Source organism: Zingiber officinale, chromosome 6A (genome assembly GCF_018446385.1).
Source record: "Zingiber officinale cultivar Zhangliang chromosome 6A, Zo_v1.1, whole genome shotgun sequence".
Classification (NCBI taxonomy): Eukaryota; Viridiplantae; Streptophyta; class Magnoliopsida; order Zingiberales; family Zingiberaceae; genus Zingiber; species Zingiber officinale.
The window spans coordinates 119928855-119999595 of NC_055997.1; the positions used below are offsets into that span (position 1 = coordinate 119928855).

The 70741-nt window shown below is 38.8% G+C and overlaps 5 protein-coding genes across 7 annotated transcripts; 2 read left to right on the forward strand and 3 right to left on the reverse strand.

Moving 5' to 3' along the window:
* The first annotated feature begins 2440 nt into the window (after window positions 1-2440).
* LOC121997764 (sterol 3-beta-glucosyltransferase UGT80B1-like) lies at window positions 2441-9093 on the forward strand. The gene is made up of 15 exons (XM_042552383.1): window positions 2441-2848; window positions 2941-3012; window positions 3131-3224; window positions 3310-3452; window positions 3544-3614; window positions 4158-4239; window positions 4600-4701; window positions 4793-4848; window positions 5283-5317; window positions 6635-6854; window positions 7824-8039; window positions 8130-8189; window positions 8269-8308; window positions 8527-8748; window positions 8864-9093. Exons 1-15 carry the CDS (start codon window positions 2777-2779, stop codon window positions 8918-8920), a joined length of 1542 nt encoding a protein of 513 aa, XP_042408317.1. The 5' UTR covers window positions 2441-2776; the 3' UTR covers window positions 8921-9093.
* A 776-nt stretch (window positions 9094-9869) lies between these two features.
* On the reverse strand, window positions 9870-12333 carry LOC121997765. Of its 2 annotated transcripts, none has more exons than XM_042552385.1 (6): window positions 12177-12333; window positions 11987-12083; window positions 11107-11461; window positions 10457-10922; window positions 10182-10240; window positions 9870-10109 (listed from the first exon to the last, which is right to left on the reverse strand). In XM_042552385.1, exons 1-6 carry the CDS (start codon window positions 12208-12210, stop codon window positions 10056-10058), a joined length of 1065 nt encoding a protein of 354 aa, XP_042408319.1. In that variant the 5' UTR covers window positions 12211-12333; the 3' UTR covers window positions 9870-10055. The 2 variants fall into 2 exon arrangements, with proteins under 2 accessions (XP_042408319.1, XP_042408318.1); XM_042552384.1 differs by having other exon boundaries at window positions 11987-12095; window positions 12177-12331.
* A 19071-nt stretch (window positions 12334-31404) lies between these two features.
* Window positions 31405-38109, forward strand: LOC121997767. Its single transcript, XM_042552386.1, has 8 exons — window positions 31405-31669; window positions 32686-32869; window positions 33716-33807; window positions 34060-34165; window positions 34991-35202; window positions 35828-35870; window positions 36426-36676; window positions 37557-38109. Exons 1-8 carry the CDS (start codon window positions 31488-31490, stop codon window positions 37945-37947), a joined length of 1461 nt encoding a protein of 486 aa, XP_042408320.1. The 5' UTR covers window positions 31405-31487; the 3' UTR covers window positions 37948-38109.
* Window positions 38110-41363: 3254 nt separating this feature from the next.
* Window positions 41364-44472, reverse strand: LOC121997768 (cytochrome P450 90D2-like). 2 transcript variants are annotated; one of them, XM_042552388.1, is made up of 7 exons: window positions 44020-44472; window positions 43610-43934; window positions 43131-43541; window positions 42948-43031; window positions 42698-42883; window positions 42404-42554; window positions 41364-42130 (listed from the first exon to the last, which is right to left on the reverse strand). In XM_042552388.1, exons 1-7 carry the CDS (start codon window positions 44235-44237, stop codon window positions 42102-42104), a joined length of 1404 nt encoding a protein of 467 aa, XP_042408322.1. In that variant the 5' UTR covers window positions 44238-44472; the 3' UTR covers window positions 41364-42101. The 2 variants fall into 2 exon arrangements, with proteins under 2 accessions (XP_042408322.1, XP_042408321.1); XM_042552387.1 differs by having other exon boundaries at window positions 42404-42525; window positions 44020-44469.
* A 2635-nt stretch (window positions 44473-47107) lies between these two features.
* On the reverse strand, window positions 47108-48656 carry LOC121994352 (protein CYTOKININ-RESPONSIVE GATA TRANSCRIPTION FACTOR 1-like). The gene is made up of 3 exons (XM_042548421.1): window positions 48426-48656; window positions 47809-48258; window positions 47108-47688 (listed from the first exon to the last, which is right to left on the reverse strand). The coding sequence occupies exons 1-3, from the start codon at window positions 48567-48569 to the stop codon at window positions 47320-47322; spliced, it is 963 nt and encodes a 320-aa protein (XP_042404355.1). The 5' UTR covers window positions 48570-48656; the 3' UTR covers window positions 47108-47319.
* Window positions 48657-70741: the final 22085 nt, after the last annotated feature.

Genomic DNA, 70741 nt, shown 5'->3' on the forward strand with positions numbered 1-70741 from the left:
TTCATAGAATCTTATATCACGTTTGATATTTGATGCCATAGTGTTGACATCCATAATCCTGTGTCTTCTAGATATATTTATATTTTGGACATGTGCTCTGATAAAATTTTTTCAATGTGAAAGAAATTAGTGGATTTCTTTTTAAAAATTTTATACAATTAAATATACAAATCATTAAATATATTAGCTCTTTTGATCTAAGCATTATATGGTACTTTTATTTACTTCTTGCGGTAGCATGTATTTTTCCAATTGCAACCGGTAAAAACATTTTTCTCTCAACTAAGAAAATAAAATTTATTCAATAAATAAAGAATGAATGGATCAATAATTATTACAAGCAAAACATTATTAATAACAACTCATCAATGAAATCATATACTTTTTATTATTATTATTTTGCATTGATAAATTTCTAAGTTGTTTTCGTATTTGGATTCCGTTAACTCTGGATTAATGTTGTATTGACTTGCATAGGCATTTGTTTTTTTTAAATCTTTGCAGAGATTAAAAGATTTGTTAAGAAAAAAATTACTTTATGGTATTTTTTTTATAAATCTATAAATATTTTCCTCCTTCTTGCCACCTTAGTTTTGCCATCGTGTAAAATTAGGGACTTAAATTAACTCAGTAAATTAATGATAGCTAGTCATTTTCACAACAAATACCACACATAAATAATCTCATTCGCAATGATAAAAAGAGGGAAATAACTTTAAATAAAACTTCTAATTAAGCCATCAAAATGTTTATTTGATTTTCCAACTGCATACACACAATGGAACACTCTAATGGGACGTCAATAAAAATAAATATATTCTTAAGTAGACCAAATTAAAGAACATGATCTCATTTTTTTTTCACTCAACAAGGAGCAATGAAGGAACATGAAGTTTGTCATCCTTGAAAATCATCAATGGAGAAGATATGTTACGAAAAGCGCAACCATCATAAGCAAGTAGGCAATTCCTTGATCTATCATTTTACCTACAAGACAAAAAAAAACAATATGATTAGTTAATTAATTGTATCATACTATACCACACTTTGTGGAAATTATTGATCTCTATCAGTTACCATCACTTGTTGCAACTCCTGCTTCATTCGTCGCCATCATCATCTTTGTCGTTGATCCTTGACACAAGAATGGATGAAGAAACACCGCGATGAACGTGTAGGTAAGTAGGAGAGTTGAAATCTTGATGGAAGCCATATGCTCTCAAATGAAAACTACAAGTGATCAAAATATAGAATATTGGTTGAGCTTCAGTTAATGAAGTGTGGTGCCTAATTACATGCACGGATATCTGAATATATAGAGAGAGTAACATTTGAGATTTGAATAGTTTGATCCTTCAACTCTGATCAAACTAATTAATCTGGTGTGGATTAATTTATTAAACGTACAGCAGCCGATTGGTGTTAATTTGTGAGGAATAAGTTAAGTTAATTAATGAGTCAAAGCCTGTAATTAATTTACTATGATTCGGTTGATTAACTGTTTTTGAATTTCTGAATTGACAGGTAGCTTCTCAGTCGAGACTAAAGAGTCTGATAAGATTCATTAGTTAATTGCTTAAGAGATTAATTAACTTGGTGGCGCATTTGAGACGTTTCAGAGATGGTAGATTAATTTATTTGAGCCTTGAATTAAATGCTAGAACTAGTTTTAATTGTTTGTTAAAATTAATAATAACAAGTATTTGCAACAAATTATTGAATTGAATTAAGAAAAAATTGTCAGCACCCTAAAACAGGAGTACCTGAACTCAAACTCCATGATCTCAATTCTCAACAAGCTCTTCTCCACACTGATCTTTCCTCTGCACACTCTCTCTTCCCAGCGGTCCAGCTTGAACATCCAAAAGACTGCCATCCATATGGAGGGTTTCTCCAAGCTACTCTTTAGGCAAAGCTCAGGCTTCCCATCTTTTTTGCAGAGATGAGGAGCTAAAATCCTTCGTCCTGGATTCCATGGTCTTTCTCCATCAAGTGGTGCTGATTGCACTCTCTTCTTTCCTTCCTCAGTCGATGGCATTGGAGCTACTGAACTACCCATAAGGATTTTTGCAATGGTTTTAGTTGCACCAAACATGTTTTCTGTTTTCATAAAATTTCTAGTTTTATAAATGTTTGGACGTCAAGAATAATATGCACTTTCACACAGGCAATAACCCAAACACTTTCTGGGCTTAATTTCTGTTCTCCAACGCTAGTTTTATAAATGTTTTGATTATTTGATTTAATAATCAATCAAATAATTAAAATTTTCAAATAATCAACAAACTTGAATTGAAATCAAGTCAAACTCAAATTAAACTCAAATCTAATTTAAATTAAAATTTTGATAATATCTGAACGAACTAAGTTTAAATTAAATTTTAAATAAATTTAAATCAACCCAACTTAAATAATCATTTCAAAAGTAAGACTTGCTCGAAGTGGTAAACTCTTCCTTCTTCTGTGTTTCGTCGAGCACATGCCGTGGATCGGCTTTAATATACTTCTTCTCGCATTTTTTTTTTTCTTCTGCTTCTAGCTGTGTTCTGGATATGAAGCATGATCCTATCGAGCTGTTATAGTCGTAATTAATTCACAATTTAGTGTTTTGTTTGATCATAAATTTAGGTTTAGCAAGACAATTGGGCATTCTGGATGTCAATTGCTCGTTTGCAAACCTCTTCAAGCAGTGATCTTTAATAGGATTATCTATTAAATCTTTCAATCGGAGAGAGAGAGGGAGCGCGTGGGAGGGAAGGGAAGGGTGTCAAGGAAGATGGCGGCATACCAAAAACCTAAAGCTATTTTTATGGCGTTTGGAACCAAGGGCGATGTCTTCCCCATCGCGGTAGTTTTCGTTTCCTCCATCTTTCTGATTTCTGTTCTTTTCACCTTTTGGTAATTTCCATCACTTTCTCGTCTTCCTTTTTGTGTTATTAGGCGATTGCTTCTGCCTTTGCTTGTGACCAAAAGCAGTATCAAGTTGTGTTGATTACTCATCGCGCGCATCAGGTTTCTAAAATATTCGTTTGCTCTAGTAAATGCGTTAATCGTATCATCTTCTTTTTTATTGTCTTCCAAAAAGATATCGTTTTTTTTTCCGATTTACTGAGAGATGCTACTATCACAGAGTTTAATGGTGCATTTAGCAGAGAAGAATGTCAATTATATTCCAGTGAACTCTCCTCCTGTTCTTTCGGTTCATCAGTTTGTTAATATGCCAGGTCAGCTTACAGATATTGTCCTCGCAGTCCTTTCTTCTTCTGTTTGTTACAGTGATTCTCGTGCTTGATGATTTCCCTTATCCAGATTCAGAGCAGGTATCCTTTCCAATTCACAAAAAGAAAATTCAGGCAGCACACAGGGAAGAATGTCTATCTGTCATTGAAAGTGTCCTTGGAGATTATCCAAACATGAAAAGTGATTTTATCGTGATAAATTTCTTTGCCTTGGTACTTCATTCATTTTGAAGAATTCCTGTATTTGTACTTGTTCCTTTTTTTTTTCACCTTGATAGAGAATTGGAAATCACAACTGATGCAGGAAGGTTGGCATCTTTCTGAAACTTTTCAAATTCGATGTGTCATTGCTTCTCCCTATGTTGTTCCATATAGGTCAGTATGTAACTTCTAGACATTCATTCGCAGTTAAAAACTCATTATTATTATGCACTTCAGTGCATACATGATTTATATTTTTGGTGGTCTGTATTGTTTGATGTTTTTGGTTCATTGATAACCTTAACCCTTGCTATTGTTTCTTTCTTGTGATTCTGAGGAATAATCTATAGTTTGCTTTTCATTTTCAAGCCATAGTGAATCTGCATGGATTTTCTTTTGCACTGTGTGCTCTCTCTCCTTATTATTTTTCACATCATTTTTTTTTCTTTTTCTAACCATGGGTTCGGATGATAAAATAGTGTGTTGATGGACTGGAAGTTAGTGCTAAGGAAAAAGTTTCCTTTCCACAGTTTGCGTGTGCCTATACCTTAAGTTGCATGTAAATTGCCTCTAAGCAGCTTAGCTTTGTTGATTTAGTGGAAATCAGTTTGAAACTAATAATTTATATTTGATAAAATTTTCCATCAATTGATGAAAGATAGTTTTTTTATTCTTTCTCTTGCATATTTCTAAACTATTCTTTATATTCATATCCAGTGCTCCTTCAGCATTTGTACGCCAGTTCAAACAAGAACTACCACTTCTGTATAAATATTTTCAAGAAGCTCCTCCCAACACGGTATGGTATGTCATTGCTTGTAGTTGTTTTTACCCATCTAATGCCCTCTTGTACTTGGTATTTAGTCTTGCATAACTTTTCTTTCCATAGGCTGTTGTTTGTAGGGGAAAAGAAACATAGTATTCTGAAAAACTTGTTATTCAGACATTCATGGAATGACTTGAATTATGCTGTTTAATTCAACCTTAGATAGAATCAGTCAAACGAAAGCACTGAATAGGAATTAGATTAAGGATACTCACTATGATATTTGTCTACTGGTGGACATAAATTTCACCGATGGTCAGTGCATGGTACTTGTATAGTGCAGGTCACTTGTTTTTTGAATCTGAAAGTTGGTTCTCCTTTCTAAGTTAATAGGTTAGTTGGAACGATGTAGCCCACTGGATGTGGCCACTTTTCACAAATGATTGGGGGTCATGGAGAAGTGAACAATTGAAACTGAGCCCCATTCCTTTCATTGTAAGTGACTTCAACTGATTTATCTACTAAATATTCGGATGATTACTGATTTATTGTAAACCATATTAACTTGCTTTCTAAAGGATTACAGGATGCAGTAACGAGCCTTCCAATGTGGCATATGCGAGCAGAATCACCATTATTAATGTAATGTTATAAAAGATTATGCTTTTAGAATATATATTTTTTAGCTTTTGCCTTTCTTACCGAGAATCATAGTGATTTCCAATGTAATATATCTATTATAAGGTGCAATTTACACTATCACAAATAGACAACAATGAGGAATCTGAGACAAACATTTTTAGTTGGTTCAAATTCCTGTCAAATAAATAATAGTTCAACTTTTCCTCCTATGTGTTTACTTGGGAAAGATAATATTGACTCATAAAATCCCTAAAAGAATTGACCTTCCTTGCTCAAAGGATTGAACTGGGTTCATCATGTGCCTGAATAGTCAATGTAAAATCACTGTGCAAGTAAAGCTGCGAAATTACCACCACATGAACTATTTTATACTTTAATATCATGTTCAAGATATTAATTGAAATGTTATATTAACTATTCTGTATTTTGAGCAGCTATGGATTTAGCAAGGAAATTGTCGAATGTCCAGGTAATGCATTTAAAGTTCATGATAAGTAGTTTTTGATCTTTTTTATGAATAGTTAATTTTGAATCTGAAATTTGTATGGTGATTATTACTTCTTTACTCTGAGTTTATTTTGGGTCTGTGGTACAATTTTCAGTTCATTACATCATAATGTGTTGCATGCATGCCACCAATGGCTTTCAACTTTCAATCTCTTTCTCTTTGACTCTTAACATGCTATGTAGAAGGCTTCAACTAAGTATCCTAGACGTACACTGCTAATCTGTTGTTTCTTTCCATGGATTTGGGTGTTTTGAGCAAGAAATTTGTAAAGTTCATTTTTCATTTTCTATTAAGAGATTGTATATTGGCTGGCTGTAACAAATCTTTCTTTTCTGTTCTCTCTTGCTCGTTTCCTTTCTTTACGTATTACCTCCATTTTCTTGATTATATACGTAATATATGTTGGGATGGGTTTCTTGTATCTTCTGCAGAAATTTTATATACAATTGTCATGCTAACTAGTTCAAAAAGCTTTAGAAATGAAGAACTCATAAGTATTTGACTGCTTTTGATTTGATTCCCTTCCATTATCCCTTCTGTCCTTCAGTTGATCATTAGGTTGTCCTCCTAAATAGTTTTATCGAGATATTATTTATCCTATTACACTTAATAATTTTGTCAATGATGTTTGAGTTTCTGATAGACTATCTCAGTTTGCACCTGTTGCCTTGAGTATGTACTACCAGTGATCCAAAAATAAATTTATTTAAATATCTATTCCATTTTCATATCTTAGATTGGTGTTGTAATAATGCAACTTTTTGTTATTTTATTCTGTTTTATTTCCTTTTGGTTATTTTTATCAGTTAGGTAAATTTATTGGACACAACGCATAACAATGAAAAAAACTAACACAGCTACAGTAGTAAATCAGAAATTTACTCAATGGAAAGCCCTATATCGATTGAATATCATCTTACTTCCATTAGCAAAAGCTTGACCAAGTGCATGTGTGTCATTTAGGTGTTTTTTTTATCTTGCATGAAATATTAAGAAAATTATACTATGCTACTTATGCACTTAAAATGCTATTATTTTATGACTTTTTTTTTTTTTTGCCTCGGCCTTCATACAAACTTTAACCTACATGCAAATATTTCTTCTTCAGAACTCACATAGTAATGCCAGAGATCGGTAAAATTTGTGACAACTTCTGATCTCTTTTTGTTCTTATACTTTCACTTGCATTCTGTTATGATTATATTCACCTTTTCTCTGATTGTTTGATTATTGTTGCTTAATATTTTAAACATGGACTAATTTTGAGAATCTTTACAGATTACTGGCCACCGAATACTCATGCCTGTGGATTCTGGTTTCTTCCTTTGGAGTGGCAATTTTCATGCAACGGATGCAGGGAAATAGTGTCACCAAATCCGAGTAGCTCTATGACTAGAAAGAATGAATTGTGTGCCACTCATGCTGATATGCAGCAGTTCCTTACACAAAGATCTTATTCGTGTTTACCAATATTTATAGGACTAAGTTCCATTGGAAGGTAGCTTATTTCCCATTGTCCAATTTTTAAGCATATAGTAATTGCTTGAAGTAAAGATGCTTGCCCGTGTGAATATGATTCTTTTCTCTCTTTTTTTTCCTCTTGATAATACGCTACTAGTGCAGATTTATGAGGTTTAATTTATGTGAAAACTATGTACGACTAGCGGATCCTAGCTCACCGATTGGAGTTTAATGATGGGAAAATTAAACAAAAAAATACAATATAACCCAGATGGAAAAAAAAACTTTAATAACTTTTGGAATTTGCACCATCCCTTGATCTAATGGTTATTCCAAGTGTGAATTAATTTTATGATCTGACTAATTCTCATAGTTGCTAATCTAATTTAGAGACAACGAAGCAAAAAAGAAGCATGCTACTTGTCCTATTCCACATTTTACTTATCAACATTATGGTCTTGTATGCTTGTGATCATCAAATCCTTAAGGTTTAACGTTTCTGTTGTTTAAGTTAATATTCTTTATGCCAATAGAATAAGGTTCTTTATCCATTTCAGCAAGGAATATATTTTTTGGTTCTATTTCTTTTACAAGTCTTGAGTATGATTGTTGACATGGGTAACGAAATCATATTCACTGTCCTTAGCGAGACCAATGATTTGATGTTTCAGTGGACTATTTATTCTAGATCACTAATTCTTGTCCTGGAAAATTAACAAAAGATGATATACTATGATTAGATATTACTTGAATTCCTGATTGCTATTTTTCCTTACAATAGATTATGCAATAGTTCTCTTCTTTGAGATCCAGAACCTAGGTTTTTTCTTCCTGTTGATTGTTTAATTTAGTAATTTCCTTCCTAGTATCCTACCAAGTGTTGTGCCAATCTTCTACCAACTTTGATGTTGTTTCTCTTGGGTACAAATGTGTTGCGCTCTACGCAAGGTACAATGGAATACTCTTGTCATTTGCCTGTTCTGCAAGTAATTTCTTTATTTCACAGCATGGGCTTTCTTAAAAATCCACATGCATTCCTAAGGGTGCTCGAAGCCGTTATAGAGGCCACAGAATACCATTTCATCCTTCTCACTGCTGGATATGAACCATTGGATGCTTCTATAAAATCAATTGCAGCTACATCAACAAGCAAAGTCGACCCACAGCTCAACACATCAGATGGAACTCTCCTCTTCAGTGACCGGCTCTATTGCTTTTCTGGGTAATGGCTAGAATTTCTCTGAAATGTTATATATCAACTTTGACAAATTTCTTGAGGTTCATGGGTGTTCTTCTAACTTGACATGATCAGCTCCATACCTTATAGCTGGCTCTTCCTTAGATGTGCAGTTGCAATTCATCACGGAGGCAGGTAAGGAATTAGGAGCAAAGTATCATTTCCCTAGATCTGCACACTTCGTCTAATGTGATGCTTGCTTTAATTTTGCCAGTGGCTCAACTGCTGCAGCACTTCATGCTGGAATCCCTCAGGTTGTGTATAAGAGCTTTAATGTAATTTGAAGAACCTTGCTTAATCAATTTCCCCTCTAGTGTTTGATCTTGAGTAGCCACGACTCTTCAAATTGCATTAAAGCTCAGTTTGGCCAATTTATACGCTATGATTTACTCACCCCAGCAGTACAAAGATCAGCTTTGCATTTCAAACATAGATTGTAAACGACTGATGGATCACATATATTTCCCTGCAGATAATATGTCCATTCATATTAGATCAGTTTTATTGGGCAGAGAGACTCCACTGGATAGGAGTCGCACCGGAGCCGCTTCGTAGTTGTCATCTTCTTCCAGAAAACATCAATGGTACAAGCATTATCCAGGCTGCAGATGACCTGGCAAGAACCATAAAGTTGGCATTATCGCCCGAGATAAAAGCACAAGCATTGAGAGTGGCCGATATGATCTCCTCAGAGGTACTTGAGATATAAAGACTAACTCATGTAAAAGAAATGATCTAGATCTCACTCTTCATAATTGAATTAGTTTTTTTTAGCTATTTGTTACTTATATTGCAAGTTTTTTCCCCAGGATGGTTTGCAAGAGGCTGTAAAAATTCTGAAAGAAAAGGTGATATGCCCTGAATAGTTTTACTGAACTCACAATGCATCACCATCAGCTGAGATTGCTTTACATGATAGAGCTTACATAATTAACACTTACCCACGCTCTTGTTCCCATCTCTGTTTATTTAAGCCTTTTAGCCATCTGGGATTATTTAAGTTAGATCGATTTATTAAGCTCTATCTGTTTATTTTGTACCTTGCTTTTGAGTTATTTCAAGTGCAACGTTATAGTAGATGATCGACCAAAGATAATCCAGTGTAGTGCTATTATTATCTATCAATTGATGATCAATACAGTTTGGTGATGCAATTGAAAATATTAACTGCATGGCACGTGTTCATTAAAGAAAGACGAACTTGATGCGAAATTTTCTAAATGGGATACGTAATTAAAAGAGGCTAGACTCCTAGGCTATTCGTTACGAGCACTTCTCGATTTATTGGAAAATTTTTATAAGATCAAGTCAATCATCCCAAACTCACGTTATCCAATTTTATTAATTTTTTTTAACAACAAAAATGAAGATTATTGAATTTCTTATATAAAATTTTTGACAGATTATTGAATTTCTTATATAAAATTTTTGACGGATGAATTGCAACAATTTATGAAAAGAGAAAAATTCCCATAAAATCTTTCTTACCCTAACACCTTTGTTTCTTAAAAAAAAAATAGTTTAATATTCTTCACCAATTAAAATCAGTAGCACAAAACATGAGGAATCTATTTTTTTTTAGGGTCAATTTTGATTTATCAAATATCTTAATTTAAATTCTTTCTACCAATTTCTATTGATCAAAACCAAAAAAATAAAGATATGAATGAATTCCTAAATCTACCATAAATATAATAATAATTTTATACTATCCAATTTCTAGAAGTGCACAGTGGCATGTAAAGGCAGAAACGGCATGGCTGTTTCAATGCCCACTGGCAAAATTCTACTTTTTTCACAAGAATCCCTGTTGAATTGGAAGCAGAACTCAATGATGCAAATTCCAAAATTCGACTGAAAAATACAAGAAAGATTGACATCTTTTTGAGCCAAGCCAACCACACCAAACATTGTTCTTCACACTATTTTTATAAATCTCCCAAAGAAATATCAAGGCAAACCATTTAAAGTCTGTAAATCACACTAAATTTGAATCTTAGTTTAATTCACTGGAATTGCTGCAATGCTGCTGGCTTCCTCAACTGTATGAACATCCTACAAAAAAATTTAAGCTTTACATTAGGAATATCTGCTTAATAAGAACTTTAAATTAGATTGGATTATTACCGTATTCTCCTTGTCTTCCTGTAATGCACCTTCTGTGGCCAAAATATCTGCTTTGTCACCTAAATTATCAAAATTATTTCAAAATAAGCAAAGATTTAGAATTGAAAATGAATACTAATTTTGCTACCGATTCTTTTATACTGATAGCTCGTGATTGTTTTGAGAATCATATTGAAAAAAAGACTTGGACAACAGACCATCCACACACTACTTTTATAAAAATATCAAAGATTTTGAATTTAGTGAAATGCATGGAATTAGGTTGGTATCGTTACCCGTTTCAGGAGGAGAATTTTCTTCTGACTTCTTCATTGTTTCGTCTTCCTTCGGAGATTCTATCTTTGACTTCTGAGATTTTTTGGATACAGTGGTTCCATTGTTATCTTTAATAGGCACTGTCTTTGCTGCATCCTTGTTGCCTTTGCTTACAGAAATTGGTTGCCTCTTTGGAAAACCATCCTTACTGTTTGAGTTAGTGATTGCGGTGAGACTACCAGAGTACAGTGCCTTGGATGTCACATTTCTGTCTCTTGATTTCGATTCTATGCTACATTTTGGCTTGTCTGATTTCTGAGTCACCGTCTCAGGTACCTTAGGGGAATTTACAGAAACTTTAAACTTCTCAAAGTCCTCCATGATATTGTAGCGCTGGAGTAAATCTTTGACAGATTCCTCTTGCTCAGTAACAAGGGCATGTCTTTGTATGTATGATTTAAGCTCCTCGCGTACTCGATCTAAAGGCTGTCAAATAGAATTTTGCAAATATAGAATAATATGAACTTGGAATTAAATAACCAAGAGTAGAGAACTAAACTCATGCAAAAAAGAAATCATTGGCATTACAGGTCAGTAATGTAAAAAAGATGCAACGAAGTCAAAATTTATTTATTTATTTATTTTAAAAAAAAAAGGGCATTCTGCTCACCTCACATTCTGACTCAAGTGCAAGCTTGAAAAAGCCAAGTGAAGTTGAATGTTTTGATGCTAATTCTGACAATTTGATCTGTGTTAACCAATAAGAAGCAGAAGAAAGTACACTGAATTTCCGTCTGATGATAGACTTTGATGCTTCAGACGATGGTGTATCGTTTTTCCCTTGCATGTTCAATCTTTTCGCTCGTGTCTCTGATATAGGCGTTACACACCCAATTGGTTGAGGAACGGGAGTAGAACTAGGTTTGGTAGGAATTGAAAGTCTACGTGGATGCTTTGCAGCATTATCCTTTCCGGACACATTGAAAACGCTCATGCTCTTGCACACTGCAGGAGAAGATCTACCTCTGAAAGGACAACGATAATGTTCAGGAATTGTGCCTAACATGTTATTTCAAATAGATGATTCTCAATCATAAGAATTCTGGCAGAAACAAATGTCTAAGATAATCATCTTTTTCCATAAACAAGCACTCAAGTCGAACCCTCAAACATCCAAAAGAACTACTAAAGACCACATAAATATTAGTATTAAAAAACTGTATCACTCTGAATTTTTATAGAAAGAACAAGTGAGAAACCTTTTGGTCTGGGCACGAAACAGTTATTGAATGCTTCTCGTTTTATTGTAAATATTACTTCCGAAAAAAATGTGCTTTCGTGTTTACTACTGTAGGAATTGTCAAACTCTAGGTTGAACATCCTCCATATCTTGCTAATTAACATCCAACTTTCTTAATCAATTCAAAGTAGACCAAATCAATGACGACGGATAACAATTGGTCATAAACAATCAAAGTGAAAAAGATAAACGGTATGTTGCTATGCATCACTAGCATAAGCGAAAGCATAACATAGGAAGAGAAAATTACTTCTTCGAAGCAGATGAGAGCGTAGGTTCGTCGATCACCGGCTTCCCATCCTTCGATTTAGCCGCGGATCGTAGCGGGTAACGCAACTTCGAGGATCCTGCACCCGATGCTTCGTTCTCGAAGTGGTCAAAGAAAAGGAAAGACAACAAGATCATTACAACACAAATAATGGAGGAATGGAGATCAGTACCAGATCGGGCGGACAGATTGCTGGCGGCTTCCATCCTTTGTCTCTCTCGCAGAGCGTGATCGATCGATTCGATCCCCAAAAAAAGGCGAAGAACTCCGTCGAATTTTGCAGCGCATGCCAAGTTTGAGCCGTTATAATGAGGAGAAGTTGCAAAAATGGGCCCCAACCCTTTATATTCAAACACGCGTTTTGAGCGGGAATGGATCGATTTGAGGATTTGAAATTCGAATTAAGTAAAAAATTTTGGGGAATAAACCCGCAACTCACCCAAGCGCATTGGACGATTGGTATGTAGTGGTCTGTGTGTTGCCCCGAAACATACGGTCCAGATTGAAAGACTGTGAATGTGGGTGGTCAAAATTTATCGATTGAGAAATAGTAGCGAGAGCGTTCCCCACGATCCCAGCGCGGATCACTGGTCAACGATCAGTCTTTTGACGAGTGATAATTGAGCACGTGGCACGCAACGAGTTGGGCATTTGAAATTAGGGATTATTATTTATTACACCAAAAAAGGTAGGTTATATTTTGTGTTAATAATCTGGACAGATGCTGCCCCGCTTCTAAAGGAAAGCAAATTTCTTCTCCTTTTTTTTTAAAAAATTTTATTTTTTAAATTAATTTTATTTATTATTTTTTCATTAATACTTATATATTTTTTAATTTTATTTAATTTTTATTTAGTTTTATTTTTAAAATTAATTTTGTTTATTATTTTTTCATTAATACTTATATATATATTTTTAATTTTATTTAATTTTTATTTAGTTTTATTTTTTTAATTAATTTTGTTTATTATTTTTTCATTAATACTTATATATATATTTTAATTTTATATAATTTTTATTTAGTTTTATTTTTTAATTATTTTTTCATTAATACTTATATATTTTTTAATTTTATTTAATTTTTATTTAGTTTTATTTTTTTAATTAATTTTATTTATTATTTTTTATTAATACTTATATATATATATATATATTTTAATTTTATTTCATTTTCATTTAGTTTTATTTTTTAATTATTTTTTTTATTATTTTTTAAATTTTATTTAATTTTTATTTAGTTTTATTTCTTTAATCAATTTTGTTTATTATTTTTTATTAAAAAATTTTATTTTTTTTATTTTATATAATTTTTAATATATGTGAGAATATCTTCCTTCATTTAAATTATCTTCCTAATTCGACACTTAAATTACCTTCATCCAACTCTTGACATATATCAGAACCTTCTCTCCCTTTAAATCATCCCTCTCTTCAACCTGAGAACGGATCCTCTGGTCCGTAAATTGCGGATCAGAGGATGATCTATTTTTTTAGATCCTTGATTTGGATGGACCCCATTTTTTTAGATCCTTGATTTGGATGGACCCCATCTATTTAAAGGTGGAGTCTATCCAAATCAAGGGTCCTCATGCAATGGACCATCACCTGGTCCACAATTTACGGACCAGAGGATCCCTACTGCTTCAACCTTTGACACATAACACATGTAAGAATCTCTCATCCTCTTTAAATTACCCATCCTCCAACTATTGACACCTGTCAAAACACTTGACACATGTTATAACTGTTGATACAGTATGACCTGGCTGTTGTTTTGATGTTGACACTGATTTAAGTTTGTATCAGATATTAATTAAACTCATAATGACTACTGATCGAGGTTGATCAGTTGGGAGGGAAAGTCCTGGTGAGTGAAGCCAGGCAAGGGAAAATCCAGATGGGTCAAGGTTGACCAGACATCTGGTGAAAAGTCCAAGCAGGGAGCTTGGCACGGGAAAAGTCCAAGTATGGTGACTTGGCACGGAATGGTCAGAGAAGACTCGGTAGCTCGTTCTCTGGACCGGACGAAGTCGGAGAGAGCTCGGTAGCTCGTTCTCCGGACTAGGTCAGAGAGGGCTCGGTAGCTCGTTCTCAGGACCAATCCTAGTATCACATAGGCGTTGGATTGACCGATCCAGTGAGACTTTGATTGTCTGATCGGTGCACAGACCGATCTGGTGAAACTAGGTTTGCTGATCGGTCTGGTGACCGATCAGGAAACACTCAGTAGCACACTGAGTGTAATCTGATCGGTCTATAGACCGATCAAGAAACACTCAGTAGCCTACTGAGTGTAATCTGATCGGTCTGTAGACCGATCAGGAGATGATGTCGCGAGAAGGAAAATGGCAGGGGATCGGTCTGTGGACCGATCCATATGATCAGGCCATATCCTGATCGGTCTTGGGACCGATCAGGTGACGATCTTAGGAGTGCGAGAAACCGCACTCATTAAGCCCTGATCGGTCTGCAGACCGATCAGGCCATACCCTGATCGGTCTTCACGACCGATCAGACATCAATTCAAAGGTGTGGATCGGTCCGCTGACCGATCCACCTCACTGTCTGCACACACTGTCAGGTTCTGCTGATTTCTGATTCGTTTGAACAAATCAATTTCTGCTGTGAGCTTTATGTGGTGCAGGTTGCAGGTTCCATTCCAGTGCTTAATTTCAAATTAAGCCTCATCAAAGGAATAAGACAGGGCTTACTTTTTTCTGTGTATCACTGCGATGAGGGAAGATTGAGCATCAACGGATACTGATGCTAACAGACTGCAATCTCTGTTCGCGATCAGCTTGACTCCTGTGGGTTGGTTGGAGCTCAGAAGACACCAGCAAGACCAAGGATGATATTGGTGTGAGTTCAGAGAACTAGCTGAGGAGGAAGAGTGATTGGCGATGCTTGTGTTTACAGCAGAGATTCGACGCAGAGTTTCTGCAGCGAAAGAGCAGAGGCATAAGAAGAGAGACGAGGAAGCAAGGAACAGAGCTCTCGGTTGATTGTGTGAAACAAGCTGTGCTGTGCTTTGTGCTTGAAGAGAGGCAGTATTCTTGTGTTCCTGCGTGTGCTTATTCTTCGCTGATTGTGGCTGTGAGCTTCCTTTGATCATTTCACTTGAGCCACTACTGTAAGTCTTGTGCTTAATTTCTTACTGCTGTTAAAGACTTTGTGGAGAGGTTACTCCACCGAGAAGGAGAATCCTTTAGTCGGATAGCTTCCGGGGTGTGATCTACCGGAAGATCAAGAGATCGTCCACCTTACGGACACGCCGAGGAGTAGGGGCAAGTTATCCCCGAACCTCGTAAATCTCTGAGTTAGTGTGCTATGTTCTCTCTTTGTTTTAGTTTTCTAATTCCGCTGTGCTAACAAAGTTCTTGAAGAAATTTGTGTTTAGTATTTTTCAAAGAGGCTATTCACCCCCCCCTCTAGCCATCTAAGATCCCAACAAGTGGTATCAGAGCAAGGGGCTCTTTGATTCGGATTAACACCCAAAAGAGCAAACAAGGATGGCTATGAAGGAAGGCTTTAGCACAAATCGACCACCCTACTTCGAAGGAGCAGATTTTCAATATTGGAAGGGCCGCATGGAGTATTACCTCAAGACCGACATTGCCATGTGGTTCTCAGTCAAGGAAGGTTTCACACCACCAAAGGATGAAGAAGGTAAGGAACTCGATTCGTCAAGGTGGTCTACCGAACAACTCCGCAAAGCACAAGCCGATGCCAAGGCTATGGTCACCTTGCAATGTGGAATCGCCAAGGACCAACTCGTCAAGGTAGGTCCGTTCTCGAGTGCAAGAGACCTATGGAACAAACTCATCGAGCTCCAAGAGGGAACTCGAGATTCTCGGATTGCCAAGAGGGACCTATTCTTGAATCAACTCCAAAATCTAACCATGAAGGACAATGAAACGGTAAGTGAACTTCATGGGAGATTCAAGGAGATCATCAACGGTCTACACTCTGTGGACGAACGAGTGGAGAATCGCGATCTAGTAAGGTACGCTCTTAAATCTTTTCCTAGGAATGCTTTGTGGTCATCTATGGTAGATGCCTACAAGGTATCCAAGGATCTTTCCATTGTTAAACTAGATGAATTTTTCTGTGAGATGGAACTTCATGAGCTTGCTAACAAAGGTCAAAAAGAGAAGGGTATTGCTTTATTTGCAGGACCAAAGAGCAAGGATGGAAGAAGGAAGAAGGAAAGGGAGAAGGAAAGGGAGATTTCCTCATCCACCTCTTCCTCCGAATCCGATGATGAAAGTGGATCATCATCAAGTGAGATGGCGAACTTCGTAAGAAGGATTATGAGAAGAAGCCGAAGATACAAAGGAAAAGGTAAAACTAATGATCAAAATTTTGATAAATCTAATGTTATATGTTATGAGTGTAGCAAGAAAGGACACATTCGGAGCGAGTGTCCGAAATTAAAGAGGAAGGAGGAACGAGCCAAAAAGAAGGAGAAAAGAGTCAAGAAGAAGAAGGCTCTCAAGGCCACTTGGGATGAGTCCTCATCAAGCTCATCGGAGGAAGAAGAGAAGATGGAAAAGAGCACACGACAATTAGCACTCATGGCAAGGGAGGTTTCGGACTCCGGAAGTGAGGGAGATTCGAGCGATGCTTCAACCGCGGCTTCATCATTGTCGGATGATGAACCTCTTCTCATATAGAAAAGTGTTATAAGACTATCACTCACTTATCTACATTACTTAAAAAGTCAAAAACAGAAAATAAATTGTTAAAAGAAGGAGTAAAAACCTTAAGGACTTTTAGGGAAGATGAGGTCGATGACCTACATCTAGAAGTCCTCGAGGATGAGAACAAGGCTTTGAAGGGTGAGGTTGAGAAACTCAAGAAAATGCTTGAGAAATTCTCAACTAGCTCTAAGACTCTAGACATGATTCTCAAAGGGCAGTCTACAACAAGGCCGGGCTAGGGTATCAACCCAAGGAGTCGAGTTTCATTTCTCTAATGTCTAGAACTCAAAATAGTAGATCACATGTTTCTAGGGCTCATGGAACTAGGAAAGGTATGACCAAGGCATGGATTCCTAGGTCTTTCGTTGTAGAAGCATTAGGTCCCAAGATTTGGGTACCTAAAACCTCTATCTTCCGTGTCTTGTAGGCATTGGTTGAGGGGGAGCATCTATCAACTTGGTTTGTTGATAGTGGATGCTCCAAGCACATGACCGGGGACAAATCACTGTTTACAACCATTCAAAACAAAAGTAGAGGTAATGTGTCTTTTGGTAATAATGGTAGCCTTAAGGTTGTAGGAGTTGGAGACATTCATATATCCGAATGTCTCCATATCAAGAATGTCCTTCTAGTCAAGGGGATGACTTTTAATCTCCTAAGTGTCAGTCAATTGTGCGATACGGGTTACACAATTGAATTTCATTCAAGTCAATGTTTGGTTAAACACATTGACACACTTGACACGGTACTAGTAGGCACAAGGGTTGATAATATTTATCAAGTATCGTTTAAAAGTGCTACTAATGCTTTGATTAAGTGTTTCATGTCGAAAGAAGAAGAGTCTTGGCTATGGCATAGAAGGTTGGCACATGTAAACATGAAGAACATCCGTTAGTTGGCCAACCAAGGATTAGTGCGAGACTTACCCAGCATCAAGTACCAAAAGAACAAACTATGTGATGCATGTCAAATGGGTAAGCAAACAAAAGCATCTCATAAAGGTAAAAGCACTGTGAGTACATCTACTGCTTTAGACTTATTACATATGGACTTGTTTGATTGTAACAATGTTATTTCATTGAATGGTAGTAGATATTGTTTAGTAATTATTGATGATTTTACTAGATATACATGGACTTTCTTTTTGAAAACTAAGGATCAAACCATAGATATTTTCATTTCCTTTTGTAAAAGAACTGAAAATGAAAAATCAACAACAATTAAAACCATTAGAAGTGATCATAGTGGTGAATTTCAAAACCATAGGTTTTTAGAATTTTGTCAAGCAAAAGGGTATAGACATGAGTTCTCAACTCCAAGGACCCCACAGCAAAATGGGGTTGTGGAGAGAGAGAACCGAGTCTTACAAGAGGATGCACGAAGCATGCTCAATGAGTACTCACTACCGAGTTACTTGTGGGTTGAAGCTGTGAATACAGCTTGCTATGTGCAAAACCGAATCCTGATACATAGGTTTTTAGGAAAGACTCCCCATGAACTTTGGTTTGGGAAACCACCTACAATTAAACATCTTAGGGTGTTTGGTTGTAAGGTATTTATTTTGAACACCAAGGACCATCTTGGAAAATTTTCGGCCAAGGCTGATGAAGGGATACTGGTCGGGTACTCGCTCACCAGCAAAGCATATCGAGTCTACAACAATAGGACTAAATTGATTGAAGAGTCCTCTGATGTAGCTTTTGAAGAAATCCCTAACTTAAATGATCAATCAAGGGCTATAGGAGAAATTCAATTTGAACTTAGAAATCTAAGTTTGAATGATCAAAATGAAGAACGAGTCGAAGTTGACTCTGATGTTGATGAGCAAAGGCAACAAAGAACTCAATCTGATCCTTTGCCTGATACTGAGTCTCTGCCTGTGCATAGTGAGACCATTCATGAGGCACCGCCAACACCAAGGCAGTCTAGGTTAGCCTCTAGTCATCCCCAAGACCAGATTGTGGGAGACATCCAACAAGGGGTTAGGACTAGATCATTCTTTAGAAATGAGTCCAATGAGGTTGCCTTAATCTCAGAAATTGAACCAAGACTAGTTGATGAAGCATTGCACGATCCTGATTGGATCATAGCTATGCAAGACGAATTAGGTCAATTTGAAAGGAGCCAAGTATGGGATTTAGTTCCTAGACCTAGGAAGACCACCATTATTGGAACCAAATGGGTCTTCAAAAATAAATTAAATCAAAAGGGTGAAGTTGTAAGAAACAAGGCAAGACTTGTAGCCAAAGGCTATAGCCAAGTCGAAGGTCTTGATTATGATGAGACATATGCTCCCGTGGCCCGATTAGAGTCCATTCGCCTAATGCTAGCTTTTGCTGCACATAGAGGTTTCAAGCTCTATCAAATGGACGTTAAATCGGCTTTCTTGAATGGTCTCATCAAAGAAGAGGTCTATGTTGAGCAACCACCGGGGTTTGTGAGTACCGAAGCTCCAAACCACGTATACAAGCTCAAGAAAGCTCTTTATGGGCTTAAACAAGCACCTCGAGCTTGGTACGAAAGGCTGTCAACTTATTTACTAGAGAAGGGATTTGTAAGAGGTCAAATAGACCCAACACTATTTCTACGTAGAGATGGTGAAAACATTTTTGTAGCCCAAGTATATGTCGATGACATAATTTGTGGCTCAAATAACAAGGGCTATTTGAATGAATTCATTTCTCACATGGAAAGTGAGTTTGAGATGAGTCTAGTAGGAGAGTTGACATTCTTCCTCGGACTTGAAATCAAACAAACTCGAGATGGAATTTATGTCCATCAGACAAAATACACTCAAGAGATGCTTAGAAAATTCAATATGAGTGCCTCTAAGGAAGTGTCTACTCCAATGGCAACAAACACTCGCCTTGACAATGATGAGAGTGGAAAACCAATTGATCTAACGCAATATAGAAGCATGATTGGTAGTCTTCTATATCTCACAGTTAGTCGACCGGACATACTCTTTGCTGTGGGCATGTGCGCTAGGTATCAAGTCTGTGCCAAGGAATCTCACTTAATTGCAGTTAAGAGAATTCTGAGATACCTTAAAGGCATAATTAGAGTAGGTCTTTGGTACCCACGTACTGAGTCTTTTGACTTGATAGGTTATACCGACTCCGATTATGCTGGGTGCAAATTGGATCAGAAAAGTACTAGTGGGGGCTGTCAATTTTTATGTTCATCTTTAGTTAGTTGGTCAAGTCGGAAGCAACATTGTGTTGCTCTCTCCACGACCGAGGCCGAATATATTGCCATGGGAGAGAGTGTATCACAGTTGTTGTGGATGATACACACCCTAGAGGATTATGGACTTTCTTATAAGGGTGTACAAGTGCTATGTGACAACATTAGCACGATCAACCTAACTAAAAATCCAGTCCATCATTCGAGGACCAAACACATTGAAGTGCGTCATCACTTCATAAGAGATCACGTAGCTAGGGGAGATATTGCACTCACATATGTTGAGTCAAAGTCAAACCTAGCTGATATTTTCACCAAACCTCTTCCGGAGAATGAATTTAGTCATTTAAGGAGGGAGTTGGGAATGTGTTTGGCTCCTTAGGTCCTTAGGACTTCATCATGATCAATAAGGACAATTAAAATGACAAGAGAAATTGGGAATGATTTTGGGCAACTCGGGAACATCTCACACAAACTATAAGGTTGAACAAAATGTTTTTGCTTGCTAGAAATGGGGTGAGATGCTAGGATCAACCAAATTGTTCAAAATGTATCATGCATCCCTTGAATAATGAGGTTGACGAGATATAAATTGAGTATGGGGAAGACCATTACATAATTTATGTGTATTTGGTTCCTAGATCTTACTCATATATTCCAACCAAGGAATCTTGGTTGGACATTTGCCTAATAATAAAAAAAAAAACATCTAACATGGTTGATGTGTTTGATTGATACCTTTGCTTGATACATTTCGTGACCTTGATTGAAAATAGGACAAGTTGGTGAAGAAATATCAGCAATTTAGACATATTTTGATAAACTTGAAACTAATCATAGAAAGGACGAATTTTGAACCAGGTTATAGATAGCCTAAGTTAGTTTTGGTACCTTGGTTCACCATAGATTATAGTTTCAGCAAATAAATAACACAAACTTCTCAGGTCTTGAAAGTTCTCTGGTTTTGAGACTTTCAGATTCAAGAAGAAGTTTAAGTATCTGAAATTTTTGAGCCCTGGATGATTCTAAACCAGGAGAACAAATCCTTAGAAAATATTCATTGGTATCACTGAATATAGTCTGTGGGCTCTCCAAATCCTGGGTTCTGACCTTAGTAGTTGTTGAACAAAGTTTCAGAGTCTTTGATACGAATTACAGAGATTGAAATCACTGGATCTCAGTAACTGATCGGTCCAGGGACCGATCAGGATGTTCTCTGATCGGTCTCTACGACCGATCAGGAGAGTTTCAACCTCTTCATTCGACATCTGATCGATCCGGGGACCGATCAGGCGATACTGGATCGGTCTGTCGACCGATCCAGAATGAATCCATAACTCTCTGTTCACTAACTGATCGGTCCAAGGATCGATCAGCTCTCTATGGTTCGCAGGAAGGCCCCCTGATCGGTCCGAGCACCGATCAGAGGGTTTCCTGATCGGTCTGGGGGACCGATCAGACCCCTCTGTGCGTTAAAATCGATCATGATCGAACAGCCATCCGATCAGATCACACTGTGCACTATCCCCTCATTAAATCCTCCCGACCTCCTCTCTTCCCGATCTTCTTCCTTCTCAAAACCCTAGCCGACCGACTCATAACCTAGCCGACGCCCCTCTCTTCCTCCCGTCTTTTCGACCCATCGTCTTCTAAAAGCCGAAGGTCACAATGGCACCGAGGTAATCTCTTGATCTCTACTGTTTATTGTCTTTGGCAGGTCATGTTATCATGTTCTTACTGTCACTATGGTTTGTGCTCGGTGGTTTGCCCATGGCCGGTGCTCTTTCCTTGTTCCCATTGTCCTAATTGTTAGAAAGAAACCCACTGGTGGTGAGGGAACCTCTAAGGAACCGACCGAGAAATCCAAATCCAAAGCTCCTGCTCCCTCTCGACCCCAACCAGCTAGTTCTAGTAGATTTTCTAACCAACAGTTTGAACAAGCGTTTAAACAGAGGACATTCAAGTTACTTCCTTGTCGATCTGTTGATAAGAAGTTCATGCAGGAATTTTGTCCCTCTATTTTAGAAACAATTGCCTACTACAAGCTCGATTCTTTGGTTTTTCTAGAAAGGGACATCAACTTTGACCTAGTATCTGAATTCTACAACAATCTTCATCAGCCCGGTGATGGAATTTATAGAACTAGAGTCGCTAAGAGATCTATCAATTTCTCCATTGCAGAATTCTTTGAGTATCTAGATTGCCGAAGGAGTTCAGGAGATCCTTTTTCTATTTATCCTGATTTACCAGTCCCATTACTTCCCCCACTTGATGTATCATCTGACACCATCCATGAGTATTTCTTTGGACATCCTAGACCGGATGGGCTAGATGAGTTAGATTTTGAGTTCCCTACTTTTGCAGCTTTGAAACTTTCTGCCTCCGATTATATTCTTTTTAAGATTGTCACGAACTGTCTCCTACCAATCACATCCAAACCCCTGGCTGAGATCCGATCATTTCATTGTCTGATGCTCTATGGATTGCGTCGGCGTCTCGATTTTGATATCATGTCGAGCATTTACACTTCGATCATCTCATATAGTCAGCCTAGCAGCTTCACTGTTTATATGCCTTATGGGCATATAATTACTGATTGGCTTGAGACCCTGGGTGTTGATGTCTCTAGGGGGAGGATGGTAAAGATGGTTAGGCAGGATTGCCGACTTGGGAAACGGGCATTTTCCAAGTCTGGTATCATAGGCCAGAATGGGGCAGTTCGGTGGAAGGATGGGAGAGCACTTGGTGAGCTACCACGGGCGCTTCCACGACAGGCTGCTGTTGCTGAGTACGGAGAGGCGGATCCGGATCTGCGCTGGCAGATTGCAGAGCTGGAGAGCCGCTTTGATCAGCACGATGAGATGATATCTGCTGGCCTGGATGGCCTGCGTATTTGGATAGACCAGCGCTACGATGACCTGCGCGGGCAGATTGACCAGCGCTTCGATGATCTGCGCAGTCATCAGGTGGTGACACAGCAGTTGCTACTCGGATGGATGGCGCGCTACCCGCCTCCGCAGTCTTACCCAGGCTATCCATCCTCCAGCGTGCCGCCTCAAGATTTCACCCCTCCTGCCGATGATGGTGATGTTCCTCAGTGTGAGGATATTGATTGATACAGTTTGTTTGTTGACTGTCTGTATGTTGGATGCTATTTGTTAGTTTGTCTGACCTGGATGTTTGCACTTCTGATGCTACTCATGTATTTATGCTACTCAGTTTTATATTTGCTTGCTCTTTATTATGCTTCATTTTCTATCGGCTATTAATATGCTGTTCACTTGCGTGTCTTGTTTGTCCTTTATTTCTTTATTACTGTCTTATAATACACTTAGACAGAATTCTAAGTACTTTAAGAAACAGACAGTAAGGGTTAAGGGGGAGTTCTTTAAGTTATCTTACCTTATTCGACCTTTTCGGTTTTTGACAAAGGGGGAGAAGATAACTAAGTTTAGATGAATGCAAATTTGATTTTAGAAGACCCTCACATAGTGTTGTATCCGTCTTAGGGGGAGGATCTTGATTCCCCTAAAATTATGAAAATTTGAAGACCCTCACATAGTGTTGTATCCGTCTTAGGGGGAGGATCTTGATTCCCCTAAAATTATGAAAATTTGAAGACCCTCACATAGTGTTGTATCCGTCTCAGGGGGAGGATCTTGATTCCCCTAAAATTATGAAAATTTGAACAATTCTGATCTAAACTTAAATCGTGTTGTCAAACAACAAAAAGGGGAGATTGTTGATACAGTATGACCTGGCTGTTGTTTTGATGTTGACACTGATTTAAGTTTGTATCAGATATTAATTAAACTCAGAATGACTACTGATCGAGGTTGATCAGTTGGGAGGGAAAGTCCTGGTGAGTGAAGCCAGGCAAGGGAAAATCCAGATGGGTCAAGGTTGACCAGACATCTGGTGAAAAGTCCAAGCAGGGAGCTTGGCACGGGAAAAGTCCAAGTATGGTGACTTGGCACGGAATGGTCAGAGAAGGCTCAGTAGCTCGTTCTCTGGACCGGACGAAGTCGGAGAGGGCTCGGTAGCTCGTTCTCCGGACTAGGTCAGAGAGGGCTTGGTAGCTCGTTCTCAGGACCAATCCTAGTATCACATAGGCGTTGGATTGACCGATCCAGTGAGACTTTGATTGTCTGATCGGTGCACAGACCGATCTGGTGAAACTAGGTTTGCTGATCAGTCTGGTGACCGATCAGGAAACACTCAGTAGCACACTGAGTGTAATCTGATCGGTCTGTAGACCGATCAGGAAACACTCAGTAGCCTACTGAGTGTAATCTGATCGGTCTGTAGACCGATCAGGAGATGATGTCGCGAGAAGGAAAAAGGCAGGGATCGATCTGTGGACCGATCCATATGCACTCTGATCGGTCTGTAGGACCGATCAGGCCATATCCTGATCGGTCTTGGGACCGATCAGGTGACGATCTTAGGAGTGCGAGGAACCGACATTAAGCCCTCGATCGGTCTGCAGACCGATCAGGCCATCCCCTGTTCGGTCTTCACGACCGATCAGACATCAATTCAAAGGTGTGGATCGGTCCGCTGACCGATCCACCTCACTGTCTGCACACACTGTCAGGTTCTGCTGATTTCTGATTCGTTTGAACTAATCAATTTCTGCTGTGAGCTTTATGTGGTGCAGGTTGCAGGTTCCATTCCAGTGCTTAATTTCAAATTAAGCCTCATCAAAGGAATAAGACAGGGCTTACTTTTTTCTGTGTATCACTGTGATGAAGGAAGATTGAGCATCAACGGATACTGATGCTAACAGACTGCAATCTCTGTTCGTGATCAGCTTGACTCCTGTGGGTTGGTTGGAGCTCAGAAGACACCAGCAAGACCAAGGATGGTATTGGTGTGAGTTCAGAGAACTAGCTGAGGAGGAAGAGTGATTGGCGATGCTTGTGTTTACAGCAGAGATTCGACGCAGAGTTTCTGCAGCGAAAGAGCAGAGGCATAAGAAGAGAGACGAGGAAGCAAGGAACAGAGCTCTCGGTTGATTGTGTGAAACAAGCTGTGCTGTGCTTTGTGCTTGAAGAGAGGCAGTATTCTTGTGTTCCTGCGTGTGCTTATTCTTCGCTGATTGTGGCTGTGAGCTTCCTTTGATCATTTCACTTGAGCCACTACTGTAAGTCTTGTGCTTAATTTCTTACTGCTGTTAAAGACTTTGTGGAGAGGTTACTCCACCGAGAAGGAGAATCCTTTAGCCGGATAGCTTCCGGGGTGTGATCTACCGGAAGATCAAGGGAACGTCCACCTTACGGACACGCCGAGGAGTAGGGGCAAGTTATCCCCGAACCTCGTAAATCTCTGAGTTAGTGTGTTGTGTTCTCTCTTTGTTTTAGTTTTCTAATTCCGCTGTGCTAACAAAGTTCTTGAAGAAATTTGTATTTAGTATTTTTCAAAGAGGCTATTCACCCCCCCCCCCTCTAGCCATCTAAGATCCCAACAATAACCTCCCCTCCCTTTAAATTATCCCCTTCCAACTCTTGACATATGTCAAAATCTCTCATCCCTTTAAATTACCCCCCTTCCAACCCTTGACACATGTCAAAATTTCTAATCACTTTAAATTACCCCCTTTCAACCCTTGACACATATCAAAATCTCTTATCCCTTTAAATTACCTCACTTCCAACTCTTGACACATGTCAGAACTCGTCTCTCTTTAAATTACTCATCCTCCAATTCTTGACACATGTCAAAACACCCCTCTCTCTTTAAATTACTCATTCCAACCCTTGACACATGTCAGAACCTCCCCTTCTCTTAAATTATCCACCTTTCAACTCTTGACACATGTCAACACCTCTCCATTTAAATCCCCCTCTCACACTTCATTTTTAGTCACTCTTCAGTCACACCTCCCTTTACTGTTATCTCCCTCTCAGCCTCTCCTTGTGTCTTCCTGAAACATAGTTATCTTCTTAGCCATTACTTTTCGTAATTTATAGAAGGAAACTATGAATGACTATTTGAGTTTATTTTCAGATAGTTGGTCAATTGAGAATGATGTTCCTAGTGAAGAGAGTATCTCTAACAACAGTCGCGATTATACAGTCGAATTTACCACAAATCAGATCAGGTTAGTTATTATCATTATTTTATGCATATTCATTATTTATTTTATAAATAGAGAAATTATATTAAGATTGGATAATGTCATATTTATACATCTTTGTTATATCTTTTTATATAGATATTTAAAAGTAGAGAAGATATGATAAATTGGGTCAAGATAGTTGGTTTGAAAAATAGTATTGTAGTGGTTATTAAAAATTCTGCTAATTTAAAAGGTGATAAGCTACTAAAGTGTCATCTTATGTGTGAAAGAAGTGGAAAGTACAACCGTTACGATATCTAGTTGATGGGCAATCCTTAAAAAGAAATACTGGGACTAAAAAAAGTGAATACCCATTTGAGCTGCGAGGTATACCAATACCTCCAAATGGTGTGATGTGAAGTTTAAGTAGAGCCGTCAATTTGGGTTGGACCCGTCGGGTTGGCCCACCCCGCCAAACAATTTAAGCAGGTTGGGTTGGAATTTTATCAACCCAAGTCCGCCGTGGGCCGACCCGCCTAGGCCCGCGACCCGCGCGGGTCGGCCCGCTCGGGCTTGGGTTCACCCGCGGGTTGAAAAACACATGTAAGCTAAGTTTTAGGCTAATTTATTATCTTTCTTTGTTATAATTTTGAAATAAAAATAATATTTTTCATCCAACATAAGTACTCATTTGTGTTTATTTATATTTAAAATACATGTTTATGTATACATTTAATTGTAGAAAACTTTTTCGAAGTAAAATGTTGAAGATATGAAATATTTTTTAATTTTTTTAAAAATTTTTGATGGGCCCGCGAGTTGGCCCGCCAAACCCGCAACCCGCCTTAGAATGGGTTGGGTTGGAAATTTCCCAACCCACCAAGTTGGCGGGTTGGCCCGCCCCACCCCGCCAAATGGTTAGCCCGCGCACGGGCCGACCCGCCCCGCCACGGGTTGGCCCGTCTGACAGCTCTAGGTTTAAGGGTTGTCTATGGTTTTCATAATCATCAATTAGCAGAATATATTGATGGTCATGAGTACCCGAGTAGGTTAAAACCAATAGAGAAAGAATTTGTACTCGACATGGCCAACAACACCACACCTCGTGATTTTTTTAGTATTTTGAAGGAAAGAGACCCGTCAAATACTACGGGGATCAAAAGCATTTACAATGTCATTTTCACAAATAAATCTACTAAATGGGGCAACCTAAATTCTATTCAGTATGTTTTGGACCAATTAATTAAGAAAGAATACCTTCATAATTACCGTACAAATCCAAACACCAACGAAATCACAAATATTTTTTGGGTTCATCCAAAAAGTCTAGAGCTGTCTGTCAACTTTTTGTCTGTGTTGATCATTGATGTCACATACAAGACCAATGAGTATCGGATACCACTATTGAAGGTTGTGGGTATCATATCCACAATGCGAACTTACTCACTTATGTTCGCATATCTTAGTAATGAAAGGGCATAACAACTAACATGGACATTAGATACCTTAAAGAAGTGGATGGTTGAAAAGAAGACATCCTTGCCATTGGTGTTTGTTTCAGATCGAGATTTGGCGCTTATTAATGCCATTGAAACATGTTTTCCCAATACATGTCACATCCTTTGTATTTGGAACATAAACCAGTGCACAATGAAGAAAAATGCCCCTATGCTTGGTTTGGAGTGACAATATTTTTATGCATTATGACACTTACTTATTAATTCATCAACACAATGGTCTTACCAGCAGAAGTGGGATGTCATGCACAAGGAATATCAACGATTTGAGGGTGTTCTAAATTATCTTTGGGATACATGGTTACACCTTACAAAGAGCGGTTTGTTTTAGCATAGGTTGATACATGTATGCACCTTTGGAGTAATTCAAATCAAAGGTATAATCACTTTATAGCTTTATTATTTAAATTTTGTTCATTATTGTACTATTAAAATTCTTTTCAGTATTAAAACATAATGCATTTTTTTTATTACAGGGTAGAGTTTGCACATACGAGACTGAAGCTATATTTGGGAGATATCATGTCATCCTTACAGACATCTTTTGAAAAATACATAAGATGTTGAGAATTCAGTTCGGGGATATTAAGAAGTTGTTCAAGAGATCTCTCAGCATTCCACGCCATCAACATTTACATGATGACATTTTCAGTCAAATAAGGTGTCGGATTTCATTAGAGGCAATGAAGTTGATTTATGGTTAGCTAAAATGCATTGAGGGAACATCTCACCAGCTAGTCGGCAGATGCAACTATTCTATCAAAATTATATATGGATTGTCATGCGAGCATGATCTTGCACATTATCGTTACTTTTCCATTCTAATTCCGCTTCAGAGTATCAACGCTCATTGGAGGAGATTGTCGATGCACGTACATCAATTTAATGATGAGGGATCACAACGTAACAGGACATCCCACATTGTTGAGATATTAGATGGAATGAATTCACATATGAGAGAGCATATGATAGACAAGTTTTTCGATATGATAGATTCATCTCATAGTACAGTTCGAGCCCCTTCATATAACATAGAACATAGAGGTCGACCTACGGGTGTAGATGAGCAAAGTAGACGTCGCATACCTTCTTTTGCAGATGCATCCACTTCAAGATCTAAGGTCTCTCAACTGACTACAACATCTCGAGGGAGAGGAAGACGTGGAAGGGGGTCGAAGGTTTGCAATACTCAAACGACTCATGATCACTTTCCAGTTCCACCCATCCATGATACTTATATTGAGAAATTATTTGTCTCTGCAGCGTTATATTTCTCACACTGTTGATGTTCAACCTGACGGTCATTGTGGATTCAGGGCAATAACTGCACTAATTGGGTATAGTGAAGAAGGTTGGTTTCAAGTACGATTTGAGCTTATAGAAGAGATTCAACAAATAAGGATCTATATGATCAAATTTATCCAGATCAAAATTTTGTAACCAATCTATTATTCTCATTGAATTGGTTCGAGTTGTCGGCACCAGAAATGTATTGGATGGACTCTATGTTTTTGGGAATTTTAATCGCATCAAGGTACAATCTTGTACTATATACATTTGGTGAGAATGCTAGGAGTTGTTTTACTCACTTGCCATTAAGAACTCCTCCAGTTCCAAACCATGAGCATCGAGAAATAGTTATTGCTCATGTCGGCAATCACTTCGTACAAGTTTTCTTGCATCCTCATTACCCTGTACCATTCATTCTAATGTGGTGATGGAAACATTCATCGTATGAAGCTAAATGATGGGTCACTCGTTATAGGACACGTATTCATTTGTGGTACGAAGTAATAGGTACACCTAGGGATGACAATTTTCCCTGCAGGTTTGGGGCCCCACGGGGAAAACTCGAAATGAGGATGGGGATCTCCGATTTTTCGGGGATGGGGCGGGTATGAGAATACTATCCCCATCCCCGAACCCGTCCCGAATATTATTATTATTATTATTATTAATAAATAATAATATGATTTTTTTAAAAAGTATTAATAATAGTGTTAATATTAATATTAAAATTTTTGAAAATATTATTATTAATAATATTATTAATATTGATATTAATATTATCATTAATAATAATTATTAAATAATAATAATAATAATAATAATAATAATAATATAAATTAAATTTGGGAATGAGGCGGGGATGGGGGTAGGGATTTGATCCCCGTGGGTTCGGGTTCGGGGATTCCCCGAACCCGAAAAAATGAGAACGGGGCGGGGATAGGAATGACAAACCCGCCCCCGCCCCACCCCGCCCCATTGTCATCCCTAGGTACACCACCAAAAAACACGTTGGGAGCAGAATTGGAGACAATATTGATTAAAATTTATAGTTTTATGTATTTCCGTGTTTTTATTGTATTACTACATGTACTCTTCATTTGAAATAAATATTTGTTCCTAAGTTATGAATGTGTTTACATATTTTTGTTAATTTTAAATATATAATTTCTATTTTGATCCATATTTTTATACTTTTTAATTTTTGTTTACAAATAATAAGTCCTAAAATTTATAAGTAAAAATAAACAAAAGATTATAAACATATAAAAAAAATTATTAAAAAATAAAACTGACTGATTAACAAAAATAAAAAATAAAATCAATTAAAAAATAAAACTTAAAAAAATAATAAATTGAAAAAAAATAGAAGTATTATGAAAAAATAATAAATAAAATTAATTAAAAATAAAGCTAAATAAAATTTAAAAATAAAGTATTGATAAAAAATAATAAATAAAATTGATTAAAAAATAAAACTAAATAAAATTTATATATAATTGTAAAAATAAAATATTGATTAAAAATAATAAATAAAATTAATTAAAAAATAAAAATTAAATAAAATTGAAAAAAATATCGTATTGATAAAAAATAATAAATTGAATTAATTAAAAAATAAAACTAAATAAAAACTAAATAAAATTAAAAATATACAAATATTGAGAGCTATTTTTAAACAAAATTAATAAAAAAAATAAAACTAAATAAAAAATAAATAAAATTTAAAAAATAAAAAGGAGAGGGTAGAAGTGTCATTTGAATGGGGGAGAGAGAGGAAGTGGGAGGGCGTGCTGTCAGATGGGAGGTCTCAACGCCTTCTTCCTCTCGTTCGCTAGGACGATAAATGAACCAAGCGTTCGTAAATAAGTTGATGTTCGGCTTGGTAAAAGCTTATTATGTTCGTTCAATATATATAAGATTAATTAAACAAAGAAGCTTGAACAGCTCGTTAAGCTAAATAAATAAGTTTGAACAATATGTGTTCAGTTCGTTAATGTTTGAATAACGTTCATGAACAATGCTCACGAATTATATTCATTAATAAAACTCTTTTCAATATGTTAAATAAATAATAAAATTAAATAAATAAATAAATATAAATTATGAAGCTCAATAATCAATCAAATAATTAAAAGTTTCAAACAATCAAACAATTGAGAGCTTGATAACATCTAAACGAACGAAGCTCAAACCAAGCATAAGTTAAGCTCGAACCAAGTTTAAGCCAAGTTTGAATTCAGAGTTTGATAACATTTAAATGAATCAAATTCAAGCCAAACTTCAAACAAGCTCAAATTCATTAAAAAATTAAATCAAGTCAAGTTTAAACCTCATTTAAAAAATTTGATTCATTTTAAACTACTTAGACTTGGCTTGATAAATTTTAACACTCTAAAACTCGGCTCGGTTCTGTCTCTTCTTGTTTACAGCCCTACCCGACCCCGTGGGTCATCCGAGACGGTATGGGACGGGAGTTGCTGCAATGAGACCGCCGGGTCGAAACTCAGTGGCAGCGGGGGAATAAATCCCCTATCCCTGTATCCCACCCGGTCCGTCCCATATTAGCTCGGGTGCTACGATTTATCTCCCTTACGATGACCGTGGGTCCCTGGGGCGAGGGCTTCGCCTTTTTTTGCTGCAATTGTTTACAGCCCTACCCTTCGCTGCTTTTACCTCGGCGATTCTCTCACGTTCGATCTTGCAGCGTGTCACTCCGGAGCTCCGGCGAGATGGCCGACCCACCCATGCCGGCCTGCCCTAATAATTCCAGAACCCTATTGGATCTCGACGCCGACGCCCTCGCCCACTGCTTCGGCTTCCTCGACATCCGGGACATCTCCAACCTATCCATGACCTGCAAGCCCCTAGCTCGCGTCGCCTATTCTGACTGCGTCTGGAATCGTCTCTTCAGGTACCTTTACCTCCTCTTCTCTGATTTTATTATTTTTTTTTCTGAATTATGGTGAAAGCTCGACCTCGAAGGGTATGAAGCTGTCTTGGTTTCCTTCCTTAAAGTTGTCGTTTTGGACGGTGATTGTAGTTCTTTCTTCGTGATTTGTGTTTTAGATTGAATAGGTACGTGATGGTTCTCCAAGCATCTTCAGAGCACGTTATTCATATCAACTCGAGCCACATAAACATACATTCGTTCCAGGCTAAACATAATTTTCTTGCTAACCAAACCAAATCAAAGTTCCCCTATTTGTGCTGGTTTGAACTGAGTTTGGGTAAATATAGTTTGATATAGTTTTTTTTTTTTACTAACTTTTATATACAAGGAACCCATAACAACTTAAAATTTGGATTTCCACTTCAATTTGAGTTCAAAGTAAGAAAATGAAACTAAATTTAAATTTCATATAAAAAGGTTCAGCATTTCATGGATCCTTTTTTATTTGGTTCAGTCCATTTATTATGATTGAACCACACAATGGATACCCAATTGCCTGCTTAGCCATCAGAGTTTGAGATATGAGTTGCGACTCTAAGCACACTAAAGGTCATTCGGCTCCAAGGTACAAGTTGTGGTTCTTAGCACACCTTTGATGTCTGTAATTACCAATTAGGCTCATAGGTAGGAATTGAGATTCTGATACAATGCAGAAGTGAGTTCAATTCCATTCCATCTCAAAATAATTACCTATTTTGGACACACTTTGTCATATATATGCCCACGACCTCAACAATTATGATAGAAATTTCCTTGAACACTGAGCATAAACTATTTTGGTTGACAATTGGAATGCTTGAAAGAAGTGGGAAAAAAATAGAAACACCATGATTTTTGAAAATTTTGATTGATGACTTAAAAAATAATATGGATTTCTTAGTTTTCATCTCTTGATATCACAAATTATGCTATGCTTAGCACTCACGCAATTCTTTTGTTGGAATTTCTTATTTAAGTTGTTTGATACCATCATGTAGGGAGAAGTGGTCACATTGCTCTGTATCCTCTGGAGCTATAGGAGTCAGAGAACAGTATTTAGCAAGACATACAGCCCTACAACAACTGAAATTTTGTGATCCGTGGGAAATTCATTTCAACAACTTCTACTTTGAACCAGCTAGCCATTTATTTCTGGAAAGAAACTCTATCCTTTTATCTCAGGTAAAGTGTTTTGTGAATCTAATTGACAAGTTCTTCAATTCTTTACTAAATTGTTTTTTTAATCATTTTAAGCAGACTGAAAAAATATTTAAAATGGGATATACAGTTACTTATATTGTTTACTTTTTTATCAATCCAATGCACCTAATATGTACTTAACTTTTCTATGAAATAGAATTGATGTTGATATAATATCTTCTGCCACCTTTTGCTATTTGGACTTAAGGATGAGTATCCACACAGTTGTGGATCCAAGTGTTCAACACAACTATTTCTTTCTTTCTTTTTTCTTTTTACCTTTAATCAATAGAAATAGAAGATGTTCACTTGAGTGTCAGGATTGGACACAGGTACAAAGGGGATGGCTGAAGAGTACATGTAACGTAGCTCTACCATATTGTATTCTTTTGGTGCCTGTGCAAATGATCTGAGTAGAAGCAAAGATATAATTTTCTGATTTGTCATATGATTTTTGGACTTCTGGTGTTTAATTTAATCTGTGAATTGTAAAAGAAATTCGCATTTATACTCATGCCCCAAGCACCATTCCTGGTATCAGAGAACGCCTGAGGAGGATGGTTAGAAAAACAGCATGTATATTATAATTTTTGTTCTTGTCATTTTGCCTTTGTAAGTGCCCCTCCTTGCCCTGCTTTGGCCAGAAGATTGTTTTGCTGTTTCATGCAAGTTAATCTTATGATATTGACTATTGTTCCAGTTTCTGGCCAAAGCATAGGGAAGAATGAGTGCCACTGAGCCTTATGAACTTGATTGCTATCAGTTATTTTTTTTATCTGCTTTAGCACCATGAAGAATCATGCTAAAGTTTAATTTCCTGTTGCTCAGGGTTTTAGGATACTAAGAATAAGGGTTGATTTTGCTGGAATTCACCTTGAAGAAGCATTTATGGCTCATGGTGCAAGGATTACATGCATGAGGTTAGTGGAGTTGCAAAAATTAGATATATCTGTTTTACTTTAATTTCTCTTGATTAAATTGGAAATTTGACAAGTTGCATACCTGCTATTCATCATATATATATATATATATATTTTGCATCTTGTGGTTGTACCTGTTTCTTTTGCTACCTTGCTTTTGCATACTACTTTTCTTGTCATTTCTCAGTGGGTTATTTTGAGCAACTAAATGTTAAATCATGCATTTGAGATACTATTTTGTTCTCTTTGCAGATTATTTCCTATAGTGGAGACATCTTTGTTTCGAAATGGTATGCATCCCATGGATAATTTTATAGTCACTTCAAGCTCAGACCACACTATTCGCCTACGGTGGAAGGTTCTTGCAATTTTATTGGTGTTCATTATCAATGTTCTATATGAAAATCAAATCCTTTTTGGCTTTTTGTTGTCTCCTGATATCTTGGGAATATATACCAGGCATTTCTAGTTCTTTTCTTTAGTGATTTCTTCACTAAGTCAAAGTGAAGCATTTATGGTGTTATTCCATATTGATCACTGTGCTAGGTGATGATAAACTAGAGTATTCCATCAATAACGTCACTTGAATTGTGATTTCCAAGGCATTCTTTTGCATGCAATTTTCCATTATCTTGGTATAATGTTAATGGTGATTAATTTCTTATTTGAATTTTGCATAATTTTCAAGGTTGGCTATATTTCTAAATTGCTTGCATTATTATTTTGTTTAGATTGATTCCCATATTACTGGTTTAAGTTATCTGAATGGAATATTACTTTGATACATTTGGTTATGCTATTTAAGAAGCCTTTGCCTTGGATAGTGGGAGATGCTTAACCAATATTCCACGTTCCACATTCTAGCATTGACCCCAATGCTAAATAGTCTAACTATTTGTTTGTAGGGGGTATGTGTGAATCAACCAATTCACTGAGGGTGAATCAACTAATTCACTGTGGCTTCCTTTTCTTGTGTAGAAATAGATAGTTGAATATGGTTATTTGTAAGTTATTGAAGCCCAGAGTCAACTATAAGATACTACCATCACTGTATGGTTTTGAAGATCATGATTTAATAGAGTGGAATATGTAGCATTGATTATTTTCCTGACAAGATGGTCATATTTGTGGTACAATCAAACTATCCCATTACTTGTGTTCTGAGTTCATATCATCAATGCAGGGTGGACCACTGCGATGTTTTAAAGGACACAATGGACCAGTTCTTTCACTGGCTGATACATTGCTCGGAGATAGTGGTTCTAAGTTTCTAGCAAGTGGTGGAGAAGATTGCACTGTTCGCCTTTGGTCACTTAATACTAGTGGGAAGCAACATCCTCTAGTTTCAACATATCGTGGCCATGAGAAACCTTTGTCATTTTTGACAGTTGCTGGGTATCAATCTCTTTCACATCTCTTTCCTCTGCTCATATATTCTATGAAGTGATGTTCCCTCCCACAGGCTGGCACAATTGGTACTTGCATGTGGTATTGCTGCAATAGGTCATGGGGTCGATTTCCAGCGTGTGTGAAAATGTATTGTAGATCACCTAACCCCATGCAAAGGGTCACTGTGCTGAGCGAAGCCTCCCGTGATTTACCTCCCTTCTAGATCACATGGGGTAGTCTTGGAGGGGTCCGGGGTGAGGGTTATCATCTTTTGCTACAATATAAAGTAATCTTCAAGCTAAGACCAATGTGTCCCAAGCAATTCAGACCTCATACAGAAAGAATCCCCCTTTCTATTTATTTTTTTTAAAAAATGCAAGATTTAAAGCTGCTTGACAGGTGTGCTTAAGTTCTCTTTGATATAACAAATATTAATGTACTCTGGAGCCTCATTAATGTGCCAGAATAATAGGATCTCTCCTAATGAGGTTATCAACATCAGCAACCTCATCAATTACATATTTTTCATGTTAATTTCTGAGCACAGAGAAATTGTTGAAATCCTGATTAGGGATGCCACTTACTTTCATGTTGAAATCTGTCTTTTGATACAAGTTATTTTACTTTTCAGGCACAAATCTTCTCTTTTGGTTAGCATTTCTAAAGATTCAAGGGTACGTCTCTGTCACTCAGCAAATTTTCCCATGAGTTTCTTGGCTGACCAGACTTACCTTCATGTTGATGAGTAATTCATACTGAAGTTACTATATGGAATAAATGAATATTTTCATTTGTTGTTCTAGATAATGCTTTTACTCATATTATATGCCATATTGTTCCCACATCAAGTCTCTGGCTTCATATTCATGCCACTGAGGAAACCATCCCAATTATTTAGAGTCATCTTGCCATTACATGTAGTGTTACCTTTTGTTTGTTTGAGTTTGAACACCAGCATTTTCCTGTTTTTTTTTCTTTATACGATTGGCATACCTTTTTTTTTCCTAATTGTACTCAAAAGTGTAACGGTATTCAGGTAGTGATAGTTGTTTCCCTATCATTTATACAGCTTGAGTATTTTATGATGTGTCCTACTTTAAATTGGGTTTATCTTTATTTTCCTTCTACTATAGCAAACATGCTTTGTCATTTGTCATTCCAGGGACCAAATCTGTAGTTGAGTTTTGGTTTAACAATTCTAACACATGATGCATTGTTCTTCTTTGTAGGTCAGAGTTTGGGATACATCTGCATCCTCCTCTAATTTGTCATCCTGTGTTGGAATGACATCAGTCACTGGACAACCTATTGCTATGCAATGTCATGACACACTTTGTTACATTGCTGGTGGAGCATTTGTTACAGCAATTGATTTACGAACAATGCAAAGGGCTTTCACTGCTGCAGTCCATGCTCCTAAAATGTACTCATTCCAAATGCTACCATCCAAATGGCTTATGTGTACTGGTGGAAAGGACAAGTAAGTAGAGCTTTGATACTTTTCCCAGCATAGTTATAAAACAAGGATGGAACTGCCAATTGAATTGGAGAAAACCTGAACCCCAGAACCTCTCCGGTTTCACGGATAGGATGTTCAAAAAATTGGACCAGACAACCTATTTTTACAAAACTTTAATAGAACTGGCTAGCTTTGCCATACGCTTTGAAATGTCAAAAATGACCATTCATAATCATCACAATTTAATCGGGGTAGAAAAAATGTTTTTCTTAACATTTTAACCTAGGCCCCACCTCCTAGAATCCTCCATTCAAAATGTAATTGCAAGCTAGCTATTCTAGTCCCATATCAATACTTGTTCCTTGTGCACTAGTAAATTAGTTTCTTTTGTCATTGGCTTATATATAAAGACTTCTCAAAAGATTTTTTAGTATATCTTTATATGTGATTATGTAGTCTGGTCTGACCAATTAGCTTGTTTGTGGATTAGCTGAGTCTATTAGCAATTCAATTGATTGAACCACGGGTGCAGCAGTGACCCAAAACTTGTATGGTTCTGTTTCTGGATTGGTTTTTAATACCGTATCTCCAAGTGAGTATGAAGGGGAGCCTTGGCGCAACGGTAAAGTTATTACTTTGTAATCAAAAGGTCACGGGTTTGAATCCTGAAAACAGCCTTTTGCAAAAAACAGGCAAGGCTGTGTACAATGATCCTTCCCCGGGATTCTGCATTGCGAGAGCTTCGTGCACTGGATAGTTTTTTTTTTTTTTTATCTCCAAGTGAGTATGACTAGCAAATGAGACTGAGATCATGAATAACTATACAAAATATGGTACTGCTAATATGATATGATTTTGTTTTAGTGGTTAATCATAAAATCTTTCTGTTTACAAATTACAGGGCCTTGTTATGGGACATCAGAAAAAGCCAAGAACATCAAGAAGGACCAGAACCGGTGGCCGAGCTGGAAGTAAACCACAACACAGTAAAATTTCTACACATGGATCCTTACAAAATTGTAACTGGAGGGCCATTTGATTACAGAGCCCAAGTTTGGGAAACCGGTACTGGCTTCCTTGCCAACACACTGGACTGCCGGTCCGACCCCAGGGAAGTGGCCGGTTTGTCAGCCATGGCTGTCGATCAATGCCGAATTGTTACGTCGGGTTGTTCAGATTCTCCAGAGTCTGTGTGTTACCGGGACTTCTCTGGCTGTTCTTTACCTGTGTCTCTTGAAGACTTGGGCGCTGCTGGATCAAAATTTTGGGAATCCGCTCCACTCAACGACTGACTTCACTGAGCCCTCCCTCCTTTTTCCTTGTCCATGAACTAAATATCGTTAGATGTAATTAACTAATCTTTTTTTTAGATATAATCAGAAGAAAAGTTTTAGCGTTACAGTGAACTGTGATCTAAGTTTAAGTCACAAAAATAATCTTTTAGGATAAAATTACTTACGATCCAATGTGATTTGTTCTTTTTTGGGATCATATATTAGCAAGAGTTTAGGGCACTTGACTACTCTTTTATGATTAATAGATATCATCTCACATTATCCTAATTGATAGATTTTATCAATTTGAATTTGGAATACGCCTCCTCAGTCAAGCACCAAAGTTAATTCCTGGGATTTAGATTGTTTAAGTCAACCTTGAGAACTTAAGAAAGTCAGGTGTCGCAAAATGGAATTTGGATAGTTGAAGTCTAACCCTGAGAACTTAAATACAAGAACCTCAACCCACCCTTCTATTGTTGAGTCCATGTCAAGTTGTCAACCCTTACTCTTTCCTCCAACAAATGGCAGCTGCATCTGGCGTGGACTTATCAAGTCTACTTCTGATGAAAAATCTTTTAAATATACTTTATTTATTATTAGACTACGCAATTATCAATCGATATATACCATGATTTTTGTTATTAGTGATCTAGTTTAGTGGCCAAGAGTGCTTTGCTAAGAGCATTAAGCATCATTAAAAAAAGATACTAAATGAGAATTCTTTTATTTATCATGGAATAAGAACACTTCACACTTCACGGTTAAAGAACAGAAAATCTAATGGAAACCACAATCGCAATCCACAATGCAAAGACGAAGAACAACAGACCGTTGCGATCCGCATCGCAATTTCTTCAGCCCGCTTGACGGGCAGCTGGTCCTCGCAGTGGACGCGAGGTCCGGCGACGGCAAAGGAAACGAGGCCGAGGGTGATGGCCACCTCGGCCCAAAGGAAGAAGAGTAAAGGCACGAAGAGAGGATGCTCGGTGAGGTCATGATCGATTTGGAGGCGGGAGAAGTAGATTCCCACGCTAACGATGGCCGATAATTTTTAAATATAAGAAATATATGAGGTATAAAAATAAGGGTGAAAGAAAGCCGAATAGGAGGTAATAACATGATCATCTTTCCTAAACATAAACACATATATTTCCCTCTAGCATGCCTTAACAATAAAGTAGACCGGTTGAGTTTCCTACACATTTTTTCATCCTTTCCGTATGAAATTTTTAACTCCATCCCTACAGTGACGGATCTAAGAATTTAACCATGGAAAGAGATTTTTATACGAAACAAGGGATGATATCCTCTATCTCCATCGGTAGAACTCCATAATACTAGGGGTTTCATCGCCGATAAGGAGAGGCGACCGCTGATGCCACCCTCCACTAGATCCGCCCCTGCATGTGTCCCAATAAACCTTTAATCACCTGGATGTGGTTGGCTTGACCCCATAATATTTTTTCACTTGTCATTGGATAAATTTGGAAAACACAGATAGACCACAGGGACAACCCAGCACAACAAGTGGTTCGAATGTCTCAAACATTTATTTGCATTGCGTGCGAATCACACCCTCGTTGTATTGGAAACTCATCTATTCTCTTACCATCCCATTGAGCTTTAAGGGGCACGAATTTATCTTTTTTGGATAATTTAGATATCCATTTCTTCAAATCGATTAATTTCAGAGATAATTGATCCAGTCTAAGGATGACAATGGGGCGGGGGGCGGGGCGGGTTTGCCATCCCCATCCTCGCCCCATCCTCATTTTTTCGGATTTGAGAATTCTCTGAACCCGAATTCATGGGGATCAAATCTCCATTTGCGCCCTCATCCTCCAATTTAATCTACATTATTATTATTATTATTATTATTATTATTATTATTATTATTAATGATAATAATAATAATAATAATAATAATAATAATAATTTTGAAAATTTTAATATTAATATTAATACTATTATTAACACTTATTATTTATTAATATTAATAATAATAATATTCGGGGCATGTTTGGGACGGATATAGGAATATTATCCCTATCCCTGAATCCGTCCCATCTCCGAAAAAATCGGAGATCCCCATCCCCGTTTCAAATTTTCTCCATGTAAACTTAAACCCGCGAGGAAAATTGTCATTTCTAATCCAGTCCTACGAAAATTTTTCATTGCTATCATAATAAATCGGGAAGTACTCACGAAGATTATCTATCCAAATGACCAATTTCTTAAGTTTGCCATCGAATCGAAGAAAAAATCCTTATAAAACACTATAGTTAAAATTTATATCTTAAATATCTGATTAACTATTTAGAGGGGCTGACCACTCCATCATCGTAGTCCCTGGACGAATCTACATTTTTAAATAATAGAACTAGTGGAATGGAATCCCTCGTTATTTGAAATGGACCATGCACAGATCCACATTTTCTTTTCATGTCAAGCTAAATTGTGCATTCAACATGGGAATAGAATCATTGATATAAAAAAAATAATCAACATTTTCTTCCATCTCTAGTTAAATAATGCATTCAAGATAGGAATAGAATCATTGAGAAAATGATCTCCTTTCCTCCAACCTTATCAAACATGGCCTAACATCACAATTGCATGGTCTATTTGAGCCTTCCTCAAGTTGGCTCGACTCGTCCAACACGCTAAGCTAGTTCTCCGTGAAGAAGATGAAACTTGCAAAATCCTCATAATGTACCCAAGCTAGTTCTCCGTGAAGAACTGATGAGCAAGGTTAACATCAAATTGATACATTCCTACAGAAAAAACTATTTCCATTTGTTCGACGAGGCACTTTTTGTGAGCTTGAAACTAAGAATGATTCGAATATGTTACTGATATGATTCGAATCTGTTTACCTCCAGATTTCTGAGAGAGACCTGCCACCAACTTGTTTGAATCCAAACATTGTTGATGGCTGTGACAGAATTGCCCAATCGATTCATATCAAAAACCTGTGACTTCTAATTCTCAATTTAACCTATCGAACCAGCCAATTCTGTCTGGTTTCCGAAACACTGCTCCGTAAACCAATTGAATAGACTGTCACAATACAAAATCTATACTATTCCGGTTATCATAGTGAATCAAACATTGCTGTCCAACTACAGTCCTTTCAACTATTTCTAACTCATGAGAAAGCAATTATGAATAGAAGAAAAGAAACAATCAAATGGATTGCTGAAGTCGCAAGAATATCAGAAGACATCTTAATTATATCTTGTTTGATTGAACCATTTTGTTTGTCATTTTGTGATCCCACGTGTAGTATGAAAGACCAGAAGATCTTGGATTCTTATCCTTAGTTAGCTCTAATCAATAGCTAGGAATTTTATTCACCGCAAGACAAGAAACGATCCACGTATCCAACTAACAGTGTGACGTGCGATAATGATGTGTTGAGAATTAAGGACTAAGGAAATTACTATAGATTTTGGTTGCAGTGCAGTTTAGTTCATAATCTATACATTCATCTGAATATCTATATCATATTCAATAAGAGGAATCACTGATCCCCAAGACAAAACCACAAAAAGGCAGTAATTTGGTCTGAAGAGATTATTAGTAGCAAAAGGTGAAGAACACTTGACTTTGCAGCAAGGAAGGTGGGAAGAGAGTGCAGTAGATGCTCTCGTCTTGAATTGCCACAAACCCCACTGCATGAAAGCAACCCCAATTCAATTCCTTGTCCTCTCCCCCACAGTGTCAGCAGCAGCAGCAGCACAGCAGCAGCGGTAGCGGTCAAGACTTGGAATGCTCAATGAAGCTCCCACTAACTTTTTAGCCCTTGCTCTAGCCTCTGCATACTCCCCCTCCTTCCCAAAAGCCACCTTTGCATGACAAAACAAAACTCAAGCCCCTACTCCTCTCTCTATTTAGTTCTCTCCGTCTTGGGGATTGCAATCCTATGTCTTTCATCTCTCTATTCATACTTTATACGTCTCATTCATTGTTCTATTCACATAAAGTATAAGTATCTATCAGTATACCCTGTTGGAGCTTGACCGTGAGGTCCCAGCTCAGATTGACAGGGGCCGTCCAGCTCCTCCAGGTCCCATCTCAGAAGTCGTGTGAGTTGTAAATGCAAATTCTTCACCTCTTGCTTCTCACCCTGATGGGCATTCCCTTCTTCATCCTTACAGTTGGAAAATTCACAATGTGATCCTCCTCTGCCACCCACCTGCGGTCACGAAGCTAAATTAGATTTCAGACTTTTGTCTTTTCATCATCCCTGCCACCCACACGTGTGATCTGCATGTGCCGACACGGACTGTAGCCTACCCTCCCCTGCGGCCACCGTACGTGCTTGAACTTCCACTATGTGTTGCTCGCGCTCCATGGCAGAACCAGAACCAGAACCAGAACCAGAACCAGAATCGAACCACACGTGTAGCAAGTGCGCAGGAAATTAGAAGGAGAAGAAAAAGCAGCAAGAGAGTTAATCTTATCTTACGTGAAGTTGGTGACCAAGTGGTGAAGAAAGATGGCAGCCTCCAGCCTGGCGAGGTCCAGCCCAGGGCACAGCCTTTGCCCACCTCCAAAAGGAGTAAAGCAACACGAACTCGTGTCCTTGTCCTGTGGGGCAGAGAGATGGAGGAAGAAGACTGCACTCAGATAAGATAACCACTAAGCTTTATCTATTTGTTTATCTACAATAAACAAGACATATGCATCGTGAAGTGAAATTGACCAGCTCCAACTCCCGAAAGCAGAGAGACCTAGCAGGTGAGATCAAATTAAACTTCACCTTCCACCTCCATGGATTGAACTTGTAGGCCTCCTCGTAGTGGCTCTCGTCGAGGTGGACTGATCTGAAGTAGGTCAACACGCACCACCCTTTGGGAATGAGGTGCCCCTTTATCTCCACATCCCTCACTGCCTTCCTCATGATCCCGCTTATTATGTTCCCCATCCGCAGCGTCTCCGTAATCACCTGCTCTCTCACACATTAGTTGCCAATAATCGTATCAGGTTTCATTCATCGCCATGAAACTTACATCTTGTGTGAAAGATAGAGACATGTAGTCATTCCACTGCAGTGCTTCTCCTTCTCTTATCTTCTCCAGCTGCGTATTTTCATCCTGAGATCGAGTAAATAATAGCAAATTAAAGAATTAGGCATTTGATCGTATGCGTAGTGCTGATACCGTAATTTTTGGTAGTGTATACGTATTATTTACCTCTACGTGTTGGAGAGCAAGAGGGGATTCGCTGAGGTACTTGACTGCGAGAGTAGCAAGAACAGGCACAGAGTCCTCCGCCGGGATCATGAGATCGATCATGTTGTCGGAGATGAGGTCGTCGGTCAACTCGTCGCTGGCGTCGTCGAGCAACACATCGACTACATCGCGTGGGCGGCGCTGGCTCCGGCCAACGTCAGCCCGCTCGGCTCTCTTCTCTGCGATGATGCTCTTAATCAGCATCACCATCCGCTTCTTCGCCTGCATCGATCGGTAGAGCCTGCTTCCGGGCAGCTTCACCGGCAGAGACATCAAGCCGGCGATGAATTCCTTGAACTGTTGCTTTAGAAATTGCATCTCCTTCCCCGGGTCGAGTCCGATCAGTGCTTTGACTAGAATTTGGAACACTATCTGTTTCACGATTTCATCCAGAGAATTAGCAGAATGAATTTGTTAATCGCGTGCGAGAAGTAACTCACGTTTTTGGTCTGGTCTTGGACGAGGATGCGGTTTTGGTGGCGCCAGTTGACCATGGAGTGGAGCACGTAGCGGTGCATGTCGCGGGTGATCTGCGCTTTCAACTCGGCGGACTTGAAGAAGCCGCCGATGAGGCCGTGGACGCGGCGCTGGAGGCTGCCGTTGATAAGCAGGATGGAGGACTCGCCCATGAGCTCCGTCAGCGACTTGGGGTACCACGGCACGAACGCCCGCGCGTCGCTCTGCAGCACGCACCGGCTCACCTCCGCGTCCGTCGACACGATCGTCGCGCTCCCGAACAGGTGCGACCGGAACACCTTCCCGTACCTGCAGCAACAGAGGACTCATACACCACCTGCCAAACGTTGAACTTGAACGAACCAGCCTTTATGAACGAATAGGGGGGGCGTACAGTCGGCGACGCCTATCCATGAACTGCTCTGGCTGGGAGGAGTAGGCGGAGGATACGAAGTGGAGGGTCTCTCCGACGATCGGCCAGCCGCCAGAACCAGCGGGGAGGCGGCAACCCGCCGCTCTGCTTGCTCTGTTCCCGCAAGTCTTGGACATGAGCAATATGAAGAGGACGAAGATGAAAAGTGCGAGCGACACACTACACAGCGATTGATCCATGTCCTTCTCCTTCTTCTTCTGTCAAAGGAGGTTTTGCTCTTTCGCATAATAACAACACCGTCGCCGGTGGAGGAGGAGGAGGAGGAGGGGGAAATCAGTTTGGTGTTCGAGAAGGAGCAGCAAGTACAAAAGAGGCGTAAGGATTTGATTGGAACGGGGGAGTTGGGAAGTGCCCACAGACATTTAATGTGGCGGATCGCCCCACGCCCAAGAATGATTGATCGTATGGTGGTGGCACGGTGAGATTGAGATTTAAGCGCATGGAAGAAGCAGCTGCCCTCGCTCGTGCACACGTGAAGTCCATTCAACAAAAATCTTCCCTCTGTTGTCGTACGTGAAAATGATTATCGAAATCAATTTTTTAAATTATTTCTTCTGTGGTCGTGATCAATATAATGTGTCATCCCTATCAGTGAAAAAAGCCTGCAAAATTCTACAAAGATGAGTAGATAACTGAGAATAAGAAAGGGTCTATTAGTTCAACAGGTTCATTAAACTGAGAATTCAAAAGTTGATCCGGTACTTGAATCAAAGTATCAAAAAACTGATAAAACCTCCACCAAGGACCGGAATCAGGGGCAGAGACAAAGGGACAAGCAATTGGTGCTCCATGAAAGCAAGCAGATAGTGTCAAGGTGTCAGAAATAACTATTAAGTATTCAGGGGAAAAAAACTTTGTAAATTAGATTTAAAAGGCTTTTTGATAAATCTATAGGAATTAAATTTATATAATAATACTCTTAAAAATATACCTTTTCATTGAATGGATTCTGAGAGTTTGACCAGGTCCAAGGTTCTGTGCAGGAGCAGGGGTAGCAAAAGCTGATGCTCAGTTCTGCTCGTAGTTACTTTGCCTGCTGATTTGGCCACCCTAATTGTCTGCACGGTCACTGCACTCAGATATGTTTGGCTATTCAACCCTCTGTCCATTCATAAAGAGCTCGTCCTCCATCGGGCTACCCTTGTTCCTCATTGTTGGTAGGGTTCTCAAGCACAGTGAACTGAATGTAACTTCCTGCAGAGTGATCTGATTGAAATAGTAGAACTGTTCTGATTGAAGCAGATTCTGAACTACAAATCTTGAGAGATGAATCTTGCTCGTGATCGAGCTAGATTTGAGTGGCTGAGTCCAATCAATTTGTGTGATTTGAGCGAGCTCAAAGGCAACAACAAAGGGCTCAGAGATGAGAACTAAAGCATGAGTGTGGAAGATGCATGGAGGATGAAGAGAGAATTATTGATAAGGGAGATTTCGGGTTTCGGATTTATTTTGTTTTTTTTTAAATATATATTTTGGATCGGGATCCAAATCCAAATTCAATAATTGGGTTTAAATTAAATTTGGGCTGTGGGCCCAATTTCCATTTAATAAAACCCTGGGCTTGCTGTCATCGTCCAAAGTGGCTCTACATGGCTGTTGGAGTTGAGCAAAAGCAATTGAGTTGGGCCGGCCGAATCAATTTAAAAAATAAAAATTGATAGCGTGAATTTTTATGATAATCGTAACTCTTTATGATAATAATTTTTTATGACATGAATGATGATTATCCATATCTCTATCATTGAAAAATAATGTTAACAATAACTATTTAATAGTATCATTGAAAAATGATATAATAGTTTTTTTTTCTATTTCTCATCCTTCACATATAAAAACATCATTCGTGTGTCTTTGGGATATATTGTCCCTATATATCATCAAATCACCAAATGCATAATTATTCTGCTGCAAAAGTTTGCAAGCGACAATTATTATCAATTCACTAATTGCAACCAATTAGAATTCAGAATAAAAGAAACTTCTGACTTGCTCTTGGTCATCCCTTGTCAGATATGATCTTTATGTGACCATAGAGGTCAATACAAAGCTTTAATTCAGACACTATTCTACTTTCCTTTTCTCAACCAATTGCTTGGATTCAGCAAAGTAGAGGCCAAATTCTTGTACGTATAAGAACAAGCAACCTTTTTTCTCTCAATTTGTTGGGTAGCTTTTGTTCTCTGTATATATATCGAATCCTTCAGGGTATATTTCTGGAGGTCATTGAGGAATCCATGCATGAGAGCATGCAGAAACCATCCTAAAAACATCTTTTTAATATGTTTTCAATTAAATCTAATATATTTATACTGGTACAAATGCTTTACTTGCGAGATTACATATATATTATATTATATTTAAAACAAACGTCAAATTTTATATGTGTATTAACTGAAAGTATGAAAATGTTTTGACCAGAGGAATTAATTAATGCATTCTTCCGCAAAAAGATAAACTGACGCCGGACAAATTCTGGTGACAACGTACAGCGTTATTTCGTCTCTTATTAATGCTGTGATCCCTCGATCGACCTGTGACCTCTTACACAGCCAAGGACTTGACCAGCTTTTCTCCATTATTACCGCTGCACTATTCCCTTGACAGGTCCACTACATATATTTCAACTTAACATGCATTTTCTTTTCTTCAGATCATATTTTTCTATATTAACATCTTAACTAAGATGTCAAAAAGATCAGTACTGAGATAAGAAAGAAATAAAGAAAGAAAGAAAGAAAAAAAGAAAGGTGACTCGAATCAGTGAAAAGCTTTCCACTGCATGCATGCATAACACCAAATACATAGGGTGGACTTACTTTATATCATTTGTATAGTTACCTTTTCAGTGTGATTAATCAGCAATGCAGATTGAAAATTAATTGGACTCTCTCGTGATCATCGTTTCAGTAATATTAAATGGTATTCCATGTAATTTTTCTAGATCTAGCAAATGTTGTATACATTAATTGATCGTATGGTATATATATATCATGCGTGCATATATATATAAGAGAAGAAAGATCTCAAGGAACTTCCTGGACAACAGCAATAAAATCCAATAACAGCACTCCCAAATTAAAAGTTTATTTGTTCCAAAGGTTTATTAATTCCTCACTCAGCAAAGTTACATACTTGCTTAAATAACAATCAACACTAGGTAGCTCATATTATATATATCCTCGATCGACTTCATTTTTATAATTAGAGAACAACTCAAACAAATTCAAATTAAGTAGAAAGGAGCACCTTAAGTCTGATCGATCAACTGCGGATGATGCCACAGGATAAGGCCATCAACAACACTGCTGCATCTCTCTCCTCTTGCGGGAAGACCTTCTTGATCACAGTGGAGTTGTTATGCTTGTTGGTGGCTTTCAGCGCTGCATCATCAAAACAAAGCTTCTTGGGAGGAGGGCGAGGAGGAGAAGCAGTAATGTTCACCTTGCACCGCTTCTTGAATGGGAGATCGGTTCGATCGATGCCCAATTTGGTTTCCTTCCTAGCTTTGTTTGCCACCACGGCCGTGGCATGGCCGCCGCCGCCGCCGGTAAGTCCTACTCCTCCATGTAGCGCCGCAGCCATTGCCCGCCTCGCTTTCCTTTGACGTATACCGCAAGCGTTGCACAAGGACTGCACCAGGCACCGATAAAAAATATTCAGGTTAATTATTTTTTAATCTTTCGAGTTCGTACGACATAAACGAATTAAAGAGCAAATATTGAATTACCCTAACTTGTATACAGGTCATACCTTGGGGCCGCGAGGGCCGCTTCTCCAGAGAGGCGTCTTTGTGGTGTTACAGTCGCTGCAGACTCTGATGATCCCACTCGGAGAGGTTGAGTTGCTGTCCGTGTTGTTGTTATTTTTATGAGCAGCTGTGCTACTTGTCCGGATGGGAAACCCTCGAACTGGTTGGATCGCTTCTTGGCTAAGATCGCTCGGTTTGCTCACTATCATATGAGCTGAATACTTCATCATCTTGCGCATGAACCGCATCTTGGAGGGCACCCAGTTGCCCTCCCTAACGACCGACGCCTCTTCCTCCTCCTCCTCCTCCTCCTCCTCTCGCTTTAAACTACCCAACGGATCGCAAAGCGAGAGCTTGAGATCGTTGCCATGGCTCTCGTTAGCAGGATCCGGTGCAATCGAGCCGCGATCATCATTGCAGCTCGATCCATCCATGAACAAGATTTCCTTGTGCTGTATAGAACACGATAATATTTTTTTTTTTTAAAAAAACAATTAAATAAGAACAAGAACACATATCAGAGAAAGAACTGTTGGATCAAAAGCGAGCTGTATTATTTTTTTAAATATATATATGTATATATATATAAAATATATAAGTTGTCTAATTGATTAATCACCTCGTGCTGCTGGTGGCGATCAAAGGTGATGCAACTGTAATCCGATGAGCGATGGTAGAGGGCAGTGAAGAGGTGGTTGGGGACGCAGAGATCATGTTCTTCCTCCTCTATGGAGGAAGCTTGGTTGAGATCAAATGAAGACATGAAGATCAGAAAGGGGAGGAGAAGGGAGCTGAGAGGGATCAGGATAGGCTAAGTCCTGCTGCTTTCGAATGGAAGAGAGAATATGTACTAGATGATATATGGTGATGGTGAGTGATGAGTGGGCAGTGAGTGTAAGGACACAAATTTCACACACACACACACACACAGACTGCGCTATTGAACAAGCTAAGGGACCAGCCAGGGAAACCATTCGTATGGTAAACAATTTTTATTTTCAAAGAATAATTACTAATATTGCTATATATTTCTCAAAAGAAGAGAATCATCAAATTATAATATTTTCATTAATTAGTTTGATTGAGATACTTCGAGTTGACTCCATATTTGTGGAAACTGAAAAAAAAATGAAAGTAGCATGGAATTAGGAGGTTGCAAGGTGCATGTAATGGATAGATCATGATGGCTTTCCAGAAGTAGCTAGGTGCATGAAGAAGGCAGTGACTGGGAAATAGAGATATTTCAGATCGACGAAGGTTGTGTATGATATTTGCAAGTCGAAGAAGAGCGAGGAGATTGATGGTGGCATGGGGGTGCGTGTAGGGGCCCTGCGAGGGCACTATTTGCCAAAGGGCATTAAATGTGAGGGGCAGGGGGATTCGAACACCCTTCTGACTCAACTTGGCTCATCGTTCTTGGACTTAACTACCTAGTGCAGTGCAATACTTAAAACCCTAATTGTCAGTTTTTGCTTTAATTTCTTCTCTGCCCTTTTCTCTTGCTTGTTTATTATCTCTTGCTTATTATAATAAACTTATCCACTAGGTAATATGTTCTGCATACAAATTCATTAATTACCCCTTTATGCGTAGACTTGTCGGTGTGATGCAAGATCGGTCCAAGAAGTTTTTTCCAAGATTTTTTAAATTTTAAAAAATCATCATTTGGACTCGAATATTAGAATGAGATGTTGTTTGGTTTGAAACGAAACTAATTTAAGACCTAGTTTTGTTACAAATGAAACCCGTAACCGTCAAATTTTGAATCTAAAAAATATCATTTAGGGTTTTTTTGGAAGTTCTGAATATCTATTAATTATTTTTGATAATTTTTATTTTTTTAATATTTAAGGTAAATTTTGACATTTTTACCTATTATAAATCCGGATTTATCTATATAAGCGCTTGTTTAACAGTTAAGGAATTATCCTCAATTATTAATTTTTTTTAAAAAAAAACACTTAAGGATGACTATTTTTCTTCTTATTTCTCAATTCTCCTAACTCCTCTTTCTCGTTAACACGCATGATAATCGCTATCTTATACACCGACATCGCAGTGATATTTCCAAGCAACAAACTAACCTAATTTAATGGAAATGAATTAGTAAAGAGCAGCCAATGTAAGTAAAACTCTCTAGAGTGCTTTTAGGGAGTAGAAGAATAATAATAGATCAATTATATTGAAAGGTAATACAATTTATATCCATTGTGATATTCATTAATTGTCATATTAAGTTCTTTCAAAATTCTTTCCTTAAGTTAGCTTGTTATACACTCAAGTCGAAACACTAGTAATGAATTGCTTGGAACTTGAGGAGGTTGACTGGAACATTCAAGAAAGTACATGAAAGAATGTGCAAAGCTCAAGCTAAAACAAAGATTGATCCTAATTATGAGGACCCTACGAGATGATCGACATATGAGATATTGATCAACCCTTCCAAGAATGCACAAAAGAATGTTTTAGTAATACAACTTAAGTAACTAACACCTCTTATCCATTTAAACAATAGGGGATGTGACCTAGTTGAATCTTTGCCAAACTGCCTAAACAATGGTGGATGATCTAGTTGGATCTTCGTCAAACCATTTAGAAATTAAAGAAGCAATTATTGACTATTATTGAAGATTACTTTACTAATTGAGTTTAGAGCTAGCTAGCTAGCCTTTGATGGCAAAATTATATAGAATATTGTGTTCAGAAAATCCTCATTACAGGAACCAAGCTCGACAACCAAGTCTTTTAAGGTCTTTGCTAGAACCATGATGGCAAACATTGGATTGCTTTAATAGATCATATGTATCAAGATCGCCAAATTGCACCATTGTAGATGGGTTTCTATCAAGAAATGAGAAAACGTAGGAAACTTTCTCCATGGGAAATTAACATAAATGACATATGTGATTTATTAGTGTCCATATCTTCTATTTAGTGATTTTCTTTTTCATCAAATTACTCTTCATTATTTAAAGTATCATCTAGTTGACCTTGGCAAGATGGTTTAATAGATGAAAAAGATTAAATCTGTGAGAAAATGACTTGGGTAGATTCATTTCTAAGAAAAAAAATTAAACATCACCTCACTATTCCTTTTACTTGAAGGTATGGATTGAAGAAGGAAGAAATCCAAAGTGAAAAAGAATACCCAAGGAAAATAAATGAAATTTTTATCTGATGTGTTGATTTACTTTTATTAAGGAAGATCAATCCTATTAAATTATTTATTTAGAAAAGAAAAAAGATAAAAAATTATTTTTTTATTTTTGCACTCCCTGCGCAAAAAAATTGTTCTGAGATCAGATTCAGATGTATACGACAATAGTAAAAGAGTGGCCACCATGTATTCTTCCATGTACAGGAATATACGCGAAGATCAGACCTGTGATCATTCACAATCAGTTCATTCTTTTCATGCATGGTCCGTACCTATCCCCCTCCATTGTAATTAATTACTAGTTCAGAGTTAATAAACTCTGCAGCATTAACACATAGCAGGGAAGTAGACTAATGGAGCCATGTATACTTCATATATATATTTATACACGCTCACAGGATAATGTTGCATGAATATATACACATATAAAGTGCGCAGTTAAATATGAATTTGTATGACAGGGGGAGTGGATACGTATAGGCTGCCTCCTTCCTTCAAATGAGCTGCAGCATCTAGTGATCGATCGAGGAGCATGAAGAGGACAAGGAGCAATAAATTATTCAGCATCACTCATCAATACTGTCTGAGGTATAAATAATAACAAGGGGAAGGAGAGGCTGCCTCAATAATTACAAGGTGAGTCCAAGGAAGTGTAGTTTTCAATTGGGTACCACAAATCCAGTGGCCGCTAAGGGACACTGCAAACCATGCTACACCATGGCCCCCCACAGCTCCTCTCGTGATCATGTGTTTCTGATTTTTTCCTTCTTTTTTTATTTTCTGTTTTATTTCTTTGAAAGAGTTTTTTTGGAATATATATAATTAAGCTTACTGGAATTGAATTACTCCGTCTATGTTTCAGTGTTAGCAACGAGATGGATATATATATATCATCTACATGCATGATTTTACCTATTTTTTATTATTATTTTGAAGAATATTCAGATTGAATTCTTCAAATTTATTTATTCACGTCTCTTATTATTTACAAAAGAGCTTTTTGAAAATTTAATTCAAATATTTATATACACATCTTTCGATAGACATGAAGGGAAAATGTTTATACATATAAGGAGTAACCATGTTCATTAAGGAGGAAAGAGAAGGATCAAGATCCAGACAAGTCAGCTATCTGTGGACTGATTTGATGCTTCAACCATTCAACCAATTCAAAATAAAAATAATAATGTTAATGATAATGGAGTCAATTGTGAAACTAAGTTTAACCGGCCGTTTTCATCTTGATGATGGAGTAAACCTTTAAAATTAATATATTTGATGACGTTGAATGCGATGGAAGCTTTGCATATTCTATGGACAGTGACTTTTAAATCTCATGATATCTCCGTTAAGTTGATTGATATATTTTTATTTTTATTTTTTAAATTATAAAATTGTTGTAGCCAGCAAAGAAGGATTGTTTCTATTATTGTTTAATTATCATTACTTTTGTTTCTTTTACATTTTAATATTGAGAATTAAAGGAAAATCCATGAAATCATGTGACGATCTTTGGCGGTGATGGTTCCAATGGATTTTGGCATGAGTATATGGCCACTAGAATCAACATTTTAATAAAACTAATGACAAGAATTAACTTAGTAAACTAAATTTATACAATCTGCAAATAATAATTTTAATTCGTGAAACAGTGGACCTGATGTAATTACTAATCATAAATAATCAATACAACTATCAAATCATTGCAATAAAAAAATGGAGCCCAATTAATAATGGCCAAGCTTTCTCTAACCGACATCTTAACTATTCAGTGTACGTTCTTATCATTCGAATCCCAGTCCAATTATTGTCGACCATCTCCTTAAATGCAACTCAACTGCTTGAGTACTGCAACGATATGAATGCCACAATCAAACGGTGGCGCCCTGCAAGCTTACGCGTCCGAGAATTATTACTAAAAGGGGTAATTGGGCCGGGCCGAGATGTGTTGGGTTCGCATATGGTAGACATAGCCTAGACTTACATAGGCATACGATAGATCAAAGCTTGGCATTTAGATCATATATCAATTAGAAAAATATGAAGCCGTCGTGCATGTATTATTACTGCAATGAATCTAATATAATTTATTACTCTAGTATAGAATTCGAAAATTAATCTAACCATTTCTTCGCTTAAATATTATTTCTTTACTATATTTTATTTTTTTAAGAAAAAAAAAATCTGACTAAATCTCCACTTTTGTGTGCATTCGCGAGGGTCTGAGGAGGTTTCACTCGGTCGATCACGAATCGCGGCGAGATCGCGGCGCTTCTTCTCTCGTTGTTCCTCCTGCATGCGGATGATGCATTCTACCTTCCGGGCGTTGTTCCTCGCGATTTCCACAAGGTAATTAATTCATTTTTCGCTAATTTGCTCCGATATAGTTGGATCTCTTGATCCTTGCTTGTTGGTTTCGAGATAAGGTTTCTGAATTATCGTTCTTCTTTTTTCGGTCGGATCTAGGCTTAAAATGCTTGGATATCTTGTTGAATTTCGTGACGGTTTTCTTCTGATTGGATCGGAGGTAGGTTTCATTCGTTTGAGTTTCTTAGTAATGAAATCAGAATGAGGCGCGGTTAGCAAAGTCATTTTTGAGGTAGTGTGAGTTTCTGGTGATGCGCGACAGAATAATCCGAGATGTTTGCAGATTTGTTTTGTGTGCTTTGAATCATCGAAGCTTTATCAGCCAGTTTTAGAAAAAATTGATCGTTATGTCTAATACCAACAACGAACACGATTTTAATATAGAAAGATACAAATTGTCGTTTGTATAGGATCGAGCGCTCGTAGCTTTTTCATGCTGTTTGGAAAGCACAGAATAAATGCAGCGGAATAGAGATAAAAAATAACAACAAATATAAATAGTGATCTTGTCCGAACGCTGAATTAACGGACGCTGGGTACGTGGTACTCTCCGAACTGCTGACGTGGATCTACGACCGGTCGTATGGACCTCCGGCGAACCTGCAAAGAAGTCGGGCCGGGAAGGGGTTCCCGGCGACGACCCTCCGCCGCTCAAGTCAGGCAAGAAAATACAGAAGTGGCTTCGAATATGAGAGAATGCGTAATCGCGTAAAAAGCGTACCTCTGGCGAAGTGTGAGGACCCTTATATAGAGCTGTGAAGAAGCTTATGCACACACACTGAGGCGAATACGTGTCCTCTTACCATACCTCAATATGAACTTGTCAGAGGAGCTTGCCTGACACCATACTGCTACAGTCTGAGCACCTCTTTGATGAGACAGTAGAACCTTCTGTCATGGGCTTTTGCGTATGGGTTAGTCGTCGAACACGCTTGTTGTCAGAAGATGTCCCTCGATGTTTCCCTTATCCTTTTGTCTCTTCTGTTCCCGCGCCGAGCGTCTGGCCGCTCGGCAGTCCCCTCACGTCTGACCGGACGTAAGTACTAATCCGCTCGGGAGATTTCAAGTCGTGCTCGGATGAAACTGTTCACAGTATTATTGCTTGATACCTTCGGCCGAGCGGGCTACCCGCTCGGCCATACGACCCTGTTCAACATGAGCGTCGGAACCCCGACTCCCCGTCGGGGTATCTTTGCTTCCCTTCGGAACTTTCGGTTGGTCGCCCCAATCTCTATCCGCTCGGCTAAGCCTCTGGTTGACCTCTTACCTTTCAACCTCCACGTGACGTTGACTCTGCTTAAAAGGGGGGTCCCCCATCCTCCCTGCCGGATCACTTGCCTCCCCTTCAAGTCTAGTCGAAGGAGGCGATTAGTCCAATTGACTGGAGGATTGTTCCGTCGATCGACTCTTCCAAGAAACCATCCTCCGCTCGGCCGGTGTGGCGGTAACTATGGCCTCAGTCAACGCCACCATCCCTCAGATCTCCTCAGAATTTGCGCCAATCTCCGTCATTAAGGCCAAGCACGCGCTCTGTGCCTCGATAAGGCACTTATTAAATGCTCTCCCGTGGTGGAATGCCACGTGGCATTGCTGTCGTCATCGTACGACGGCGGCGTCGCAGGCGACGAGATCGAAGCGATTTGAAATGGACGGCCCGATGCGTGCTTCGGTTCTCGCAACCTGAATCCAACGATGGAGGCCGCTCGGGCTCAACCCTATAAAGCCCTCGCTTTCTCCGCCTTCGCCGCATTTATGCTCTCGCGTGCCCAGAAGCTTCGGCGTTTAAGTGCTCTAGCGGCTTCGATTCTCCTTTTTCCGGCGATTCAGTGTTCTTCTCCGATCCTCATTCTTCTCCGTAAGGTTCTTCTTCTTTCTTTCTTTGTTAGCCTTGTGTTTCTTGTCGTGTTTTCGTCCTTTGTGCACTGTTTCGTCCATCATCTTCTTCCTTTTATCCTCTGCCTTTCGTCTTTTTTGGTTTCGTCCGCTCGGACAATGGCTAGCTCCTCCCAACCTCAAGACCAAACCCTTGGCCCATGGTATACTACCCTGGAGTCGCGCTTTGATCGGCGCGACGTCGATATTTTGATGGACTCTTTCGAAATCTCTTCTGATTTTGAACTTATATTACCTTCCCCCTCCGCTCGGCCACACAAACCACCGCGCGGAGCTTTCTGCATCTTCCGCGACCAGTTCGTCGCCGGTCTGCGTTTTCCCATCCATCCGTTCATCGTAGAGGTTTGCAACTTTTTCGGCGTTCCGCTCGGAAGTCTAGTCCCCAACACTTTCCGCCTTTTATGCGGCGTGGTCATTTTGTTCAAAGCCCACAATATCCCCCTCCGACCGGAGGTTTTCTATTATTTTTATTACCCTAAGCAGTCAGAGCCGGGCACATATGTGTTCCAGGCTCGGCCTGGTTTAGTTTTCTTCAATAAATTGCCTTCTTCCTATAAGCATTGGAAAGAATTCTACTTCTACCTTCGTATGCCCGAGCGGGCTCCCTTCCGGACGCAGTGGTAGATCGGACCACCAACCTCACCAGAGCTCAAAAGGTTTAAAACCTGACCAGACTATCTTCATGCCGCAAACATGCTAGCCGGTCTGAGGTTTGACATCAACAAGTTCTTGCCTGAAGGGGTGATGTATATATTCGGTCTGAGTCCGATCAGGACCCCCCTTCCGAGCGGCTTTGGTAAGAATTTTACTTTGTGCATTCACTTTGATTGCTAACTGATTTTCTCCTTTTTCCTTTGCAGCAGACATCGTCATGGAGTCCGTGATGGCTGGCATTTTGAAAAGGAAGGCGGCGGCGCTCGAGGCCGTGGCAGCCAAAGAGATGGAGGCACTCGGCATTGAGCAGGTCAGCTCACATGAAGGGGAAGCGGGACTCAACAAGACTCGGCTGCTCAGGCTTCTCTCCCGGAGCCAGCGGTGGGAGCAACTGTTAGCCAAGAGCCTTCCATCCGGGGGGAAGGCTCCGCTCAGGAAGAAGAGCGGCCTCTCCGACAAAAGAGGCGCCGAGTGGAGACTCCCCTTCGATCGGCCACGTCAGTGGTCCAGCCGTCCGAACGGGCCACCGCAGCTGCTCGCGGCAAAGCTCCAGAGGTCGAGGCGATTTCGTCCGATTGGACCCCATCGTAATTGGACGCGTCGGCGGATCCCTTGGAGGCCATACCCGTCAGCTCCTTTCCGCCCGCTCCTCGCCAAGTTCAACGTTCAACAATTCTGTCCCAGTTTTTGGCGCCGGCCTCCGATCCTTCCCCGGCTTCCGCCCAGACGACCCCCGGTCGGCATCGCACCATCCGGGTTTCTTTGCATCTCCCTACCGAGGAATTAATGTCCGAGGCCGCTCGGCCGACCGCGCCCGAGCACATGATCACAATGAAGGGGCTGTTAGAGTGTATACTAAAAGCCTAGCTTTTGGTATAAACATTTATCTAGAAATAAGAATCACATTGGTCAAATGTCTACATTTATGATAAATGTAGTTGTTCAATTAATTTATATTGTAGATAACATGGTGTGTGGTGTCACACACAGAAGATCATGTTATCAGTTTCCTTATAAATTATAAACAGTAGCTCACGACTAAGATGGAAAGGAACAAACCATTGGAAAGTCGTAGTGTAATTAGGTATTAGTTTATCTTAACTATATAATTACACTAATACACTTAGAGTGTATTGAGTAGGACCATTTGAGGTCGTTCCTTTTATACTGACTTTATGAAGGAACAAAAACCTCAGTTATTATGGAAGTGTGTGCTCTTAATCCTAATATAATAACAAGCACATATATTTGATATTTATTTCTTTAATTTATCAATGGGTGAGATTTAGTTCGATAAATCAATAAGCCCGATAAGTTGGGAAATGATATCACTTATAGTGTGTGTTGTTGATTATAGAAGGAAACTGTGTCCTAGTGATCTAGGTTGAGAATGTCCCCAAGAGGAGCTCATAAGGATTGTCATGTTAAACCTTGCAGGTGGACTTAGTCCAACATGACGATAAAGTTGAGTGGTACTACTCTTGGAGCTAGATATTAATTAAGTGAGTTGTCAGTAACTTACTTAATTAGTGGACATTTGTTATCTTAAACACAGGGAGACTAACACACTCATAATAAGAAGGAGCCCAAAATGTAATTTGGGATTGGTGCGGTAGTTCAATAATAGTTCTTTAGTGGAATGAATTATTATTGATGAAATTAAGTTGTGTGTTCGGGGCGAACACGGGATGCTTAATTTCATCGGGAGACCAAAATCAATTCCTCCTCTCGGTCCCTATCGTAGCCTCTAGTATATAGAGATTTATACCCACCGCATACCCACCTTCTTACCCATCCAATGGGGCCGGCCAAGCTAGCTTGGAACCCAAGCTAGGGCCGGCCAAGACCAAGTGGATGAGTCATGTAGGTGGCCGGCCAAAGCTTGGGTCCCAAGCTTAGGTGGCCAGCCGCTAGAATATTAAAAAGGATTTTTATTAAAATTATTTCTTATGTGGATATCATGATTTTAAAAGAGAGTTTAAAAATTTAAAAAATTCCCTTTTATAACTTTCTACAAAAGATTAAGAGAAGAGATTAATCTCTTTCCTTATTTGTAGTTTAAAAGGATGATTTTAATTTTTTGGTAAAAACTTTCCTTATTTGTAAATCATCTACATGTTTAAAAGAGAGTTTAAAATTTGAAATATTTCCTTATTTGTTGATTAAAGGAGGATTTTAAATTTTAAGAAAACTTTCATTTTTAATCATGTTCATAATTTAAAAGAGAGTTTAAAATTAAATATTCTCTTTTATAAGTTTCTACAAAAGATTAAGAAAAGATTTGATATCTTTCCTTATTTGTAGATTAAAAGAGATTTTAATTTTTAGAGATAACTTTCTTTTTATCCACATGTTTAAAAGAAAGATTTTAATTTATTAAATTTTCTTTTTATAAACCAATCATAAAGGGATAAAAATTATTGGAGAAATTTTTTAAAACTCTCCTTGTTTGTAGCTTTCATATGGCCGGCCAAAATAAAATTGAGAAAGAATTTTATTTTTAATTAAATAAATTTTCCTTTTCAATGGCAAAAGAATTAAGGAAGTTTTTATTAAAATTTCCTTATTTGCCAAGATCAAGAATTATAAAAGAGGGGGTAGAGGAGGCTTCAAGGCTAACGACTCTATTCTATTTTTCTCCCTCTTTTCCTTGGTGGAGTGGCCGGCCCTTCCTTCTTCTCTTCTTCTTCTCTTTGTGGCCGAACCTCTTCATGCTCATGGAGTTTTAATTGGTGGCCGGATCTAGCTTGAGGAAGAAGGAGAGAAAGCTTATATCCCTTGGAGCTTGGTTGGTGGAAAATATCTTCATCTTTTGGAAGCTTTGTGCTTAGCCGAAATTTGAAGAAAGGAGAAGGTGCTTTGGTGGTTTCTCATCTCGGAAGATCGTTGCCCACACAACGTCCGAGGTTAGAAGAGGAATACGGTAGAAGATCAAGAGGTCTTTCTAAAAGGTATAACTAGTAATTTTTCTTTCCGCATCATACTAGTTATTTTTGGAAATAATACCAAATACAAGAGGCATGCGATTCTAGTATTTCGAATATGTTTTTCGATGTTATGTTTTTTTTGTTTTATTTTTTTTCCCTTGTGATTTGATTGTTCTTTTCAGTTAACCTAAAGTTATTTTAAGAAATTAAATATTAGCTTTCCATAAAAGATTTTGTCTAGTCGGTGGTGGTTGCTCCCATATCCAAGAAGGCCATGTGCCTCGCCACGTCAGTACTGGGAACCAATTATGGAAATTAATATTTAATGGAATTAATAATTTAAGGTGATTTGGGTCAAACGTGTTAAGTTCCGCAGGAGACTCAAGTCAAAACCTAAAAGAACGAATAGATTAAGTTTTGGATCAAACGTGTTAAGTTCCGCAGGCGATCCAAAATTTAATTTAAAAGAACACATGGTAGCTAGGAAAAGGTTCAGACCTTTGTACAAAATTTTTGTACAGTGGAACCTCTAGGTTTTCCGAGTAGCAACCAACAATTGGTATCAGAGCTAGGGTATTGCCTCTGTGTATTTGGTATTAGTTTAATTATGCATATGTCATACATAATTTAGGCAGGTTAATAGTAGGATGTGCTAATTTTGTGGATGCAGGATCCAACTATTATGGCTTATAGTTATTATGTGTGTGATTGGACCCTTGGACATGTCAAGGGCATTTTATTGTGTGTGCATGATTGTATTATAAAATACAGCAGGAGCTGTATTTAGTTTTATTAGGATTTTATTTTTTGATCTAGATACATGTACATTCCTTCGAGGAATATAGGATCGAAAAATGTAAAATTCTATTTATGTCGCGGATCGAGTCTTGCAAGGCGTGGAACCTTTTGAGGACTAGAGGCGCAGCGGAACAAGGAGCAAGATGGATGCGACAACTAGACCCGGTGGCGGTGGCCAAAGATGGCAGCAGCTAGGGTTGGTGACACACAGAGGACAACAATAGATAAAAGCCATAATAGTTGAAAATTAGTTTTTCTATTTATTGCTTTTTATGCTGTGTTGTGTGTGCTTGTTATTATGTATATTTAGTAGGCTAGCATAGTTAAAATTCCTCATTTATAAATAACTAAGTGGGAGAGGGATTTTTAAGTAAATCCCATGGTCTCCATTACTGGTTTATAAGTGATGCAAACAAGCTTGCGCGTTGCCTCTAAGTGCCTTCCTCCATAACGGATGAGCTTGTTTGTGGATCACTAGAACAGACTTCCATTTTTGGATGACTATAGGAAGTTAATTAAGAGCGTGTGATCTTCCCCAATGGAAGGGGCATAATCTTATTAATGGACTTAGTGTCAAGTAATGGTATACACTTAGACACATCTAATAGTATCCTCCCCATCGGAGTCACTGCTATTATTTGTGTGACCAAATGATACCAACTATTAATTTTATTTGTCAAAAAGTTAGGTTGACAAGATAATAAAATTAATGGGTTAAAACCCTCCTTTTACAAATGTTGAATTTGTATATGTCCACACTAACATGGCATGCAAAATTCACGGTGTTTGAGGTGTTGGTGAATTTAAATAATATTGTTTGAGGAATCAATATTTTTTTTTAAATTCAAAAGTTTTTGACCAAATATTTGATCAAAGACAGATCAACTATTAATTTTATTCGTCATAAAGTAAAGTTGACGAGATAATAAAATTAATGAATAAAATCTCCTCTTCGATTTTGTATACGTCTACACTATCGTGGCATACAAAATTCATGGGGATTTTTAAGGAGTTGATCTTGACCAAGTATTTTTGTGATTCTTAGGATTTAAAATGTTTGTCAATCCCCTAGTAGTCATACTATAAGAAAGACTTAATAATCCCAATTGTAATGATTGGAAATAGGACTTGGACATTAAGGTAGACTGTCTTCTTAGAACTAAGAACAATATAGGTGTATTTAATTCATTAGTTGAAACATGTTTAGTGGTGTTATCTACCAGAACCTGGAGTGTAGATACAGATCCCATTAATCATGTCCGCAATTCATTGCAGGGTTCCAGGAAACCCGACAACTAAATGAAAATTAAAACACCGTCTACATGGGCACTACTGTAAAAATGGTAGCTGTTGCAGTGGGAGATGTTTATCTTTTGATAAGAATAAAACATGGATTTTTAAGTAATTGTCTTTACGCACCAAGTTTAGAAAGAACTAGTTTTCAGTTTCTAAACTATTCAAAGAACTTGATATTCTGCCTCTTTTAAATAACAAAGTTGTTATTAAGAAAAAGAGGGAAGTTATCTGTTCTGGTACGTGGTTGGCAATTTATAAATCCAATAACTCTCACGATGCAACAAATGAAAATTAGTAACACATCTTCTAACTTTAAGAGAAAGTAACCTTCGAAAATGAACCAATTATATCTTTGGCTTCTAAGGCTAGGTTATATTAACTTGAGTAGGATTCATTGGTAGCTGATGAACTTTTGGGTTCATTAGTAGTGGAAATCTTTCCAACCTATGAGTCTTACTTGGAAGGAAAAATAACCAAGAAGCTTTTAAGTCTAAGGGGTATGGAGTCAAAGATATATTGGAATTGGTTCATCTGATTTGTGTGATCCTATGAGCATCCAGGCAAGAGGTTGTTTCAAATATTTCATCTATTTTATAGACAACTATTTGAGATACGGATATATTTACTTGATGTGCCGCAAGTCTAAGTGCTTTGATTAGTTCAAAGAGTACGAGGCTGATGTGGAGAAACGACAAAGTAAAAGTATCAAGACACTACGGTAAGATCGTAGTGGCAAGTACCTCTTGGGAGAATTTAGGAGTCATTTATCAGAAGTAGGGATTCAATCCCAACTAACTGCACCTGGTACACCCCAAACAGAATGGTGTAGGAAAAGGAAGGTATATGACTCTTATGGAAATAAGTAGATTGATGAGTTATTAAGAATATTATCAAAATCATTTTAAGGATATACTCTGGAAACGGGAGTGAATATAGTACCTTCTAAAGTCAGAACTCTCTACTCATATAGAATTGCTGAATAGGCGTAAGCCTATATCCAAGCATATTCGGATTCGGGTAGTCCAGCACATATGCAGAAGAGAGACAATGATAAGTTGGACAGGAATTCACTTGTTTGTGGGTTATCCTAGTGAAATGAAAGTAGGTTTATAGTCTTAAAAATCAGAAGGTCATTGTTAGCATCAATGACCGATTTTTAGAAAAAGACTATGTAATAAACCATGTGCCCATAAGAAAATTTGTTCTTAAGGAAGTAATAAAAGGCATGTCTAATCTAGTACCAACTGTACAAGATGAGATACCACAAGGAAACTGCAACACGTATCACAAATGATACACAATTGCAGAAAGTGCCTTGTCGTAGTGGGAGGGTTGTTAGGCAACCTAAAAAGATTCATGTTTTGGGAGAGTTTTTGGACTCGATCCCTGGAGGACATGAACCTGATCTCCGGACATATGACGAAACAACATCTTGGCAAAGAGTAATGAATAACAGAATTAGAATATATGTATTCTAATAAAATCTGGAAGCTTGTAGAACCACCAAATGGTATAAAAGCCTTTGGGTGTAAAAAGGTCTATAATAAGAAAAGAGGGATAGAAAGGAAGGTAGTAACTTTCAAAGCAAGGCTTGATGAAAAAGGAAACTTTTTCACTGGTAGTCATGCTTAAGTCTATCCGGATTCTTTTATCTATTTGGCAAGTGGATGTCAAGACAGCATTCCTTAATGGAAGTCTTGATGAAAGCATCCATATAAAGCAACCAGAAGGGTTCATTGCAAAGGGCTAAGAGCATCTTGTGTGCAAGCTCAATCAGTCTATGGACTGAGGCAAAGCTTCAAGGTCTTGGAACATCCGGTTTATCAAAGTAATCCAGACCTATGGATTTATTGAGTAAACGGATAAGTCTTGTGTATACAAAAGGTGTGATGGAAACGTGGTGGTATTTCTTGTAGATAACATTTTTGGTAGTTGGAAACAATATCAAAATGTTGTCAGAAGTAAGGGTATGGTTGTCCAAATAATTCGATATAAAGGACTTGGGAGAATGTATATATTTTTGAGATCAAAGTAATAAGGGATCGAAAGAAAAAATATATTTTACTTATCCCAAGCTTGATACATCGGAAAATCCTTACTCGTTTTAAGCATGCAAAACTCCTCAAAAGGTTTCTTACCTTTTAAGCATGGAGTGTCTTTATCTAAAGAGATGTCTCCGATGACATCAAAGGAGATTGAGGACATGTAGGCAGTTCTTTATGCTTCGGCAGTTAAACAACCTAATGTATGCTATGCACGAGATCAGAAATCTGTTTTGCCAAGGGCATAGTTAGCAGATATCAAAGTAACCCTAGGCAAGGACATTGGACTGCAGTAAAGCATATATTAAAGTACCTTAGAGGCGCTAGAGATTATATGCTAGCTTACAAGGCAGTTAATTTGGTCCCTGTGGGTTACACGGATTTTGACTTCCAATCGGATAGGGACAATAATAAGTCAACCTCGGGGTTTTGTGTTTACTTTAGGAGGTAAAGTCATAACTATGGAAGAGTGATAAACATAGGTGTTTTTCTGGACTCCACCATAGAAGCTTAGTATATGACAAGCCTCTTAGGTAGCCATAAAAGCTGAATGACTCAATAACCTCAAGATAGACTTAGATATGATTTCTGGTTTGTCCAAAGATTATTACAATTTATTGTAATAATGTTGGTGCAGTAGCAAACTCGAAGAAACCATAAGTCTATAAGGCAAGTAAACACAATAGAGCGCAAGTACCACCCAATATGAGAAATCGTATAAACGAGGAGAAGTTGTTGCCGCCTAAATTGCATCAGGTGATGACCTATAGATCCTTTCACTAAGGTCCTTAAGGCAAGAGCTTTTGATGGGCATGTTGAAGGGTTGGGAATCAGATGTTTGGCAGCTTAGTCTTTTAGTATAAGTGGGAGATTGTTAGAGTGTATACTAAAAGCCTAGCTTTTGGTATAAACATTTATCTAGAAATAAGAATCACATTGGTCAAATGTCTACATTTATGATAAATGTAGTTGTTCAATTAATTTATATTGTAGATAACATAGTGTGTGGTGTCACACACAGAAGATCATGTTATTGGTTTCCTTATAAATTATAAACAGTAGCTCACGACTAAGATGGAAAGGAACAAACCATTGGAAAATCGTAGTGTAATTAGGTATTAGTTTATCTTAACTATATAATTACACTAATACACTTAGAGTGTATTGAGTAGGACCATTTGAGGTCGTTCCTTTTATACTGACTTTATGAAGGAAAAAAAACCTCAGTTATTATGGAAGTGTGTGCTCTTAATCCTAATATAATAACAAGCACATATATTTGATATTTATTTCTTTAATTTATCAATGGGTGAGATTTAGTTCGATAAATCAATAAGCCCGATAAGTTGGGAAATGATATCACTTATAGTGTGTGTTGTTGATTATAGAAGGAAACTGTGTCCTAGTGATCTAGGTTGAGAATGTCCCCAAGAGGAGCTCATAAGGATTGTCATGTTAAACCCTGCAGGTGGACTTAGTCCAACATGACAATAAAGTTGAGTGGTACTACTCTTGGAGCTAGATATTAATTAAGTGAGTTATCAGTAACTTACTTAATTAGTAGACATTTGTTATCTTAAACACAGGGAGACTAACACACTCATAATAAGAAGGAGCCCAAAATGTAATTTGGGATTGGTGCGGTAGTTCAATAATAGTTCTTTAGTGGAATGAATTATTATTGATGAAATTAAGTTGTGTGTTCGGGGCGAACACGGGATGCTTAATTTCATCGGGAGACCAAAACCAATTCCTCCTCTCGGTCCCTATCGTAGCCTCTAGTATATACAGATTTATATCCACCGCATACCCACCTTCTTACCCATCCAATGGGGCCGACCAAGCTAGCTTGGAACCTAAGCTGCCAAGACCAAGTGGATGAGTCATGTAGGTGGCCGGCCAAAGCTTGGGTCCCAAGCTTAGGTGGCCGGCCACTAGAATATTAAAAAGGATTTTTATTAAAATTATTTCTTATGTGGATATCATGATTTTAAAAGAGAGTTTAAAAATTAAAAAATTTCCTTTTATAACTTTCTACAAAAGATTAAGAGAAGAGATTAATCTCTTTCCTTATTTGTAGTTTAAAAGGATGATTTTAATTTTTTGGTAAAAACTTTCCTTATTTGTAAATCATCTACATGTTTAAAAGAGAGTTTAAAATTTGAAATATTTCCTTATTTGTTGATTAAAGGAAGATTTTAAATTTTAAGAAAACTTTCATTTTTAATTATGTTCATAATTTAAAAGAGAGTTTAAAATTAAATATTCTCTTTTATAAGTTTCTACAAAAGATTAAGAAAAGATTTGATATCTTTTCTTATTTGTAGATTAAAAGAGATTTTAATTTTTAGATATAACTTTCTTTTTATCCACATGTTTAAAAGAAAGATTTTAATTTATTAAATTTCCTTTTTATAAATCAATCATAAAGGGATAAAAATTATTGGAGAAATTTTTTAAAACTCTCCTTGTTTGTAGCTTTCATATGGCCGGCCAAAATAAAATTGAGAAAGATTTTTATTTTTAATTAAATAAATTTTCCTTTTCAATGGCAAAAGAATTAAGGAAGTTTTTATTAAAATTTCCTTATTTGCCAAGATCAAGAATTATAAAAGAGGGGGTAGAGGAGGCTTCAAGGCTAACGACTCTATTCTATTTTTCTCCCTCTTTTCCTTGGTGGAGTGGCCGGCCCTTCCTTCTTCTCTTCTTCTTCTCTTTGTGGCCGAACCTCTTCATGCTCATGGAGTTTTAATTGGTGGCCGGATCTAGCTTGAGGAAGAATGAGAGAAAGCTTATATCCCTTGGAGCTTGGTTGGTGGAAAAGATCTTCATCTTTTGGAAGCTTTGTGCTTGGCCGAAATTTGAAGAAAGGAGAAGGTGCTTTGGTGGTTTCTCATCTCGGAAGATCGTTGCCCACACAACGTCCGAGGTTAGAAGAGGAATACGGTAAAAGATCAAGAGGTCTTTCTAAAAGGTATAACTAGTAATTTTTCTTTCCGCATCATACTAGTTATTTTTGGAAATAATACCAAATACAAGAGGCATGTGATTCTAGTATTTCGAATATGTTTTTCGATGTTGTGTTTTTTTTGTTTTATTTTTTTTCCCTTGTGATTTGATTGTTCTTTTCGGTTAACCTAAAGTTATTTTAAGAAATTAAATATTAGCTTTCCATAAAAGGTTTTGTCTAGTCGGTGGTGGTTGCTCCCATATCCAAGAAGGTCATGTGCCTCGCCACGTCAGTACTGGGAACCAATTATGGAAATTAATATTTTATGGAATTAATAACTTAAGGTGATTTGGGTCAAACGTGTTAAGTTCCGCAGGAGACCCAAGTCAAAACCTAAAAGAACGAATAGATTAAGTTTTGGATCAAACGTGTTAAGTTCCGCAGGCGATCCAAAATTTAATTTAAAAGAACACATGGTAGCTAGGAAAAGGTTTAGACCTTTGTACAAAATTTTTGTACAGTGGAACCTCTAGGTTTTCCGTGTAGCAACCAACAGGGGCCCTTAGCCGAGATGTGGGCCGATGCTCGGGCGCGCGTCGCAATGATCCCCCTCAGCAACCTGGCCAACAGCCACATGCAGCAGGCCACGGGGGTAAGTTTATTTTCTCTAAGTCCTTTACGCATTCTTTCCGATCGGCTATTAACAATATTTCTTTTGTCAGAGATGGGTGGAGGAGATTGCTGTCTCCAATCGGCTCGCCATGGTGGACGAGGAGCTCAAAAGGCTACGGAGTTCGGGCGGCGCTCCTTCCCAAGGCCCATCATACGCCGAGCTGCAGAAAGAGCTCAAAAAGACCCAAGACCTGCTAGAGGCCGAACGGAAGAAGACGGCCGATCAGGCTCACAATCTGGCCAAACTTGATCGCCTGAACATATCATTGGATCGCAAGATAAGCCTGGCCACCGAGCGGAAGAAAACGACTATCTCCGATCTGGAGAAGAAGAACGTAGAGGCTCGGGGGCTGGAGCAAAAAGTTAAAGAGATGATGGACCAACTGGCCAACGAGAAGACTGCCCGCTCGAATGAGGTGACGAAACTCGAGGCTATTTTACAAGAACACCAGGCAGCCGCCGATGCTTCCCGAGCGGCCCTTAAAGAATATCAGGAGGCTGAGCCAAGCCGGGTCGCTGCCCTGAGACAGAATTACATCCGTTCGGCCGAATTTTCAGAGAAAGTTTGTGAGCGGATGTACACAGCTTTTGAATTTGCCATAACTGCCATGACAGACTATTTGAAATCCAAAGGGCAACTTTCTGATTCCGCCACCATTCCAGCTCAAGACCAGGCGACGCTCCTTAGCACCATCCCGAAGGATCTTTACGATTATTTAGAATAGAAGTTTGCATGTTATTCGGCCGCTCGGCCAAAAAACTATCCCTTTTTGTAATTTGGCCACTCGGCCTTATTTTCTATGATATGATATCCTTTTGCTTGCTTTGTCCTTTTGCTAATCAATATGTGTGCCATCCGCTCGGCTCAACAACCCCCGTTTAGGTTCCCTCGCTTTTCCTTGTTATTCATTCGCCTCTCATCCCACCTTTCTTGTGTTCGGAAGGGATTTTTTACGAAGTATTTTGCATAGCTTTTCCGCTCGGCTGAATATATCCTCTTTATTGTCTTCTTCCGGCCGGAGGGTTTATAGTCGCCGGCTCGACTCTCGATTTTTAACGTCGGAGCTTGACGGTCTTCCGCTCGGAGGGTTTATAGTCGTCGGCTCGACTCTCGATTTTTAACGTCGGAGCTCGACGGTCTTCCGCTCGGAGGGTTTATAGTCGCCAGCGCGACTCTCGATTTTTAACGTCGGAGCTTGACGGTCTTCCGCTCGGAGGGTTTATAGTCGCCGGCTCGACTCTCGATTTTTAACGTCGGAGCTCGACGGTCTTCCGCTCGGAGGGTTTATAGTCGCCGGCGTGACTCTCGATTTTTAACGTCGGAGCTCGACGGTCTTTAAGGCTAATTTCAACACTACCGTTAGGCGAGGATTGCCAAATGCGTTATCATTTTGCTTCCTGCATTAAAAGAACACAGGCGACCAAGAGATACACAAAATGAATTACATCAGCGCACCTCTCACCCAGCTCGGTACGGCTGGAGATGATTTGCGCTCCATGGTCGATCCAGTTGCCGTCCATCTTCATCTTCTAAATAATAAGCACCCGAGCGGAGCTTTTCGATGACTTTGAAGGGACGCGCCCAAGGAGCCTCCAGCTTGCCAACGTCGCCGACCGGCTTTACTTTCTTCCACACAAGGTCGCCGACTTGGAATGCTCTAGGGATCACGCGCCGGTTGTAATTCTGCTTCATCCTCTGCCGGTACGCCATCAACCGGACGGACGCTTTGGCTCGCTCTTCATCAATCAGGTCCAATTCCATGTTCCTCCGCTCGGCGTTATCATCATCATAATTCTGGATCCGGACGGACTCGACGCCGACTTCAACCGGGATAACCGCTTCGCCACCATACACTAAATGGAACGGCGTGACGCCCGTTCCCTCTTTTGGAGTCATGCGGATGTCCCATAGGACGCCTGACAGTTCGCCCACCCAACTTCCCCCTATGTGGTCAAGTCGAGCTCGGAGAATTCTGAGTATTTCTCTGTTGGTTACTTCTGCTTGGCCGTTACTCTGGGGATATGCCACGGAAGTGAAGTGTTGTTCAATGCCATAACTTTTGCACCATTCTTCGAGCTGCTTCCCGACGAACTGCCGCCCATTATCAGATACGAGCCGACGAGGAATACTGAACCGACAGATTATATGCTGCCAGATAAATTTTTTGACCATTTGCTCTGTGATCTTCGCCAGCGGCTCGGCCTCCACCCATTTGGAGAAATAGTCAACCACCACTAGTAGAAATTTCCGCTGACCGGTCGCCATAGGGAATGGACCCACGATATCCATTCCCCACTGATCGAACGGACAGGCTACCGTAGACGCTTTCATCTCCTCTGCCGGTCGGTGGGAGAAGTTGTGGTACTTCTGGCAGGAGAGGCACGTCGCGACGGTCCGAGCGGCGTCTGTTTGCAGGGTTGGCCAGAAGTATCCAGCCAGCAAGATCTTCTTGGCCAGCGATCGTCCGCCCGGATGTCCCCTACACGATCCTTGGTGCACTTCGTGGAGGATGTACTCCGCATCCTCCGAGCTTACACACTTCAACAGTGAGCGAGAGAAAGCCTTCTTGTAGAGTTAGTCTCCAATGAGCGTGAACCGACCGGCTCTCCTCCTTAATAGCTAGGCTGCTTCCCGATCGGATGGTGTTGCCCCCGATCGAAGAAACTCCATGATGACCGTCCTCCAATCGCTCGGAAACATGAGACCCTCCATCCGGTCGACGTGAGCCACCAAAGCTACTTGTTCAATTAGCTGCTGGATGACGACCGGTGATATTGAACTTGCTAGTTTGGATAACTCATCTGCCGCCTGGTTTTCCGCTCGGGGTATCTTCTGGATAATGACCTCTCTGAAGTTAGCCTTGAGCTTTTCGAAGGATTCAGCGTAAAGTTTGAGCCGAGCGTTGTTAATCTCAAAAGTGCCCGAGAGTTGCTGAGCGACCAACTGGGAGTCCGAATGGATTGTCACCCGACCGGCTCCTACATGCCGAGCTGCCTGCAAGCCGGCTATGAGGGCTTCGTACTCCGCTTCGTTATTTGTGGCTATGTAGTCCAGCCGAACGGATAGATGCATTCTTTCTTCTTGTGGAGAGAGCAATAATACCCCAATTCCGCTTCCGAGCCGAGTAGACGATCCATCCACAAATATTTTCCACATAGCTTCGGGCTCTAGCTTTTGTACTTCGGTGATAAAATCTGCCAAGGACTGCGCCTTTATCGCCGAACGGGGTTGATACTGAATGTCGAATTCGCTCAACTCCGTGGTCCATTTGATGAGCCGTCCGGACGCTTCTGGGTTCAACAGCACTCTTCCCAAGGGGCTATTTGTCCGGACGATGATAGTATGAGCCAAGAAATAAGGACGAAGTCACCGAGCGGCGAGGACCAAAGCAAAAGCCAGCTTCTCGAGCCCAGTGTAGCGAGATTCAGCGTCTTTTAAAATATGACTTAAGAAGTACACTGGTTGTTCTTCTCCGCTCGCCCTCACTAATGCCGAGCCTACTGCTTGCTCAGTTGAAGATAAATAAATACAAAGCGGCTCACCCATAGCTGGCTTGGCTAGCACAGGCAAAGAGTTCAGATATGTATTCAGTTCTTCGAACGCCCGATCGCATTCTTCATCCCAATGAAACTTAGTGGCTTTGTGCAAGATTTTGAAAAACGGGAGGCTCCGATCGGCTATCTTCGAGATGAATCTGGACAATGCTGTTATCCGACCGGTCAAGCACTGTACTTCCCTCAGATTTCTTGGGGGCGGCATATCTTGTAATGCTTTCACCTTGCTGGGATTTGCCTCAATGCCCCGCTCGATCACTATATAGCCCAAGAAACGCCCGCCTTTTGCCCCGAACATACACTTTTGAGGGTTCAGCTTAATTCCATACTTCCTCAGCGTTCGGAAAGTCTCCTCCATGTCTTTAAAGAGATCGGCCGCTCGGACGGACTTGATGAGAATATCATCCACGTACACTTCCAAATTTCGTCCGATCTGCTCCTTGAACACTTTGTTCATTAAGCGCTGGTAAGTTGCTCCCGCGTTCTTCAGTCCGAACGACATCACATTGTAGCAGTAAGTGCCGTCGGCTGTAACGAAGTTGACCTTCTCTTGATTTTCTTGGGCAAGCGGCACTTGATGGTAGCCCTGATAGGCGTCGAGCATGCATATCAACTCGCAGCTGG

Excerpts from the sequence above, each read along its gene's own strand:
- LOC121997768 (XM_042552387.1), bottom strand. The coding sequence starts at position 44,237 with ATGGATCAATCGCTGTGTAGTGTGTCGCTCGCACTTTTCATCTTCGTC. Across the intron at positions 43,032-43,130 it reads TTGCTCTCCAACACGTAGAG|GATGAAAATACGCAGCTGGA; the intron begins GTAAATAATACG and ends ACTCGATCTCAG. Across the intron at positions 42,526-42,697 it reads TCAATCCATGGAGGTGGAAG|GACAAGGACACGAGTTCGTG; the intron begins GTGAAGTTTAAT and ends TCTGCCCCACAG.
- LOC121994352 (XM_042548421.1), bottom strand. The coding sequence starts at position 48,569 with ATGTCTTCATTTGATCTCAACCAAGCTTCCTCCATAGAGGAGGAAGAA. Across the intron at positions 48,259-48,425 it reads ATCGCCACCAGCAGCACGAG|CACAAGGAAATCTTGTTCAT; the intron begins GTGATTAATCAA and ends TGTTCTATACAG. Across the intron at positions 47,689-47,808 it reads GCGGCCCTCGCGGCCCCAAG|TCCTTGTGCAACGCTTGCGG; the intron begins GTATGACCTGTA and ends TGCCTGGTGCAG.
- LOC121997767 (XM_042552386.1), top strand. The coding sequence starts at position 31,488 with ATGGCCGACCCACCCATGCCGGCCTGCCCTAATAATTCCAGAACCCTA. Across the intron at positions 34,166-34,990 it reads CTATTCGCCTACGGTGGAAG|GGTGGACCACTGCGATGTTT; the intron begins GTTCTTGCAATT and ends TCATCAATGCAG. Across the intron at positions 35,871-36,425 it reads GCATTTCTAAAGATTCAAGG|GTCAGAGTTTGGGATACATC; the intron begins GTACGTCTCTGT and ends TCTTCTTTGTAG.
- LOC121997764 (XM_042552383.1), top strand. The coding sequence starts at position 2,777 with ATGGCGGCATACCAAAAACCTAAAGCTATTTTTATGGCGTTTGGAACC. Across the intron at positions 5,318-6,634 it reads GGAAATTGTCGAATGTCCAG|ATTACTGGCCACCGAATACT; the intron begins GTAATGCATTTA and ends GAATCTTTACAG. Across the intron at positions 6,855-7,823 it reads GGACTAAGTTCCATTGGAAG|CATGGGCTTTCTTAAAAATC; the intron begins GTAGCTTATTTC and ends TTTATTTCACAG.
- LOC121997765 (XM_042552384.1), bottom strand. The coding sequence starts at position 12,210 with ATGGAAGCCGCCAGCAATCTGTCCGCCCGATCTG. Across the intron at positions 12,096-12,176 it reads CAATCTGTCCGCCCGATCTG|CATCGGGTGCAGGATCCTCG; the intron begins GTACTGATCTCC and ends TCGAGAACGAAG. Across the intron at positions 11,462-11,986 it reads CTCTCATCTGCTTCGAAGAA|AGGTAGATCTTCTCCTGCAG; the intron begins GTAATTTTCTCT and ends TTGTCCTTTCAG.